The sequence below is a fragment of the Protopterus annectens genome, chromosome 2.part0 (assembly GCF_019279795.1).
Source record: "Protopterus annectens isolate FY-2018-M chromosome 2.part0, PAN1.0, whole genome shotgun sequence".
Classification (NCBI taxonomy): domain Eukaryota; kingdom Metazoa; phylum Chordata; order Ceratodontiformes; family Protopteridae; genus Protopterus; species Protopterus annectens.
This window is the reverse complement of record NC_056728.1, coordinates 1,519,610,262-1,519,682,350: the sequence shown is the minus strand read 5'-3', so window position 1 is coordinate 1,519,682,350 and position 72,089 is coordinate 1,519,610,262.

Here is a 72,089-nt window from a genome sequence, read left to right as displayed (position 1 = left end):
CTAGCAAGTTTAATAACACAGCCGGTGATTCTCTCTTTGCAAACCCTGTAAGTAGATCCTGGAACTCACTTTCAGCTGATATTACCCTACTGTCCACCTTAGGTCAATTTAACAGTAGACTCAAACAACATTTGTCACTTAACTGGCTATGTCAATGTATCAAGCCTGGCTAACTCGAATGTGTAAAATCTGTGAACCACTTTACTCTGTAATTTTAATTTAATCCTGACTTGTGCTCAGGACTAACATTAACCTATGGAACATGTTTGACTTGCTTACTTATGTAATCTCTGTAAATAATCTGTTTGTAATATGTAATGCTAGTATTATGTAATGCTGTATCTGCTACCCTCGTAGCTTGTCTCCACGGGCCTCCCCTGGAAATGGACATGCATCCAGTCGGACTATCCAAATCAACAAATGTAGGATAAATAAATAAATAAATAAAATATATTACAGTGACTACAATACAAGTCAGACATTGACATGCACTGACAGCATGCTGAACACACTGGGGCATACGTAGGGATTCAGAATAGCAGCCTGCCTGGGCATCACACACCTCCGCAGCTGGCACACAGGCATATGTTCCATCGGAACAGAGCACACACCACACATGGCACGCACATCCCCTGTGCCACACACTCACAGCCTGTAGGGCTACACAACACACCTGCTACAGACATGTCAGGTACCTGTCTTGTGTGCTGCACTGGGGTCCCACTCAACAGGCTGTATCTGGTGAAGGTCACAGTGATATGCCTCAGGGGCACTATGGTCCACCACAGCACACATGCATACAGGTCAGTCAGAGGCATGGACAGATATGACTCACTTATTGACCATGCCAGTATGGCTGCCTGAGACATACCTCCCTGGACTACATGATAGGGAACATAGAATGGATCTCTCAGCATGTGGCACAGGCCAGTATGAGCCTGATGTTGGTTGCCAACATACCCTCACCAGGGATTCTACCACTATATGTGGGAAGGGTGTTGTATGTCTACATTATGCTCAGTCTCCACTGTCATTCATAGGGTATCCATTGGCTGTCAACGTGTGCTTACATGCTAGGGAAGCCACAATGATGTGCAAGGGTCATCTTGCACGTGGCACCCATGGCCCGATGTATAATGGCAAAGCTCCTTGGTACACACATACTGCCTTATGCTGCAGGACATGGTTTACATAGCCACCTCCGTGGGTATCACACAGGTTAGGACACTAACAGTGCTGCTACACAACAACAGCAGTGTACACCGGAAGATGCATGCACCAGACACTGCCCTCAGCACGGTGAACTGCAATGTCTGTGCAGTACCAGATACCTGATTCATGGCTCACAGGTGTTCCCCTTCACTGACAGGTTATGCCCCATACCATGCCTGTCGTCCCCTACACATGTAACACACATGGATAGGGGGGTGGTATCCCAAGGTAACACAGATACACACACCTCCAGGTTGTTGGCACAGCACAAACCATCAGGGCCTACTCATGTGCAGCTAACAGTGTGTCGGACTGCCATCTGGTTCATAGCCTGGCACATACAGCCCTCCCATACACAGGAAGACCACCTATCCTCCATAACAACACTGGCAATATGACAGTCTCAAGAACTGTGTTTATATGGCCGGACTGCATCCAGCCAAACATTGTGTGTGAGCATTACTGTAGCTACAACACACTAGTTGAAGGGTTCACAGCATGTGGTCACTGAATTGCAGTGGAATGACATGTTACCACTACCACAACAGGTGGGAACATGCAGCACCTGTACATCGACTACATGTACACTATATGGCCCAGACCAGATGTGTATCCCCTGCTGTAGGTCTTTCACCATAGACACCCACACTGTATAGAGGCATACCACGTGCGAACCCTGCACAGTAAGACACAGTCATATTGGTATACATTGCAAATACCATTTATCCACTCGAGGCATGTGTCAGACATGGTAACTACTGCAGGTCACAGGTATTTATGTGTATGTGTCACACACATACATCATGTGTGCAATGCCATTCCTGGTTTAGGAAATGGCATGCATTGTTATGTACAAACACCCACACAAGGTCATACTGTGTGACACAACCACATGTGACAGTTGTGGGTTACCAAAACATACCTATCTGTACTCTGACAATGGTAATAGACACAGTAGCAGAGCACACTATTGGCATTACTAGCCAACTAGCCCTGTTTGGCTGTGCTGATAGTGTGGTGACATCCCCTGTGTTTACTGGGGGAGTATGCAGCATTTGGTGTATTGTAGTATTTGCCAAAAGGATCTGTTCTCTCACACTTGCATTTACACACACCCTACTACCCCCACACGCTTGCCATTTGCAGGATTCATTCCCCTATCTAACTAAGTCATGACACGTGAGAGAGACGCATTAACAAAGCACACTATTCGGTTTATTAGATAGTTCCTCTTCTCTGGCTATACTTATAGGGTGCTGACAACATCAGTATTTTGAAAGGGTAATGTGCATCAGGTAGTGTGATCTCCTGATTGCCAAAACTAACATGTTTTTCATACGGAAATGCACACACACAAACGCCCCACATCCAAACACACACACATGCCATTTACAGGTTTCAAACTCCTACCTAACTACATTACGATACTCGGGAGAAACGCATTAGCAAAGTGCACTATTCACATTACTGGGAGGCTTTCCTTCTCCTGCTGTACTTATAGGGTGCTGACATCATCTGTGTTTAGAAAGGGGAGTGTGCATCCTGTAGTGTGTTCTCCCAGTTGCTAAAAGGGACATTTCCCTCACACATACTTGCACACACACACTAACCCCCCTCATTCAAACACACACACTTGCCATTTGCAGGATTCAAATCACTACCTAACTATGTTATGACACTCGAGACGGACGCATTAGCAGAGCGCGCTATTCGCATTATTGGGAGGCTTCCCTTCTCCTGCTGTACTTATAGGGTGCTGACATCATCAGTGTTTAGTAAGGGGAATGTGCATCCTATAGTGTGTTTTCCCAGTTGCCTAAAGGGACATTTCCCTCTCACAGCCTTTCACACACACAAACCCCACTCACCCACACACACACACACACACTGAGCATTTGCAGGATTCGAACCCCTACCTAACTATATTATGACACTTGAGAGAGACGCATTAGCAGAGCGCACTATCTAAATTAGTGGGCATCGGTTCTGCACCTGTAGTATTTCTAGGGTGCTGACATATTTATTTCTACAGAGGTATGTAGATGTAGTACTACCTGTCAGGTGGGGGATAGCATATATATATGCATTTACAGCCACCTACGTCAGGGTCAGATATGCACATCACTCTGGCAGGTTATGTTCTATACCATGCTTTGGGACCACAGGACCTGTAACACACAACACAACCAGTCCAGAACACCACACCCACATCCAGGACACACACTTAGCTTCCCTGGGAACAGTGCCAGGATATGCAGGTATTCACATACACCATTCCAGTTGTTAACATCAGGTACAGGCATATTGTGTGTGAGAACTACTCAGGCCTCTACCACTTTACCCTACAGCCACTACAATTTGTGGGTCCATGTGCTATGGCAGAACCACACACCACAGCCACATGGGTGAATACATATTGCACCTGTCCATCTGCAACGTGGGTACTCACTGTTCCACACCAGAGGTAGACCACCATTGTTGATATCTGACCATACCCACCTTTCCCTGGACATCCATATCATCTCCACTCCACCCCAGGCAAGGTTGTCACTGCACACAAACTGTGTTTAGCACAAGCAGACTCTACACTTGTGTAGACTGGGGTGGATGACTTCAGAGGACCCATGCTGGAAGACTATACTGGCCACTCAGCATAATCCTTGACAATTGCATCCTATGAGCATGTGTACAGTTTGCATTGGTCATGCTATCCCACATATACCCATGACTGCTCCACAACAAGACACCTGTCAGCTGTACACCAGCCATATATGTGCCGTTCAACAGACTGAGTGACCTAATACATTGCAGAGCTGTAACCCACAGAGGGATGACATCTGTGGACAGTTCCGGCATGGCACTTCATTCACACATACTCATTACAACACAGTGTTGACAGTGGAATCATCCAGAGAATGCAGATAGGGCTCCCCTCAGTCTGTTATTGATGGACACCTACTGTCAGAGATCCTCAGCAACCCTCTCACAGCACACACCGACAACATGGCTGTGGCTTAGCACATTCAATCCCTGAGACCTCCACGGTGCCCCTGCTTGACAGAGGCACAGCTCACTAACCTCACATGTTGCCTTCTGTGACCTACTTTACAGTGGCACAGTAGCCTACTATCCTGGGGATGCAGATGCCAAGCACACTCTGGCTGAGCTGTCATTCCCTGGGGCAAGAAGCCTAGCATTGACCTCTACACCCATATGTTCAATTGTCGGATGCACAATATTTGTTGTGCTGTTCTACTGTTTGCAGGTCTTTATTGCCATAGCATTCCCTGTTCCTATGACCAACTTGTGTATCTGTGGCAGATGTTTGCATATGATGGCGATCCACTATATCACTTATGTCTCTGTGGTCATTTACTGTGTGCACTGGGCTGTTTGCTGTGTTGTGGTTGGTTCCTGGACTGACACGTACAAATACCAGATATGTGTGGCCAACTGCTACATGGAGATATGGCCTACGTGTGTGAGCATGCAAAGTTCAGCCTTTCCATGGCATGTTGTCTGACATATGCCTCATTTATCAAAGTGTGCGAGCATGCCCAGTGTGAGCTTTCCATATGTTGCACTCTGAAGTCCACCACATATTTGGGTGTGTGTGACCTTCGACAATATTGCACGTTTATGATTGTGTGTTGGGTGTCATGTTGTGTACTAACTGGCCAACTGCTTTGTGTTTGCCACAACAGGGATTATACTGTGCCTGCAGGAATTGCATGGGATACTTTGCAGACAGTTCTCAACATACTTTCATAATGACCTAACACTGTAGTACCGTATAGTGTACTGGTTCGGTACTTTCACTGTGGTGGACAGTATCCTGGGCTTTAGTCCTATGACTGCTTGACATCTTCATAGTGAGCACAACAGACTGTGTAGGGGCCAGTTGTGCACATATGACCATGTTGCAATATGTTCAGATATGGACTACCTACACCAGGCTCGTCCAACATTGCTAGTGTATTCCACAACATGGGTGGACATTGGCAAACACTAGCGATGTTCTGTAGGCCATTTCTGCTGCTAGTCACAGGGTGTGTTTGTCCTTCGACACACATTGTAACTGGAGTATGCCATTACATATGTCATGGTTGGTATACTGTGCCACCGTCTACCTCTGACATAACAGTGATACCCAGGGTAGCCTACCATCTCCCATACACTCATCAGGATGCCTCTTGAGGGGTGTTGATATGTGGCTCTCTGGCTGACCTGTACCAGGAGTTTACTGAAGTGTGGGGGTGCCTTCTGTGTTATGGATCATTCTGTACAGCTTGTCCTATGTATGTCAGTGCTGGGGTTCAGGTCTCTCATGTGCATAGCTCACTGCCATTCAGATTGTACAAGGTGCAACATGTTCATTCATTCCAGGTTGGACATGGCTTCATACATCAGACACAGCTTTCCTGTAGCTGGGAAGGATGGCGGTGTGTGGGGCTGTAGTTTGTTTACTCAGGCAACACATGACATCTGTTCATGCTCTTTGCTACCCCCGGTGGGGTACTGTTGTGGACTTTACAGTTGATGGAGGTGTCTGCTGCGGTATATCCCACAGGGGCTATTGTAGTCAGTTGTGATGCTGATGGAGGATGGCTGCAGAGCCACAGTGAGTTCCCCTTATCTACATCTGCCAGCCTTCATGTTTGGGTGGGTATATGGTACATGTTTCTGCGAACACTACAGCCGCATGTTTGTCCAGTGCAGGATATTTATCACGTTTTGTACCCAGGTCTCACATTACATGTTAGGTACCTCATGGGTTAACACCTGTGTGGTAATTTGTGGGCACTTACTGTATATCCACGGTGGTTGTCTATACACAGTTCTGCAATTAGCTTGCTGACATGGCTATGGCTACAGTTGTCTGTTTGTAGGTGGCCCTTTTGTGGGTTGCTTGTGTCACATGGGGGTCGGATATGGTGGGCTGTTTGTACTCCTCTGCATACATGCTCAGTCACAGTCCTTCCATGTTGGCCTATACCTATGGGACATGTATACAGAACGGGGGTGGGGGGGCAAGACCAGGCCTTGTGGGATGCCACTCATATCTGCTTTGTAGTCTGACATGGATGCGGCATGTCTGACCATGTCAGTTCTGTCCTTGGTCTGCTTTGCAACCCCTCTACTGACATAGGGGTGTATATTTAAGCTGGTGAACATATCCATACTGAACACGTACGGTATTTTCTAGAAGCATGTGCACGGTCCAGCTACGCTGTGTGGACCACATAGCCCTCATCAATGACCTTAATGCCTGCTTCAAATGGGTCAGACATGTTTAGGGGCCGGTTCTGCAGTTACAACAGCCACAGTGGGTAGGGTCCAGTATCAGTAGGTCCACATTAGCCTTCTGTCTGCGGTACATACTGATCCTTTCCATAGCTGTGCAGAACAAGCTTGTCAGGATCCTGGGGTGGTAGTTTGGAGTATCCATTCAGGCAACACCTTTGTTGTGATGGACCACTGCTGTTGTACACTGCTCTTTGGGTACATATCCTGTGGTAAGGCTGACATTGGCCAGTAGTGTGATTTTGCATTCCATTATTCTTGGGGTCCATGTTGGTCTCAGCACAGGACACCATCACATACCTTTGCTGCTGTGTGTTCTGCTTTGCAGATGATGGCTGTTACCTCAGCATCTGCAATGTCAGGGGACCATCTGCTGGGATAGGTATTTTGCACTCGGGGTGTTTGCACTGCACCTGACAGGTTGTATGTTAGCAATATGTGTGTGTGTTTGGTATGTTGTTTGTAATATCTGTGTGATTTGGAGCATATCTGTGGATGCCCAACATGGTTCCTACCATCAGTTGGGTAAGCCTTGTGATTATCCTTAGTGTCCTGTACGTTTTGTATCTTCATAGGTTCATGGGTTCATAGTAGGCTAGACACCCTAGGCCATTAGTAAGCCTAGCTAGAGTGTGTGTGTCTTTCACCACCCCTTGCTATGTTCAATTATGGCCATTTATGAGGTTCTTCACTGTGCCTCTGTCTGGTCGTGACACAGTGGGGACCCCAGTATACATGTACGGTCATCCATCCACTTGGCAATATTCCTGTTGAGGGGTGTCAGTGAGGGGCTCTGCCTACCATGGATTGGGATCCTGTTTCTGGGTGTGGGGAGCCTATGGGTGATGTATCTGTCCCTCCAGCACATCTTATTTCATTATGTGTTGAGGTTGACATCTGTGACTCTCACAGCTCCAATGGCTTTGATTTCCTGTGGTGTAGCATGTCCATTACTCCTTTGTTGGACATGGCCTTGTACAACAGACATACAATGCCTCTGTGTAGGCAGTGTGTGACTGCAGTCAGCTGGGGTGTCTACAGCCAGGCAGCATATGACATATATTTCACACCCTTTATCCTGTTGGTGGGGTAACTATGAGGTCTTCTGAACCGCTGCAGGTGTCACGTACAGTACATCCCATATGAGTCATTGTACTAGATTATGGGTCTGATAAGGGAACAGTAAGCGGCACTGTGACCTCTGTTGATGTTGATGTGAATCCTTTCATGATATGGTGTCCAGTATCAACAGTCTTCATAGCCACATTGGCATTGTGGCTGTCACATGACAGATTAATGTCGACCTGTGTCCCTAGGTCCCTGATTACTCTTTGCATACATAATGGTTTGACACCTATGTGGTACTTTGTGTGTACCTTGTCTGGTATTTGGTGGGACATTCATACTGTCCAGTGCCTTTGGATGTCTGGGTGGAGTTCTTGTGTGTGAGAGTGTGGTCTGTCGCATGCTACAGACTGTACAGCAGTTTTGACTACAGTTATGTGCACATGGGTGGTGTCCGCTGCTTTGTGCATTGTCAGTTACCTGGCAATATGGGTGTCTGTGCTGCATATGGATACTCCCCCTCCTTTGATGTCTTGGTGCAGGTGTTGGGGCCATAACACATGATATGTGGTATAACCTAGTAGTGCTGGTGTGCTATCACTAGGCTTGCAGCAGGCTTCTGTCACTGGACAAACATCAATGTTCTCCATAATGGGAAGTGCCTCAGGGGCATGCATATTGCAGTTTACACATCTGGCATTGGTCAGCATTACCCTTATGTTTCCTACCACTTATGTTTTCTAGGGTGGTGGGTAGTCTTTTTGGCCTTGCCTACATACGGCTCTATAGAGGCGGCAAAGGCCTTATCCAGTATCCAGACGCACACGGGTAACAGCTGACAGCCATCCCTGTAACAGCAGCATGGCTTGTCATGCCTGACATCTCAAGCAGACACACATTAGACCCTCTTGGACTGACAGCTGTAACTGTGCCAGCTGTTAAACATGAGCATTATGTGTTTGTACTGTGGCATCATTCTTGGTGAGGGTTAGATGCTGCACACAGCCAGTGTCATCCCGCCCTGGGGTACATACTCGGAGGGACCATCCATGTCTCATTTGATGTTGACCAGGGAGGTACATCTCAGGTAATTCACACCAGCATGGACACTGAGTGCATCATATTTCTGCTTGCTTTGGGGTGACCTGCGTACTTGTGTTAAGTGGCATTTTGTGGCAGCCTACAAGCAGCTTACTCTACCCTTTCCCTTGTTAAGTCTGGTGAGTGGGACAGCTGTGTGTCTGCCTATACAGACACCTATTATGACTGTATCAGGCATGTTGTTTCTCCTTCGGGCCTGTGACTGTTTGGCACACCAGCTTTGCGTACTATTTGTTGCATGTGCTATGTTTGAAGGTTGTGGTTGCTTGTGATCTACTTTGGAGGCTTCTGTTGGTGTGGTGTGTTTGTAATTAAGTCCTCCAGGAATATTTGTCTGTGTTTATGTGTTTGGTTTACAGTTGTGGTAGGTTTATGTGGGACTGGGTTTGTGGTGTATGTGGTTACCTTCTCCTCCTGACTAGTGTTGACAGTACTGAGTTGTTGGAGCTCAACCTCTGGTTTGGATACATGGATGCATCTATCACATATGTTTGTATTTATTGGGGGGTGTTGTGGTTGTCTGTGTACTTGGTACTGGCGTCACATTGCCTCTGGATTCACAGATTATACTTGTTGTGGCTGGACTTAGTGGATTGTATGTGTGGACATATGTTGTTGCCATACTACTGGTCAGTGATTACTTCGCTTTTTATGTTTGCTCTATCATGTGGTAACTTCCTCATTCTCTTGCATGGTTTGGTAATGGCTGGAGGCCAGCATGCCAGATGCCTGTGTGTATGGCATTGTGTGTTGTTGTTATTTGTGATTGCATACTCCAAGCATTCCTGGCTGTGTTCATGGAATGCCTGTATAGCATGTTCTGTGGTGTGTCCCATATTCTGCACTTGCACAGGGCCTTTTGTGGATTCAACATCGGTTTTGAGGGCTGCAACCTATACTTTACACATGTTTTTCACTGTGGTATTCTGGCCAGGAACTGGGGTCAGGGTGTGTATATCCAGTGTGATTACTCTATGGTCTGGTCTTACCAGTGGGGGGTACACTTCTTATCTTGCCATCCAGTACACATGTTGCTGATTATCACATCCAGTATGCTTACCCCTCTTGTGGGAGTAGTACATTGTTCCTGGGCATTTTGGTTTATGGAATCTGGGTAATTTTCTCTACTGTGTTGGTGCTAGTACAATGCTACTGGTGTATGTCTGGGTATTTTCAGTCAAGCAATATAATGTGGTTTGGGGGGGCTTGATATATTCATGTATTCCAACATAGGCCATGTGCTGTTCCTGGTATTAGGACAGTAGTCTGCAGCAGGCTATATACTGCGAGGCAGTTTTAGCCATTGGTATTTGACCATGGCTATTCCATGCTGCTTCTTGTTGTGGTACCAACATGGGGGTGTGGTTATCCTTGCCATTTCTTGCTAGTCACCCTCCTTTTGTAGCTTGTTCCATGTTTTGCGGCTGTACAGCACAGTATGAGGTGTGACCTGGTAGTGTTAGGGTGCTGATGTGAGCGTTGCCCAGTTCTCTATTACAGGACTGGTATCTACATTCTCCTTACTGTGTGCATTTACATTGCACACATCTTGCTGTTTATACATCTGTCATGGGGTAGTATTACATCTAGGTTCCTATCCCTTGTAGAACCTATGAAGGTGGGTTTGTGTTTTGAGACTTACCTTTTCAGGGCATGCTGTGGGTACTGACAGCCTTTGCCAGTATCCATGGGGCATGGCATGATAGGTGCACGCCACCCCTAGCAGGTGGTGCATCATGTCAAGCTCCACATATCTTCCCAGCCTGTAACACATTGGCTCCCCTTTGACTGACTGCATTACTTTAGCCAATTATTGTACTTGATCTTCTTTTCTTCATAGTGTGGCATCATGCTTGGTGAGGGTGAGATGTTAGGCAGTGTCTTCATGTTTGCATATACTAGATGGTGTTACATTGCTTAACACATGGCAATCATGCCTCAGGTGGTGCTGTAGGGCTGCCTCTGTCGGATGCACATACTACACTCCATGTACATGTTTGAGAGCAGGTTGTGTCATGTTAGGCATCTCTGTTACTATATGAGTGAGTCAGAGAGGGGTATCATTCCCAGGGTCCCTACTGAGCCAGTGTATGTGCTATGCGTTGCCTCTTTGCAAAGGCCAGGGCATACTGGGCACGCCTCCTTCTGCCTACTGGGGCAGGCTCAGGTTGTTCCTCCTCCGAGTCACGCTCTGCCTGTGATGGCCTTGGCAATGGTGGGGGGCTGTTTGGCCCGGCCCTATGCTGGTCCTGCTGCAGCTGTTTTCGCAAGATCATATTATGTAGCATAGCACATACCATGACAATTTGGGTACATGTAGTTGGTGTGTACTGCAAGGCTCCACTAGATGTGTCCAGACACCGGAACCGTGACTTGGGCAGCCCAAACACACGCTCTATTACATTACGTGTTTGTGCGTGTGCCTCATTATGGCATTCCTGTTCAGGTGTGTGTGCATTTCTGATGGGTGTCATCAGCCACGGCTCCAGTGCATAACCTGCATCCCCCACTAGGTGTCCGTGTGGGATGTCCCCATTGGCAAATGTCTGGTACAGCTGCGTCAAATGCCAGATGTGGGAATCGTGATAACTCCCAGGGCAGCCAGCACACGCCTTCATTATTATGCCCTGGGCATCACACATGACCTGGCAGTTGATGGAGGGGAAGCCCTTGCGGTTAATGTAGGCCCTACCCCGCTCACCGGCTGGTGCTTTGATGCGTATGTGCGTGCAGTCTATTGCACCCAGTACCTCAGGGTATTCCGCTATTTGCTGGAAGAGATGCATATTGCTGGCCAATACCTCACGGGCATTGGGGAAATATACATGATCACCGACATGTGCTGACATGGAATCCAGGAACTGGTGTAGTAGATTCTGAACCATGTAAGCACGTGTGCACGCGTGTAAGCCACTGTGAGCGTGTTTCAGATAGTATGCACGTTGCTCCCCCCTGAGGAAACAGAGAGGAAAAAGGAAGCAACAGAATTAATAGGAAGCTAGCAGGGATAACTGCTGAAGCTAGCAGGTGAAAACAATTAGAAGCAGGCAATTACACAGGCAGAATAGTAGCCCAGCCCAGCACTTAAAACTCTGCAAACAGTAGTGCAGGATGTTTCCATTAAGAGACACTGCAAGACAGGATTAAGCTAATAGAAGTGAAAACTGAAAAAGCTTCACTCAGAGCAGAAATGTTAGGGGCTGCCATAGCTGTCATAATGAGACATAGGCGACTTGCTGAGGGTGGTGACAATGCAGATGGTGCCAGACAACCCACAGTGAGGAGACGGAGAAGAGTGTACAGGCCCAGGGTCACCTACCACAGGTTACATGAGCTGGAGATAGTAGAGCACTATAGAGTGGACAGAGAGCTCCTGCAGCAAATTGTTGAGCTGTGCAGGCCTCGCCTCACACACAGAACCAACAGAGGGGAACCCATCCCAGTGGAAACCAAGGTATGTGTTGGCCTAAGAATACTAGCAACAGGTACCTTCCAGAGACCAACTGGCGATATGATGGGGATATCACAGGCATCAGCCTCCAGGGTACTACACCGTTGCTCCTCGTGGTTCTTTGGCACAAAATAGAGTCTTGCGTATCATCTGTTGTCTGCCCTCTTGGTGTGTGGGTTGCTCCATTGGGGCTGTCTGGCTCTTCTTCTGACTGATTAGTCCTTTTGCCTTTGAGAGGGTAGGCGGATTTGTCCTGGTATTGCTGCCAGTCTCCAGAGAGTTTCTTCTTCTTTTTTGGGTAAGGAGGGCAATGTGCATGGATATGTTAGTATTAGTGTTGTGCCATTCCTCGCTAAGTCTGTTGAAGTCTGGGTGTTGGGTAACTGTGTCACTTATCCCAACGATTTGTTCTTTGAGTTCTTCGAGCTTCTGGTTGTTGTGCCTGATCAGTACTTGTAGTGCTCGCAGTCCTGCGTCGTTGAAAATTTGGCACAGTTCTTTGTAGGTGTCACTGTCCGCTTTTACCCCGTTCGGGAATTTGAAGACCCTGAGTCCACTGGGTACAATATCTAAGCCTATACATTTGGCAAGGTAGAAGTTGTCGCATTCCAACGTTTTGTAACTGGTGATGAGTTTCTCTAGCTGGAAGATCAGGAAATGGCAGTCCCCGATGGTGAGCCTGGTGTCCTTTGGTATATTGTCATTTGCCCTGGTTCTGTTGAGTGGGGCTGGTTGAAAGTTGGAGAATGGGTCTGTGGTATTTTGTCCCAGGAATTGCTAGAGTAGCTTGTCTCTGGGCATGGGCCCTTCAGATCTTCTCTCTTCGTTTCTATCCTCTATTCTGTTCTGTCTGCATTCGTTGTTGCCATTGCTGTTTTTGAGTTCTTTCATGATGTTTTCTGCTATTGCTGATGACTGTGATAGCACTTTCACTAGACTGGCCATGCTGGATGGCACCCTGTGCATAGTGAGGTACAGACACACCCCCAGGGATCAACGGAGCCATCAACATTAAATGCCTACTTAAATGGATTAGGTGACATAATATACACATCACCATACTGTCATATTACAGCCAATGCTACAGTAATAAAAGTCGATGTAAAATGTTCCTCTAAAGATTTCTGAAGAAGTTCCAATAAATGTGAACAAAAGCGCTCAAATCTGCAACTGGCTCCGCTCTCATTTTTTTCATCTCTATATATATTTTGTTCATCTCTCTCTCTCTCTCTCTATATATATATATATATATATATATATATATATATATATATATATATATATATATATACATACACTGGTATACTAGTTTTGTGTACATTTGGATGTTGGTGCCTGTTCCTCCAGTGGAGTAGGGGGCTGTTTCAACTGTTTATACCTTCCCTTTGGTGGTTGTGATCAGTTTGGGAGACATTTTTGTTTTACCATGGCTAGAGGAGGATCAGGAGAGATGGTGATATCGACCGTGACTGTTTTTTTTTTGGATCTTGCCAGGAAGGATGATACCATTGGGGTGCTGCAGTGGTTAATCATGATGATTACTGCCAAGTCCGACATATGTATCACATCTTGTGGGGGTAACAAGTAGCTGTCCTAAGGATTTAGCATTGATAAGATGGAGGAATCTCTGTGCATGTCTGTTCTGGCATGGTTGGTTTTCTAATCAATGGCTGGGTAATATAAATCAGCCAGGATCAGGGTAAAGGGTTGAATCTTGATAGATTTGTAGAGGGCCAGATATGTGGGGTAGGTATCCTGAGTCAGATATGTTGGCCTGTAGCTACCTATAATTTGCATAGGGGTCTTGTCAATGATTAACTGCATTTGGAGTGTCTCTTGTGTGTCAAACTGTTTGACCATCCTGGAGGTGTGTGTCTGTCTAATATATGTTTATACTCCACCTCCTTTGGCTTTGCTATCCACATTTTGGGGTCTGGCTGTGTAACAGAATGAGTGTTCAGGTAAGGATGGATTGCTCTCCACAGCTGTGGCCTAGGTTTCTGTGAGTGCACAAATGTCACCATCTTCCAGGGTTATGAATGCTTGAAATGAGTGCATTTTCTTGTTTAGACACCTAGCATTTAGTGACATAATTTGTGTTTTGTTGAGTGTTTTATGTTGGTAGTATGGACCCATGATTTTCCCTAAAAAGGCACTATGAGGGAGGCAAGGGACTTTGCCAGAGGCTTGATAGCAAAGTGAGACAGATGCAGGTCATCTCTAGCAAAGCAGCATGGTCTGTCGATCATATGTTTCCAGGCCGCCAGACAGTGGATCCCCTGGGATGACACCAGTAAGTAAGCCAATTGTTACTGAAAATCATTTGTATTGAGCCATCATTCTGGGTGATGGTAAAATGCTGCTTAAGGCTATGGACATACCTGTGTGGGACACATATTTAGCAAGCTAAATCATGTCTTGTCTTCCTGTAGTCCAGGAAGGAACATCTGACGTCATTCATACCGCCATGGACTAGGACAGATTCATAACAGTACCTGTTGTGGAGGGACATCAGTGCATGTGTGATATGGCAGATTCTGGCACCTGACAAACAAGTGAGCATTACTTTCTCCTTATCCAGCCTGGTGAGAGGCACATCTGTGTGTTTCACAATGAAGTCTCCTATGAGTAATATGTTGGGTTTACGGTAAGGCCTTAGTGATTGTGAGACACTGGTGTGTGGACTATGCATGGTCTGTGGTGTGTAGGTTTGTGGAGTTCTCATGTGTTTTTGTCTCTGAGGTGTCCTCTGTTTGGGTTTTTGTTTTGTTGAGGACCTCCACTTATGTGGGTGTGTGTGTGTTGTGTAGTTGTGGGTGATGTTTACTGACTCCATACACTGCAGGGCACCTATGTTACTGTACAATTTGTTCTGGTGTGTACATTCTCTATTTGTCTGGCCAGTGGTTCCCCTTCCCCTCCAGTCACAGGCTTTGCCCACCATGGCTGCTGTTATGTATTTGCATTTCTGGTGTGAGCAGGGTAGATGCCGTAACATCACACACAGGGTTATGGACTTCACACCTCTGAGTGTATCTGTTTAGCATGTTGTTCATCACTGCACCACTACATCTGCTGTGGTCCTCAGACAGTCTGTGTTGCTATGTTATTATGAGGCTACATGTTGGCCCTAGCTGTCAAACCATCACAGACTGACATCTGGACAGGCCTATATATGACAGTCAGACACAGGCCCACACATGGGAACAGTGTGTTAATAATGCTCTGCGAAACATAGACATTTGGGAGACCAGTTTGGTAGTTGCTTGCTTCTTCTTATGGGTATGACGTCTGCTTCTCCACTGTCTGTCATTGATGTTTTGACATGAACCTTTCTTGTTTTGCAAATAGTTTGGCAGACAAATGCAATGTTAGGTCAAGCAGAACAGATATATGATGCATACTAGTGGTCCTTATGTGACAGTCTGTCATTCCAAGGGTATGGATGGTGGCCAGTGACTTGTTGTCAGTGTTGACACAGCAAGGTGGCAGCCATTTATAACCTGGCAGTACACTGACTTTCAGGTACCTGCTGTCCAACTAGCCTCTGTGTAGTTTACTCCAAGCTGTGTACTTTCCAAATGTGTGGCCCCTGTCTCTGACTTGTCCATCTTTCCTGCAGTAACAGATATTGACTTTCGGACAGTGTGTACCACTCCTACTGTAGGTGTAGTTGACATGCAAAATATTTGGCACTTTAAGTCTTGGAACATGGACCCTGTCGATCACAGTACTGTTCCTAGGCCACTAAGCCACAACAGCCAGGAGTAAGTGCTGTCCACTTCCTGAGAGTATTAAGCTAAGAGGTTTAGAGGTATGCATACCACTTAATTTTAAATTTCTTGGATCCACTGCTCTATTGATCTCTCTCTCCATAGCTCTCAACCTTCCATCTCCAAAATGAGGAACACTAGCCCTCATAATGTGGAACAAATGGGCAAAATGTAGAACACATACTAATGGCTTAATAACAACTTCAACTAGGAAGGCCATAGGATGGTTAAATATGCTGGTTTTACTTATAAAGAAGATCTTTTAATAAATTAATATGATTAATTTCTATTTACTATGGATTTCTCTTAAAAAAATTCCTAACACTGAATGTGTGACAGAGTCTTTCAATGGGGAACTTCGAGAAACATTAACTTTTTAAGACCTTAAATGAGGTATGTTCCTCGTAATGAGGTACACTAGAGAGGTATATCTCTCTCTCACACACACATGCATGCACACACGAGCACGCACACATTCGATTTTATGCATGCAAGTACACATACACTCAAACACGCAGATAGAAAAATAAACACACACCTGAACACTTTTCTATTTTTTAATTATACATTTGTTTTTATTTTACACTTGCTAAACAGCAAAAGCTCACTCTCACGTTCATGCATGCATAGACATACACATGCACACACACACACACACACACACACACACACACACACACACACACACACACACACACACACACACACACACAAATAAGCATACACAAGCTCACACATGCATAAACACACACACACACTTTTCATTTTTTTTTTTTAATTTTACACTCGCTAAACAGCAGAAGCGCTGCTTAGCATTTGTAAAATAATGGCGGCCATTAGCTTTCTTTCACTCCAAACTCCACGGCAGCTTAATATGCTGCTATGAAGTGGCAGACTCATTTTCAGTGGGCATTTACTGTAGATTATCACCTTTCTGGAGAACATTCATTCTGCAATCAGGGTGCCAATGTACAGTTTGCCCATTCTTTGAAGTTCTTTAACCTGTATTTATGCTCTAACATCAAGGATGTGGATATAATTTATTACCTTTGATCACACTACAGTATACATTAAAATGTCAGAGTAGTTATATACTCCTGCATCATGGGTGTAAGTAGGCATTCTCAATATAATCATGTGATTACAATAGCTTTTTGATCATGCCTCTCTCCGAAAATATATAGTAGAAAACTTAGTTAGATATTATAATTCTATAAACTATTTTATAATTCACATTAATATACGACACATGCTTTGCTAACAATTTTAACTTTACAATGCCTTTTAATGCTAACAAGTGACAAATAATGACAATACAAAGTTCCTTTCTGAAGTGCATAGGGGAACAGCTTTAGATTTCATTTAACTTGTTTTACATGACAGGTGGAGAGTATGCATAATGCTATATTATTTGAAATATGCTTTAATTTTCCATCATGTATTACCAGTTCGGCCCTTATTTCCCATCCTCCTGTCCATACAGTTGTGTCATCATCCATGTTGTATATCTCATGTGCTTTATCACATTTTATCAAAAAAAGGCTATACGTTCAGATTAATCCATTTCTGAAGGTATGTATTGCATGATTTTCTTTTGAACTGTAAGCAAAAGTTCTGAAAATTAAAGTCTATTTAAGATGATATATTATTTTTTGTGTAATAATAAACATTTCAGCAACAGAAAATGTTTCAAAAGTTACTTCACTGTAAGTGTTCTGACCCCAAACATATCAAAGTCTTATGTCTCTTAAAGTAAATCCAAATGGCAATATAATATTGACCTAATGTTATACCTGTCAATAATAGCAATGTTTTTACTTCTTATTCTTACCAACCCTCTTTTTTCTGCCCTTCTGCTCCTGTCAGACATCTTTCTTTACTTTGTACACTGCTTCTTGTTCCTAGGCTTACAACATTTGCATATGCATTACTTTGCTTCATGTCTATCATCTTCAGCACCCAGTTGCAGAGATGTATTCTTAGAACTGATTACACCATCAGCCAAACTTTCCTCTGTGTTCTTTTCTCTGTGATCTGCTTGTCTATCACATTACCATTTTTATTATCTGACTGTTCCTATAACACTCAGTCCATCACAGCAGTCCAACTTCCTCTTCTCCTACATCTGGTTCTTCTACTTCCTTCATTAGGTTGTCCACTGCTTTGTATCCAGCTCTCCAACTACATAACTAGGATTTCATTTCTCTCTGATTCCCTCTTTCCAAAGGTTCTCCAGCAGCAATGTTTACTCCTTCCGCTGTCTTGGAATTATACAAGCACTAGTGACAGCCTTCTGGCTCTATCTAATTCTTGAAAAACAGTAGGGGTAGTTCCCCGGTTGTATGACCAAATTTCCCCTAGATGGTATGAATATCACCATGAGTCTCTCCTGAAAAGGGGCCATTGGCCAAGTGAGACTAACCCAGAAATACAAAGTGCAAAGTAAATAAATAAAAAAGAGAGATGCTACTGCCAGGGTTGTTGAGTGGAACAACATCATGGAGGTAGGGGAGACAGACTGGGTAAACATTTATAGGCGCTAGGAACCCTCAGCCTATGATGCAGCAGTGTGTTGAGGTCAGTTCCAGGACACTAGAAGGAGAAGCATGCACTGACCGTGCAATTCAACACACAAAGAATGCCCTTGCCTGTAAGGTCACAAGCATGATGCACAGTAAAACCTGTGGAAAAATGCTTCTTGAGCATGAGTGACCTCTTGTTCTATGGATGATCTATGCATAAAGACCTTGGCTGCATGTATATATGCAGAGCCAAATAGTACTCTCAGCACTGGATGTTGGTGTGGTGGTGGCAGCAATAAAGATTCTGTACACAGTTCTTCCCTTCCAGAATGAATGAGGAAGTGCTACAGTGACAGCAATAGGAAAGATAGAATAGAGCAGATTACACATCTATAGCCAGGCCAAAGTTCAGTTCTCAGTTATATTTATTCATTAAGCCCATTGTAATAAATAGAAATGCTTGAACTACTGAGGCTTAATTTTATTTGCCTGTTTTATCAATTTGCACCCTCTGAGGAGGGCTGGGCTGTGGGCTAGCAACTTGACCCCATAAAACTTGTACCTGGTATGGAAACAACGAGTGATGAAGGGGGCTCATTGCCCGATGTGCTGTATGCATGGGAGCAAATCCAGGATGTTATCAATTATATATTGTTTATTTATTTATTTATCTTTGTTTACTGGGAGGTTATGACTTGGGTTTATCCTATTTTCAACAGAGGCCTGGGGAGAAAAGCTCCACATATTATGCATATACATTTAAAGACAAAAAAATGACATTTTATAAAATACATTTAGTTTTCATGAAAACACAGTTATACAAATACGCATAACATACATTATATAACATACAGCATCCTACAAATTTAAGAAAATTCATTTTTTCATGAGGTAACTGCTTACAGAGAAATTATACTGATAAGTACATTACATAATACATCCAATCTCTATCTGCTGGATGTACACAGAAGGGTAGCAAAGACAGCAAAGGATTTAGCAGGAGGTGGCACTTGAAATATTTATATGAAACATTAGGTAGACTGGGGAAGAGAGCTTGTACAGAGCGTCATCAAAGAAAATAGGGGTAGTGGAAGTTATCTGGAATATGGAAGTTTTGTAGGAGATAAAGTGTGTACAGGGTAGAGTAGCAGTCTGTAGAAGAACAGTGTAAATGACAGTTGTAGGTGAATATAGAGTGAGATTTCTTACTGAGAGATATAAAGTTGCATGTGGAAGATTAGGGTACAAAAAGTTTAAGCAAAGGGAGTGTAACTTTGAAGGTGGAGTTTAGGTTGAGTAAGGGGGGGCTGGTTAGCCTGGGGTAGGACATGAGCACAACTAATTATTTAGCAGATGTTTCTTTAGGGATGTTTGGAAGACATGTAGTGCATCTACTTGTTTTATTTCATGGGTGATTTGTTTCCAGATTTTTGCTAATTGGTTAGTGCATAGTGAGTCTCCTGCACTGTTGTCTGATTGTCTGATGAATAGAAAAGCTTGTTGGATCATAGGTCTTGATTAGTGGTATAGGGTTATAGTATTCCTTTTAGAGCTGAGCATTTTCCAGGAGAGTTTATTAGTTTATAGGCTGCAAAAAGTTGATGGTAGTTGAGGTGTTTTTACGTTCTAGCCAGTTAAGGCTTTTTAGTGCTATGCAATGGTGTTTTTGAGTATTATTTGTAGCAACAGCACCAGTGTTATTGTTGTTGATATAGTGTGTCATTGTTTTATTTATATATTTTAATGTTCATGTGAGCAGATATACTTTTCTATGACTAGAGTATAAACCTTTAAATACAATTGCTAATAACACTCTTTGGTGATCTTTAATCTGTTTATATGATTACTGTTTCTGCAGTCCTGTACATTTTAATAGTGTCTTTATACATGAAATTTTACATTGTTGTTTTCATTCTCAGTAAAGTTCCCTTCTTTTTAAGAAAGATTTTGCAAATCCGACAAACATTGCAATGTATTTATTCAATAAAAATTGAATATTTAAGCAAATTATAAGTCCCATATTTGTGAAAAGCTTTTCTAAAATAATTCAGTACATTTATAGGAATTTAATAAGTCAGCATTTTATTTTTTTATTCATCTTTACTGTTCTCACAGTGGTTTGTTTGTGTAAACTATGTCCTACTTCTAGAAAGAACTAAATATCTTAAAACAAAAGCAAAAGAGTTTCCTATGTTTTTCCTATTCAAGAGGTTGGAGCATTAAAGATTTTTATAGTGCATGGGAGGTTTCTGTTACCTCTAGACAACAGAAATTTGGAAATGCAAATCCAAGGCTCTTTCCCTTGTGGAAAGCGTAGCTTTTGTCAATATGTTACACAGGGTTTTGATAAAATAAATGAAAAAAAAGTTTTCTTGCAAAAGCACATATTCGTGTGAGAGTACTGGAATAGTGTATGGACTGAGATGTCTCTGTGGTAAAGTGTATATAGACATAGGCATAGACATTACATTTGAAGTTGAAAAGGAATTTGATAACCTGTTCGACGGTTTTGGGATGCAGTATATGAAAATGTTAATTAAACACAATGATATTAAGTTGTGTAAAAATATTAGTGAAGTTGAAAATCTTAACAATATTATTGTGAATGATTTAGCATTTCCTCAGTGGGAGAATCTGTATTATAAGCAATTTGAGACTGCTGAATATAGGGCCAAAAAGGCTGATAGGAAAAACAAAAAACTTTTAAGGGACATTGACCAGTACAAAAGACATGTAGTTTACAAATGGGGAAACAAAGTTACACACCACACTAGCCGGGGAGATGATATTAACAGATCTGAAGGGCAGGTAGTGGATGACAATGATGGTTATGACAATTTTTTTCAGGTACCCAACAAGAGACAGGTTTCAAAATGGAAACAAGGGGGAAGGTGGAAGAAGAAATATTGAATTCTAAGTCAGGGAACAATGACTCTCATACCATCTTGCCTAGTTCACTTGACAATATTACATGTGAACATAACAATTTCAAAATCTTTAATTACAGCAATGTTGAACTTAATCCTATCTATTTCAGCTTATTATCTAAAGGTATGAAGTTCGTACCTACTACCAGGTTTAATTTAGTGGACTGTTTGAGCGAATTCAAACAGTATACTAGAAAATTGAACCTTGCCCTGATGTTTAAGGATCATACGTAGGAACCTTTGTCTTACAATAAGCTGAAGAAAAAAAGTTGTTTTATACCTATTAACAACACACAGGTACAGAATTATGACAACAAAGTGTGTAGGGACTTATACAAGTTCAACAATAAAGCTTTTAAGAAAAAGTGCAAGAACAACCTTACAGGCGACGAATTACTATTATTGGAAGAGCTTCGGACAAATAATAGTATTCGTATCATGAAACCTGTTAAAGGCGGAGGAATTGTATTGTTTGACACCATTGCCTACAGTTCTATCATGCACGACATTTTACACAATTCTGGGAATTACTCTACTGTTTCACTTAACGAAATACACATTGCATATAGGAGAATAGACCTATTCTTGAAGGATTTCCTTTTGGAACAAAGAACTGATGAAGATTTGTACAACTTTATGACTGTAGATTCTCCTTATATGGCCACTATAGTGGGTATTCCCAAGGTGCATAAGGACATTAACAACCCTCCTTTCCGCCCGATCATTTCTGGAAGCAAATCTAAAACCTTTCCGTTAGGTGTAGTCACTGATACATTATTGAAACCAGTTTATCCTAAAATTAAACATCTTGTGAAAGATTCTTGGGAATTTTTAAAGAACTTCCCAACCAAATTGGATGGTAATGGGTTATTATTCACCTCCATAGATGTAGTGGCCTTGTTCTCCTGCATTCCCCCAGATGAAGGTCTTGCAGCATTCACCAACAGTATGAGAAAACATACAGGACTTAGTTGGGATAGAATTAGTATGTTGGTGGATTTAATGAGTATTGTATTAGACCATAACTACATTTTCTTTGAAGGGGAAATGTTTCGACAAACCAAAGGGGTGGTTATGGGGGCAGCTTGTGCCCCCATATACGCCAATTTGGTTTTACTTGATTGGGAGGAATCCACAATATTTAATAGTGAATATATGATGTCTATCAAGTACTATTCACGTTATCTTGATGACATCTACATCTTATGGAATGGTGATGTTGACTCATTCAATAATTTCATACAATATTTAAATAATAGTACCAACTATCTTAGATTCACTTCAGAAATTAATGGTACTGGAGTAGCGTATCTTGACACACTAATTAGCTTTGATGGTAACAGATTTAAATCTAGGATACATAGAAAATCTACTTTTACGAACTCCTACTTAGAATTTAACAGTAACCATCCTAGACAGCTCAAATATAATATCTTCAAAGGACAACTCATTCGAGCTGTCAGAATGACATCTGACTATAATGAAATGATTGATGAGGTCCGGTTTATTACTAGTCTTTTTAGAGAAAGAGGGTATGACGAAAGAATGATGTCAGATACAACTAATTATATTATAGAGGAATGGGGAAGGAAGTATTTACCCCTATTGGGTTTCAACAGTGAAAATTACACTGTTGGATCCAACATGATAGATATTAACGAACGTAAAGACAATAATATAGATTTAAAATTTAATAGAGCATGTATAGTAGAATTTGGACCTCACACACAAGCAGTGAAGAATATCATGACAACACATTGGCAAACATATATTATTGAGGAAGATGTTTTAAATATAATTGGTTCTAAACCACTTTTTGTCTATAAGATGGGCAGGAACTTGAAAAGCATTTTAGAGAAAGGATCTCAACCTAAGAACATTTTGAATTTATCCACTTCTAAATGTGGAGCTTGTCACCAGTGTAAGGATATACTAGTAGAGAAACAAGTCACACTGGACAATGTTAACAAAACGGTAGTCAAATTCAAGAAAGGTAATTGTAAAACGAGTATGCTCATATACCTTGCTAAATGTATGTCCTGCCCAGCTTTTTACATAGGCAGGACAGAAAGACAGTTTAGAAAGAGGATTTATGCACATGGTTACAGCATCAAAAGAAAGGATACTAAAAATGCACTTTATAGGCATATTAACAGCAGGGGTGATGAACACTATTTTAAGTTTGCCATTATTGACATCATACATGTAGATCCTAGGGGGGGGCAACACAAAAAACCTCTTAGCCTATAAGGAATATTGGTGGCATCTATTAACTGATGCCACGACTTATCCTGGTATAAATGATTTTATTTCAGTTAAACCTGTTTTGATGCTAAATAGATAACAGTAGCTTTTACTTTTATTTTAATATATTACAATATATTTACTCATCCTGAAGTATTTTTAACCAAACTTATAATTAACTTTTAACTAATTCAACATATGTTATTTGCAGATTGGTGTGCAAAAAACTTTTTGTAACATTGATTTAGCTCACTTTTGTAGAGCAGTTCATTTCAAATATATTTTATAATTTGTATTTTGTATTGCGGTTGCTTTAAGCTTTGGTCGCTTTTGGCGCCAAATTTGTATATTTAAATGCCAGCAGTTCTATGTACTCATGTGGTCTGATGAAGCTCGTTGGATACGAGTGAAAGCGCTAACCTATTTGTATTAAATTTTCCTTTTTGCATCTTGTGGTTGAGCTGCATTCCTTTGGGTGAAAAATTACTGTCAGCGTGTGGACTATCAGCATTTTGTTTTTTGTTTGAGAGTACTTTGTTGAACTTTACGCTGAATTAAGTTGGTTACGGAGTTGTTTTCTATGACTAGAGTATAAACCTTTAAATACAATTGCTAATAACACTCTTTGGTGATCTTTAATCTGTTTATATGACTGCTGTTTCTGCAGTCCTGTACATTTTAATAGTGTCTTTATACATGAAATTTTACATTGTTGTTTTCATTCTCAGTAAAGTTCCCTTCTTTTTAAGAAAGATTTTGCAAATCCGACAAACATTGCAATGTATTTATTCAATAAAAATTGAATATTTAAGCAAATTATAAGTCCCATATTTGTGAAAAGCTTTTCTAAAATAATTCAGTACATTTATAGGAATTTAATAAGTCAGCATTTTATTTTTTTATTCATCTTTACTGTTCTCACAGTGGTTTGTTTGTGTAAACTATGTCCTACTTCTAGAAAGAACTAAATATCTTAAAACAAAAGCAAAAGAGTTTCCTATGTTTTTCCTATTCAAGAGGTTGGAGTATTAAAGATTTTTATAGTGCATGGGAGGTTTCTGTTACCTCTAGACAACAGAAATTTGGAAATGCAAATCCAGGGCTCTTTCCCTTGTGGAAAGCGCAGCTTTTGTCAATATGTTACACAGGGTTTTGATAAAATAAATGAAAAAAAAAGTTTTCTTGCAAAAGCACATATTCGTGTGAGAGTACTGGAATAGTGTATGGACTGAGATGTCTCTGTGGTAAAGTGTATATAGGGGAAAGTAAGTGAAGTTTTAAGGAGAGATTAAAAGAACATGTAAGAGACATAGGAAAAGGAAGAGAAGAAAGTCTTGTGGCATTACATTTTAAAGCATATCACAACGGTATTGTTTAAGGTTTCAAAGCTACAGTTTTAGGGCAAGTGAAACAAATCCATGATTTGGATATAAAAAAGAAATTATGGAAAATGGAGTCTTTTCTAATTTTAAAATTTAATACACTGATTCCTAAGGTGTTAAATAGGGAGTGTCATTGGAAATGTTTTCTTTAACAGAATGATGGGTTTCACATTTAATTGAATGATTACTTTTAAATTGTAGTATATCAGGGGGAGAGGGTAGAGAGAACAAGTATACTCTGTAAAGGCTGAAAAGCCAAGGCACTAGAGGAGTTATTTATCTTTGTTGCTTGGAGCGTGTATATTCAAATTTTACTGTGTGATGCAGTGTTTGTTTTGAAAATTGTGAAAGAACATTCAACTATTCGTTCTAGCCAAACTGGTACAGCTGTTTATGGTGTGGAGACTGTGACTACTTCAGACATTTGTCTTTTGTTAAACATTTCAAAAGGTAATCACTGACTTTTTCTTCTTGTGGTGAACTTATGTTCTCCTTCTGTTTACTTCAAAGCAAGGCAAGGCTACATGAAGCAACTGAATTGGTATGAGTAATTGGAATTGTATGGGACTATATTACAACAGGTCAATGGCTATTTACCTGTGATAAAACAACACATGGAGTCAATCACTTTCCTGCAAAAGACTTACCTCAGTAATCACTCCTTTTAGTCACTTTATTCACTACATAGATTTCAGGTGTCTGAATGTAATCAACAGGGCAATGTAACCATTAAAAAACAATTCAGTGGTACACCTCTTCTCATTCACATTGGTCCCTTTCATCTTCCAGTGTCCTTATCTGTTTTTTTTCCATCCTGGATCTATACCATCATTGTGGATTACTTTTTTGTTGTTTTTTCTTTCTTTGTTTTACTTTTTATCTTTTTATCCATCCTTTTAAGATATCCTATCTGCTGATGACTGCACAGTAATAAATTTAGAAAGTGTAGAAAGAGTAACAGGGCCTGGGAGCTGCTACAACCCCAGAAGCTGTTCATTTCTAGATGCTCTTAGGTGCATCTTAAGAGTTTTGCAAAAAACAGTGATTAAAGAATGTAATTCAGTCTTCATTTTTTTCAAGGAAACATTAAGTTCTGTCCAAGGCTTAATATTAAAAGATGACAAAATAGTGATTCCCAATAAACATAGAAGACAAATTCTATCAAGCAAATATATATTCTATCTGAGAATAGTGTATGTCTCTCTTCCTTTCCAACAAGATCATTGTTTTCAGCTCTGGTGTCAGATTGAGATGAAAGTAAAACCATAAATGGTCATTTGAACACTTTATGCAGCTTATGATAGGGGGGTGAGGCAAACTCCACAGTACCCAGGTAAACCACACAAAGGAACAGCGAGTACATGTGCACCCCACACAGAAGGAGTCATGCACATACACATATACAAACACACACACAAAAAAATCAACCGGAGAACTAAACCAGACCATTATGTCAATGATCAGTTGATATTGCATACAAGCTCTCCAGACCACCACAGATGGCAACATACTGTGAACAATGCTAATGTTTTTGGTGAAAATGAACTGTATTACGTACAACTTGTTACTTTTAGATATGCTGCAACCTCACCCCAAAACATACAGCCATTTCCACCCACAAGGGCCAACAATATCCTTTAATTACAAGTACTTTATTGGTTGTGCATACTTCAGATGGCTGATTACATTAAAAATAGCTGCAGTGAAGTACTACACCTGTCTTCATACAAATGTACACTAACTCTTTGAATCCAGAATAATGACTGCTTAACTTAAGCAAATTATAGCAGGGTCAGTTTCCTGTATTCATGAATAGTTCCTTGTACTCAGAAATTCCTTAAGAAAAATGAGGACTGTGCATATCTCATATGTCTAATTAGGATAAAAACATAGTGGCCATGATAATGTATTTCAACCTTGTTTCACAAAAATAGAAGCCATAGTAAACAATTTCAGATTGCTTCATGCAAATACAAATTACTCAGTCAAAGCCAAAATAATGGCTGTTTCACATGAGCAAATGAAAGCAGGGTTAGTCACTGTTATCCACAGAGAGACCCACATACTCGGTAAGTATATACTATTTGTTATCTGTATATATCTCAGATGTCTGTTTGAGATAATCGTAATGGGTATAGTAATGTATTTTAATGATGCTTCACACAAACACATTATTCCATTTTACTTCACATAAATATATATTGGTCATGCAAAGCTAGTATAAAGACTGTTTACTTTGAACAAATAATAATATCATCAGTCACTGCTATGGACCTCCTCATATTTATAATTGTGTTAATAATTTCTGCAATAGGCTTATATTTCTAAGCATGTTGCCTTATGTTGTTGTCTTAGGGATCTACATATCCTGCTTGGAGGCATGCCATAAAAAATGCTGACACAGTGGCTCAAGGACACACCACTAGTAAGAAATGAGAGCAAAAGTAAAAACATGTTATTTGGTACCCATCACACATTAAAGAGTATCTCTGACAGCTAAGCGATTACCAAGTATCAAAATTAAAGCAGAATAATTTTCAACATTGAAGAAATAGAAGGTAATCTCTACTAATAATTTCATATAAAGTTTATCAAAAAATACGCAATAGAAATCCAAACTTCTGAAGAACACAAAACATAATAAAAATGGAAATAACAAAAGTATTCAAGGAAAAACTTAAGTTTTTCACTAATCATTTAAATGTGCTTCCTCAAGATAAACAATAATTATTAAAATTAACATTTCAGAAGCAGTTTTGAGCACATTATATAAATAAATCAATGAAATGAAACAATGAATTACAAGAACATAAATTCCTTTAAGCAAATATAAAGTTTAAGAAAAATGATGGGCTGGGGGAAGCATTACTACTTATATAGATGTGTTTTTAATCTCTTAAGACTTTTCACCAAAATGATGACCCGTGTTATTATTTTTAGGTGTTGAAAGCATGCCATCTGCTAAATCAACAAATGGAAAATGATGGGGAAAGCATCACTGCTTGAACATATGTCTTCCATTTCTGAATATTTTTGAGGCTGCTTTATTTAGAAAAAAAACATGCATATATGAGCAGCACTGTCCTACTGATATGCTAGTCACCACATCTGGTCAAATTCACCTACTAGATCTGAATTTGAAAAGTTTTGTAGTGCTAATACCCATCTACAATTTTGAATTGTGCAATAGCAAGTCACTTTGAAAGAATGGTCCAATAGATGGCTACCCAGTAAATTTCACACCACTCTACTTTTGTGTGCTAACACTAAGCCTAAAACTCTTCCACTCTAAACCCCATTCCTATACATTATGTTGATAAAAGCCCTTCCCCTAGCTGTACAACTACACAGGACACCAACCACACACACAACACTGAATCTAGCCCAGTGATAGCAAACCTATGACACAGTTGTCAAAGTTGACACATGCCACAATGTTTTGGGAGACACGTCAGCAATCACCAATAGCCAAGTTACCAAAGACACTGCTTTTGCATTTGTTGCTCATTTGAAGTGCACTGAATTATTTTGTGCCAGGAGGTTTTGACATGCCAAACCCAAAATGTTTGCAATCACTGATCTAGATCTTACTCTAATGATAACCAACAAATACTTACATATAAACTATAACTGGTATAACATAATCCTATACATTCTCACAACCACCAATGTTTCATTCATTCATTTTCCTGCATACTTCTACTTACCTATAGTATACAAAACTATACTTAAGTCATATGTGAGTCACACATATTTGTGTATTCATTCTTTTTTTTTACCCACAAAATCTTTTCAGCCAAATGAGTATTCAATATGTTGAACCATATATATATATATATATATATATATATATATATATAGAGAGAGAGAGAGAGAGAGAGAGGGGGGGTGTGAGTGTGCATGTGTGAGTGTGTATGCATACATATACAGAGTTACCTTGCTATATAATAAAAGTGACAAAAAGTGTATAATGTACATAGAATATGAAGAATTTGATTATTATGGTAAGAATGGGCTCTGTTTCTTTTAGTCAGAATGCAACATGGTTGAACATTATCAGGAACATTTGAACAAAGGAAGTATACAAGGAGAAGGATTACATGGACCATATGATGCCTATCTCTATATACCTTAAAAAATATTGCCAACTTTGTCAAGCACTTAATACTGTTTAACTCACACACTATGAAGGGCCTTACATGAAAGTCTGATATAAGTGTGTGTGTGTGTGTGTGTGTGTGTATGTGTGTGTGTGTGTGTGTGTGTGTGTGTGTGTGTGTGTGTGTGTGTGTGTGTATACAAATTAATTTAACAAGACTAACCTTAGAGGTGGCCAAAGTAATACATTATTTGACCTGTAGTGGCAACCTATTCCCTAGGCACAGAGCATACTCTGGTTGTAATCTATTCACCCAGTATTCTAGTTAATCTTTTGTTGTAGATGTAGTTCTCTAGTATAGATGTTTGTAGAGACATTGGTTTTACAAATACCTAGGAGGTGAAATAGTACTGAGTACGTTGTGGCTCACAAAGCAAGACACAGGTCACCTTAGAGCAGCTGGTATGCTACGGAGTATAAAGAAAGTCATGTTAATCTTCTGGGATAGATGAAGAATTCAAGAACTTTAATTTTCTTGGTTAGAAGTATTTGGGTCCTTTCTGTTTGAATGATATGCTTGGATTTTTACATACCAAAGGATGCACTGTTTTCAATAACAGGTTTGATATGGAAAAATACATGGGTAGAATGACTTTTTGGCACTTGAAGACATTCCCTTGATAATTAACTGGACCACATAGAAGAATTACTCGATTATTGCAGAAACATGAGAATCAAATGACAGTGAAACTGTTGTCCACATAACCACCGAGGTTTGTTATGACTATTTTTGTCTGGGAGTAGTACCATTTATAACATACAACTTCTGAGCATGTTTTTCTTCTGATGAATGCTGTCATGCTGCCCTTTTTTGCATTTACCTTTAGAACACTTTTAGTATATCAGGAATGTACCTATTTCAAACTTTACTGGATCTGTTTAGAATCAGGGGATAAATAATTAACAGTCCCCAGCTTGCAGTCATTAACAGACTTCAGCTAAGATGTCTACAAATTAAATGCCTAACAGGAGACAGTATTGCATGGATCCTTGTGGCACCACACACTTTACAATTTTATATTAAGATAGTGAACCATCATCTTTGCAATCAGGCAGAGGGCATAGGGCCTTTCATTAAGTTTGTCTATTTTTTCAAGAATTCCAGCCTGGGGAATAGTATCAAAAGCACTGGCTAGGTCAGGATATGCATTGTGAATAGAGTGACTACTATTCATAGTCTCTGTTTGTTTGTTTGTTTGTGTCTTTCGGCTTTTACCGGTTAGGGGTCTCCATCCGCTAATGATTGGCAGTTGATTTTTTTTTTGGCTTCTGGCCAGGCCTGACCCACCTCCTTCCTTTCAATTGCCCATTCACCATCGCAAGACGCGCAAGGCTGAGACTCCTAGCTCAAATGTCGCCTGTACTGTGAACTATTCATATTCAAAGTCTCTCTTATTCTTAGTCTCTGTAATCTTTAGGGAGACCTGGACCTGCCCTTCACAAAACCAAAGTTAATTCAGTTAAGTTGCTTGTATCTGCATAAATGTGTTCTGCTTTGATATGTTCCAGTCTTTACATATACGACTGGTGAAACTGATGTGTCTGTAATGACATGAATCTGTAAAGGGGCCATATTTATGCAAAGTAGCCACAATGGCTATTCTCCAGGCATCAGACACAAACCAAGAAGACATGTTGAGGATGAATAGTTTAAGTAGAGGCATATATAGTGCATACTTGCCACTGGTGAGAAAGCAACCTGGTTTGTTGTCGGTTCCCATGAAAGTATTATTTTTAGCCTTTGCAAGAATTCTAAGACTTGATCCAAAGGAATTTCAGCGGAATCAACATTTTCAGGGATAGTGGGTAGGTGCGGTAAAGGCAGCATTAAATTTGTCTACTAATATATTGTCTTCATCCTTAGTATAAGAGTTTGTGATATTAAGAGCTCAGTGCAATGTAGAACATTATTCATTAAGTTTCTGCTATATCTGAGGATAGATTTGTAGTGCTCTTTGGTGTGTGGCAACCTTAGGTTGATATTCTGCTTTATATTTTCTAATAGTGCTCTTAAGCTCCTTGTTGATGTGTTTCAGTGTGGTCTTGAGATAGGATATGAGAATTTCTTGCAACTTTTCATTAATTTTCCTTATTTTGTTACACAATTCATTTATACTTGAGTTCCATCACATATTTCTTTTCTGAATTCACCATTATATTTAGGGCAGATGGGTATTGCCTTTTCTATGCAGCTGTTTAGGTGTTTGTAAATGTTGCATATGAATACTGCAGCCCTCTAGTTGGATCTATTTACAAGGGGTTGTTTGGTATTTTGTATATGCTTTCTAGAAGATGAAGTACATCTGCCCAGAGAAGTCCCTAAAGATGGTCTCATTTGTGGATGTAGTAGTACAACAAGGCATCATAGAGAAGAAGGCCAGTTTGTGGTCATATTTAACAAGAGATGAGGAGGTGTGGCATGTGGTAGAGAGGGGATAGGTTAGTATGGATCATATCAAGGATGTTAGAGCCTCTAGTGGGTAGTTTTATGATTTGTCCCAGCGTGCTGGCATTAACAAAGTATAAGAGTCAATAATAGGTTTCATTGATTTACAATGACTAGTTTTCATCCAAAATATATAAAAGGGGGATTGTTATGGACTTTTGCCAGCTCTATATAAAACTGTTGCAAGTAAGAGCTGTCGTAATTATTGAGTTTATGTAAGCAATTCAAACATTTGTTGGACAATAATACATTACTCAGGTCAGAGTCAATAAACACTGCATTTACATATGCGTCAGTCACAAAATGAAATATATGCTCCTGTGTAACACCCTTGTCTATTACAAGTGGTATCAGCAAAGAGAAGCTAATAGCTATGATGGGAAATATGAATCTGAGTGACATGGTTATAAGTGATACAAAGCAATGAAAGATCAAAATATGATGCACTTGCACTCATAGAAGATTTGTAGCAAGAAAGGAATGCAATAAAAAAAGCACCAAGTTTCTCACAAGTACAAGTAAAGACACATCAACAACTTTTATATCATAAGAAAGTTATTTAATTAAGATATGATTATAATATAATTGAGGACTGAAAACCATATGGTAATTTTAGAACCCAGCATACAATCATGAGCAACGTTATTGCATGTTATAAATATTATGAACGTTTTGGTGAACATTTACAAAATCAGAAAATAATGACATTTAGATTAATAGATTAGTTAAATATCAGTTGTTTGGTATTGCAGAATGATTAAAAAAAATTCTTAAATTATTAAAGTAATTACAAGTAAAATTTAATTCAGATCATCCTTGTTATTATTTCACTGCATCCTAGCTATAGAATGATGCCATTAGAGACAATTGTTTTACAGCAAAACAAACATAATTACACCTTACTGAAGTGTGTTTCTATACTGCTACTTGTGGAAGTTAAACATTGGATGGATCTCTTCTTTATTCCTTATAAAAGCAGATACAATAGTGCAGAGGTAATTGTCTATGTTTTACTTCTTCCATTGTGGTTCAAATTCAGAAAGGCTTAGTGCAATGTGAAGATCTTATCTTGAAAGGTATCTTCATTGTGCTTAGCCTTTTGAATTTACACACTGCTCTACAACTGATGCTCCCTCTTAAGGGGACCTCAACACAGAGACTAGTCTCACAGATGAAACCACATGTAAATCCAGCATACAGAGCGTAGTAGCTAATGCTACTTAGCCATGTTCTCTCTCTTCCCTGGAAATGTCTGTGGCTCCTAATTTGCTCACTTGAATGACTTTCTGATGGAAACACAAAGGGGGTGTAGATAGTAACACAGAAAGTGCATTACATACCTTTATCTGGGACAATACAGGCATATGTGGAGTGTGGAAATCTTTATAAGTCATAATAAAAATCCATGATGGTTACCTGGATGATGTCAATCGGCTTTCTCACAACCAGACAAAATGGTTTGGAGGCAGCTCTTATCCTGTGGGGATAAACAGACTATGTAGATCTCAATGGAAGGTGAGCTTTATGGTTGGTAGACAATGGGGATCAATTTTTGTTTGTTTGTTTGTTTGTTTTAAAAAAAATAGCTTATGTAGAAATTTTGTTACCAGTTCTAAATTTCAACCTTTCAAAGAAATGTTTCTCTGTGATGTTTCAGTTATTCAATTTAATGTTGTCAGTGAAACATATGTCATGGATTTTGTAAATATTTACTTAATGGTTTGTAGTTTAATAATTGCATGGGTACTTTACAGTTTCCCAAACTTCAGGAAGCATTATATATTGAACACAGCATACCAAAATGTAAAGATTCAGATCATATGAAATATTGGTTGCCCATCTTGCTAACATAATTCCTATAGAATAACTTCTGAATAAAGAAGACAATTTTGTTAGGTTCTGGTTTAGGTGAAATAAAAAGCTCTCACTAATATGTAAAAGGAAAAGTCAACTGAAGATACAAACTTGACAATGATTTTGAATGGGGATAGATTCATGAATGCCTACTATTCACAATAAGTGTATGTCTGCATCACACACATGCAAGCAAGCTGTTTGGTATTCATTAAACAGCTCTTCGTGTTCGCAGCTTCGAAAAAGGGTAAGCAGCAGATTTTATGCTAACGAAAGCAAAAGAAGCCAAAATACATGGTAATTAAGCTATCTACCATGGTGGAGCTATTCAGGAAGGTAAAAGATGTTCATGTGGTGTTCTCTTTTGTTCTCAGTTCCAGTAATCTTTGGAGTACAGCTATAATATTTCTTAGATAAAAAATGTTAAGCATTGCTGCTACTATCCCTAACCTCTATGTGAAACAGGCTTTAATACAATGTGCTGCTGATTCTGTTGCCAGACCTCAGCCTAGAAGGAGAAGAGCGTTCACACCTTGTTTGCCTTATCATGGACTGCATGATACAGAAATTGTAGAGCACTTCAGGGTGGACAGGGGAAACTTAGAGAAAATATGAAACCACTGCCTTCTTCACCTGATGTACTGTGGAAATTGTGCAAAACCCATACTACTGGAATACAAGGTATGTGTAGCATTATGTATACTAGCTACAGGTACTTTTCAGAATCCACAGGGGATATATTATGGGTGTCCCTGGCCTTAGCTGGTAGAATATTATATCAGTTCCTAAATGCAATACTACAATATGCAAGGGATCATACCTAAAGGAGAGAGCAACAACCAGGAAAAAACATTCTGTGCCATAACATACTTCCCTCCAGTTCTAGAGATCATAGGCTGCAGACAGATAGAAATAAAAAAAACATGTAATGAACAAGGAAGGATGTACATCATTAGAAAAAGATATCACTCAATAAACTGTCAGGAGGTTTGTAATGCCAAAGAGATCATGTACAATGTGTGTGTGTAGGTAACCCTTGCAGTTTTCGTAAATCACACATATAGCACACCTGTGACCTGCACATAAGGTTTACTGGGGTGATTTTCTACAAGGACATCTAATTGGAGATGCAGGTTATGCACTAGAATCTTGGCTGAAGACATCTATGTGGAAATCCACACAACTCCACAGAACAAGAATACAGCAATGTTCATGCTCAAACTACGAATATTTTAGAATGTGTATTTGGCTTGCTCAAATCAAGGTACTGGTGACTTGACATATCAGGTGGTGCTGTGCAGTATGACCTAGTAACCTTTGCTAAAATACTCACAGTCTGTGCTATGTTGCACAATATAATTGTCAGGAAACAGCTGCAACAAGCCCAACAAGGCCAAGGGCTTCAGTTTCCAGGACCACAGGCAGGTACAGCAAATATAGATGAAGAGTCTGAGGAAGAACCAGCAGTTGCAGATGATCCTGGCAAACATAGGTATGCTCAATATGCCATTGCGCACACATACACACACTTGCGTGCGTACACACATGCAACCAAGTGGAAATCTAGATGCTCGACACATACAGATATTAAAAGTGATGCCTGTAAAATTCTGTGACTTTTATTTACTCATGTAATGGTTGTGTTATATGAGCATCAAATAGATTCATCCCCCAAAGACACATTATACAGAAAAAGTATTAACCAAAGTAAGTGTAGAACCTGTAAACCAGAACTATATAAACAAAATTCTATATAAAATATATAAATTAAAAGCAATGATGAAACTCCTTAAGGATGAAAATTATGAGTAAGAATGTAGTAGGTAGCAGCATTAACAAAATACATGAATTAAAATGTAGAAAGTTAAACATGCCTAGCATTTCAGTCCTCACTAATGAGGTCATTAACATGGTAATTAAGTGCATATTTAAATGATGTTCATCTCTGCATAATTTGTTTGTCTGAGGAAGGAAGGCTACAAGGCCGTCCGAAAGTTCTTGTATATCAATAAAGTGCTAACATTACGGTTCTTACTTCATGATTATTTTTCACTTATTGGATTCATTGAAATCATCATCTGCAGAAGGCTTCCTTGGTGGTTTTCGTTTCACCGGTTTGTTCGGCAGTTTTGGTTGTTTATGCCTAGCATTTAGTATAACATTTTGTTGATATCAGGCATATATCACAGGCTTAATACATTTGTTAAACTACAGTGCAACTTTGCCATTGCTACTACTATATATATATATATATATATATATATATATATATATATATATATATATATATGTATATATATCAACTTTTTATAACATGTATTTGCATTCTCAGATAAATGTTGCTATAAAGACATAACATTACCTGAGTTTGCATAAAGAAACAATTGTTATACATGTTATAACAACACAGATGGACAAATTGCTGACAAACATCACACTCTACTCATCACTCATTAGACCCATTATAGAGTACAACACCCCTTTTGTTATGTACCTCACAAGACATCTACAACAACTGGAAAGGCCACAGAAATACCTCACAAAGAGGATTACTGGCCTCAAACAGATGCCCTACGCAGACCATCTCAAAAAAACTCCAGCTTTACTCCGTCGCATATCGCCTACTCAGAGGTGATCTCTGCCTAACATACAAAGCTATGTCAAACCCAGAGCTGTTGGACATGCTCCACTTAAAGAAGTCCCAATCCCTCCGAGCTACATGCTCTAGGGACCTAAACCTTGTCACCACAATAAACAGAACATGCCAGAGGGATAGATTCCTGTCCCAGAGATGTCCCATACTCTGGAATAAACTACTTATCTATATCAAAGAAAGCTCCTCATTAGCACTCTTCAAGAAAAATCTTGATGATTGGATGGGAAATAGGAAATTCACCCCAGGGATCACTTCTGTGGCTCTGCTCAACAGTGGCACAGGAAAATAATTTTCTTGGGTGGCAAAATCCAGGGTACCTTTTTGGCTGGGCTTGTATAGGCCCTAGGTCTGATAGCCTAGTACCTACCTATGAATCTATGAACCTATACCTTTGCAGAAATTGTATGAAAGTATCCAAACAATTGCAATTAGAACAGTGAAATAGCAGTATCAAAGTCTGTGGATCCAAACACTCTCTTACTTTGATGCATGTGTCTTACCAACATGATGATCTTATATATTGCAGTTATATGTCCATGAGCACTGTGACTATGCAAATCAGGTGCTAAGTCATTATCATGCATGAATCACACAATCTGCATGAAATACTGGGCAGGTAAACACAGTGTGAGGCCCTACACATTGCCCTAGCAGTACAAGAATGAGTATTGAGAATTGCTGCTTGCTAAGGGCTTGCAAGTGTAAGTGATTAGTATTACTGCAGGAATAATTAGTTGTTTCATGCTGCTGCCACTTTAAAGTACACTTACTGAGGATGTGTCAGGGAGAATCAAGTTACCAAAAAGTCAGGAATATCATTGACTGACTGACTTGGTAGACAGCCTTTAGAACTGTTTTATTACTAATTGCTCTTACCCACCAGCACTTGAGTAAAAAATTAAATGTAATATATACAAAGTACAAACAGTTAAATATACAAAGGTATCAACATAAATCAAAATGGCATTCCATTCATGCTAGAAAAGCATAAAAAGTGAATAATGTTCACAAAAGAAAAGGAAGAAAACAACTGTGGTATAAAAGACAATTACTAAGAAATTGCAAAGAACAAGTATGAGAAAATGCTTACCTTGGACCCATAATATAAACTGATACAACATGATATCCTGAGTGTGTGTGTGTATATATATATATATATATATATATATATATATATATATATATATATATATAATCTACTTTTACTTCTTCATAATATATCTCTATGGCAATAATCTCAAATGTGTCATCTTAATGCTATAGTTTTAAGGTTCAAATCTACAGTGGATGTTGTTATTCGTGAAGGTAATGATGTTTAATATGTATATTTTCATGTTATAAGGCAACAATGTTGAGTATTCATCACAAAGAGACAATTTAAAATATATTTTTGTTTCATCCTTTGCACACTGCTTGACACTGCACACTGGGGATTGTCAGTGGTCACTAGCAGTGAACAGTGGTTCATTTTCCAAGGCAAAAACTTCAGTTTTAATTTTGAATGCCATCAGTAACACAGATGAGCATGGCACCGATGCACTGCTGTCAGCACTCTGGACCGAACTGAGTGAAATAAAATCCACCTATTAGCTACCTATCTGTGGCACAAGATGTAATCACAGTGAGTTTGGAGAAAGAGCAGAGATAATGCAGCGATCAAATCCAGTTTATAGACAATTTTACTGTGAGGGTTAGAATAAGTATTGCCACACAATCACACAATTTTCATTAATAATCTAACATTAAGTACAAATGGCAATCACAAACAAGAATTTGGCAACACAGCTATCATTAATCATTGTTTCATAAATCAAATGTGTATATGTTATGTTAAGCATAACAATAACGATAGTTAATTTAAAATGCACTTCCATAGGTCTAATGTGACAATATTTATGTACAATTAGTATGACTTATCATATATAACATCATATATAATTAGTATGTGTGTAGAACAGCATGCCATGTAAACTGAGTATGGAACATGCACCAACATGTAATATTCATATCATGCAACTACATGTATATGACATGTATTCACAAATACAAAGACTGCCTTTTACCTAGAACCCCAGTACCATTATTAGTTAAAATCACAGACCTCAACTTAAAGTGTAAAGAAGTAAGGTCTCCTGTGGCATTCACAGTTAATAATCAGCATTTACCATATTATCCTTTTTTCACATGGGTTCATTTCTCAGGTGGTATTTTTCAGTCTTTGTATTGTGTATTTCCAAACAGCCCATCATGTTCCATTTCATAAAATTTTACTTCTAGATATCACTGGTTATAATATACTTCATAAAGCATTTCATTGTTAAACAGTGTAATGTATAAATGAGGTGAAAATCAGACATCAACAAATCTCACTGCCATATTTCACACCTTTATAGTTTTTTTTATTTAATCACTCCCAATGTCTATGCCAAGCCATTGTAGTGCTTTCAGTGGCACAAATGCAGCTGGCAAGGTTTTGTGTTATTGCATACAGGTTGGCACATGAGAGATCTGAATTGGGTGACACATTAGACACATAGTTCTTGGTGTATTTCAGTAAACACGGCAGGTGAGGGTGAGGATGGTGCTCCATTTATAGACCAAAGATGGTACGAAGAGGAGTCCAGGATCTCTGTGGCATTTCTCATCCAGCGATAAAGCAGTAGGCTTCTGCAGGAAAACTATACTGGGTCACAGTACACGGCTAATGCTTGGAATACCTTGGCCCTCCTGGCATTCCTCACACTGGGGAGCAACATTATCACCATCACAGTGACACTAAGTGGTGCAAGCAGGACTCCTGAGCTGATGGAAGAATACATTTAAGACTTCAAACACCCCATTACCAATCAATAATATAGCATGGATTTGCAGTCAATGCATTTACTCATTATACTTCCACTTATTGTTTGTTTTCAGTGTTTTACAGCTGCTGAAAGTATTTCACTGAACAGAGAGGTGCATCAGGAGACACTGGCTTACCTCAGAAAGGCACAGGTTAAGTATGGATCAGGTATGAATGCAAGCTAGATCATACATTTTATATAATCAGTTTGTATGAGCTTGAGCAAGTATACCTAACCTTTATATCAAGCATTCATACCTGCTTTAATAGTGTTTGATGATTGCATTACATCAGTTTACCCGTGTGTAAATGAACTATGAAATGTGGAATTGCAAGTTACTTTGAGTACTATGAAGAAGGATTTCTTAGAATGGGGGTATATTGTAAGTGGTGTAGACAAAAGTCTAGCAGAGGCATGGTCTGTTCGAGATACAGTGGGGAGACCGTATTTATCAGAGTCAGCTAAAGAAGAAGCTGTGGCACATAAACAGATGAGTAAGTGTTCTAATAAGAATAGGCTTCTTCTTTCTTATTCAGGTAATATTAACATTAGTTGTGAAGCTATTAAGAAATATTGTCCACTTTTATTGGTTAATTCTGATCTCAGGAGGGTTTTAAATCATAAACCCCTGTTTCCATTTAGAAATAACTTGTCGCTGAAGTGACAGTTATGTTATAAGAATTTTGAACAGATTCTTTTTGATGTATCAGACAGATGTGGGACATTTTGGTGTAGACTATGTAAGGCTTGTCAACATATTTGAAGTTGTACCTCTCTGGTACACTCACAAACTAAGCAAGAAATTAGGTTTGATTTTTATGCCAATTGTAAGACAAAGAATTTAATATATTATACTAAATGCGCAATGTGTGAAGCTTTGGACATTGGGAAGACCAAAATAATGTTTAAAGAAAGGATTCTAGAACACATGGGGGACATATGTAGTTAGAGGAGTACAAGTGCATTAGCTCAACATGTTATAGAGAATGGAAACAGGCACAGTTTTAGCATTCTTGCATTAGAATTAGTGTCTGACAATTTTTGGGGGGGGCTTTAAGAATATCACTGAAAAGAAATTAAATGGATTCTTCTTTTGACAGGAAATGTATTCCCAGGGCTGAATGAACATGTGTTTATGAAGCCAGTTCTTAGGTCTCAGCCCCATAAACATTAATATTTAAATGTCAAAGAGGTGTGTACCTTTTTCATGATGCTATTTGTTCTGATAAGTTCTCCATGTCACTGTTTTAATATTCATGTTTTTAAAGGGGTGTGTTGATACAGCACATCTTTACTGGTCAGTTCCTTGCTCCACTGGGCTGTGTTTTTAGATTAGAAGATTGTTTTCATTGGAGAATGCCTTTTTGAATTTTTTATATATATGTGAGTGGTTTGTGTAATTTTTTATATGGTCTGAAGAAGTGGGTTTATTTTTTGCGAAAGCGCTTACCTTTATTACTGAAGTTTATTACAGTTTTAAGCTATGGTGTCCAGAGCTCCAGTTTTTCTTTTACATGAATTGCATGTCCTGTAATTCTGTGCTTGCTTCCTAACCTGTCCTACTTACCTGATACTCTTATTTCTAAGCACTTTCTCCAATCAACCTCTCTCTGTACAAAAAAAAGAAAAAATAGGCACAAAAAAAAAAAAAAAGTACCCCATACAAAACTCTCCACTTTGCCTTTGTTTCTTCTTGACAGACTTGATCTGGTCCAGTTCACTAGACAACATTATTCTGTGTTGTCACCCATCCATGATGTGGTGACTCTCCAAATTCATCACATTCTGTTTATGCCTACTTTTATGTGAAGTAGATAGCTATGGTGGTCTCCCACCTCCATCTTGCACATTGTGCTATTCTTTCCCATGTGTCCTACCCTATGCCTACCTTCTCCCTTTTCATATGTTTAATCTAGCCAAAAATAGAATCACACAAATACATGACCAAAATAACCATATAAAGCCTTCAATTTCTATTCTCAGCATTTATGCGGAGCTTGGCATCACACACCAGTGATGAGTAATGGTAAATGACATTTCATGTCCTATGGCAAAAAACTGGTGAATTTTTGCCATTGCCTGAAATAATTTGGATATCTTTATGTAAGTATGCTTAAATATATTGCACTATAGAAATATAGAGTAAAGACACTACTTTGAAACAGTTACAGCAACGTATTAGGCTGCCATATGTTATAAAACAAGAGCTCCTATGTGGTTTGTTGAGGTAATTCATATGTCTGTAGACTGTTTTTTTCACATACTATCAAGGGTTCAATTCCAGAAGTCTGTCAAAGTATTATTTAATATTATTTTATATTACTATTATGTGTGTAACTTCAAACATCTTTATTTCTCTCAAATTACATTTCATGAACCAAGCAAGAAAAGGAAAAAGTATATATAGAGCAGTATTTTAACAGTGGAGCGCGCAACATTTTCTGACACTTTCCAGCCCTAAAAGGATGACTTATTATCTCACTATTATCCTGCTTATATTGTAATCATCTTTTGAGTTTCCTGTTTGTTCTCTGCTGCAAAAATGTATTGTTCAGAGCACAACATATTAATTTTGAGGAAAAAAACTAAGAGTAACACATCACAGAGATGTTCAGAAATTAGAATGTCAGAAATGTCCTTAAACACAACTCTGTAGGTCTCCATCTCTCTGTCTCTATCTTTCTCTCTCTCACTCTACCCCCTTTCATCTCATAATTTTTACTCTTGGATATTTATTAGGCTGCCTGATGCAATATTCCACTTATAAGATTTTACAATTGTCATTAGTATGATGAAGCCTAATGCCTGTATTATCGCTTGATTTAATTTGTTGTTACTGTACCTTCGATTGTGTGATTTTAAATGTGAAGTAGAAGGTCCTATGTAGTATGCTGAAATAATGCTCTGATCTGTAGACTGATTTTTGCATACTGTCAAGATAGTTCAGAAGTAAGTCAAACCCCCAGATTTACTAATCTTCCATGCAGAACTAGCTTAGTCCTGCATGGACGTGGCCGTTTAGGAGCAGGACGGCAGCGCGTCATGCATATTAATGAGGCGTGCTGCCTGAGCTTCTAATCTTACACAGAGAGTGTAAGAGTGCAGGTGGCATGTCTGACAGCAGAGCTCTCAGAATATACACGCCCGCACAATGAAGAACAGCAGAAAGGGCTAAGAAATGAGTGAGACTGTGCATAGATGTCCGCATATCCCCACCATTCCCCCTCGAGTACAACAGCAAGCAATTACAGATAAAATGAACAAACCTTTTTTTTATTTTAAAATCCTATTAAAGCTAACCGTAGGTGCCCATCGCTTAGCTACGGTTAATGCAGCTTAAATGGCTGAAGAGGATAACAAGGAAGATATATGCAAATTAAGCAGCACAGCAATCGTGTAGTGAGCAGAGCATTTGCCATACGAGCAGGTATTCCCTGTTTGATTCCAACTGCAGCACATTCCATTTTCCATGGCAAAGCATGTTAGTACCAATATTTTTGTTGCATAACCTGCTAAATAACATATATTTGTGAAGTGGAGTACTGCATTAAATGCACATGTGCGGTATCAGTGTCATAATGACTAAAGCACTAGCAAGCAAGTTTAATCACCAATAAGCAGTAGTAAGCATATGTAAGCACTAGTAAGCAGGTTTAAGCCCATTCGTGCAGGGGTAAGCAATGCGCACACAGTTTAAGCAATGTAGAAGCTAACACTCTGTAAGCATCATTGACCAGAAGTTAGCAGTGCTTACCCTCACGCAAACCCATGCAAACCCGCTTACACCTGCTCAAAAGTGCCTTAATCACTTTGTATCCAATGGTCCTTGTTCTGCAAAGTAACAAAATAAACAGCCTTGCAGGTCTTGAACCCAGGACCCTATACACTATAATCACATTCGGTAACCACCAAGCCATCACAGCTGTACAGAAGTATGAGGTATCAGCAAACAAGTCCTCACTTCAGTAAAATCAAACTGAACCTGTGAAAGGAATCAGTATACAGTCATATGTTCCATAATCCACTACATAACATAAGTATGTGAACTGGAGTACAGCAGTAAGCCCAAAAGTGAGGTGTAATTGTAATAGAATGTTGAAGTCCCCAATAAAAAACAAAGACCCCATACAGTGTACGTACACATGAATCATGGATAAAAGGCATACATATAAGATGTAATGAGTAATAAATCAATGCCAAAAAGAAAATATAATGCAAAGTCTAATGTAAGCAATGCTAAGCACTGCATAGGCCAGTTTAGGAAGTGTAAGCAATGTGTAGGCCAGCTAACTCAATGTGCCCAGTGTTATATCCCTTTAAATAATGCCAACCTTAGATAAGCAGGTTTGCCTATAGCTTAGCCTTATCAAAACTGGACAATCATGAAAAAGTGTGGGAAATTGGCCCTACTTAAACCCAATAGGTGGGAATACATCTCCTAACTGGTTGTAGCTTCCCTTGCAGGCATCATTGTCAGGCAGGGGAGAGTGTGTGCCCTTTCGGGCACAGTGCTGGTGCATCCAGAAGTCTAGAGTCATGGCAGGACTCCTTGTCAAAGACCATGAGCAGAGACTGCTGCAGGGCCAGTACCAGGGTTCCCAATATAAGGCGGAAGCCTGGGGTGGTTTCACCCGTGACCTCACCAGTGCCACTGGCATACCCCAAACTGGTGAGCAGGTCAGGCATCGCTATGCTGACCTGAAGTGGTGTAAGGGGGACCTCTTGGAGCAGTGGATCCAAGAGGCTAGAATGACAGGGGATGTCCCAGCTGTGTGTAAGTATCACCCCGCTATGTGTGTAATAATTGCCATCTCATGTATATCATGAATAGGTATGGCTAAATATTCCTCTTATGCCCTCCACAGCTGCAATCAAGTGGGCCGCAAACCAGGAGGCCAATGGAAGTCACCTGGAGGAGTTGTGATGCGAGACAGATCAGAAATACTCTTGCATGTACTGTCATAGGAAATAAACCTGAAAGTATTAGTACATTAATTGCCTGCTTGAAACCTGTATTGATTAAGGCAAGTATTGCATACATCGAGAATATGGCAGAAAGAGACTCATATAGTATATATGTAAACAAAAGCATAATAGCCTGATAATAAAGGTCTAACTGCTGGACTGCATGTGTATACTCTGGTATCATATGGTAATGTAGATTTGCATTCATGTAATAGTACTGTTGTATTAAGCACTGTTACCCACACCGTGCACCATAAATAGAATGTGTAGGAATGCCTGTATATGACTGGTGTAATCCCCAGAGGCCATTTAGAACAACTGAGAGATACATAGACAGAAAACAGGAAACAGGCAGCCAACAAACCCAAATAGCACATGCAAATGAGATGTGAGCTGTTGTATTTTTAGCACACACAGCCATGGTTCGAAACCTGCCAGTGGTAGTAGTCTGCATACAGAATCATACCCACAACTGTACAGATATGTCCAGAATGTTCAGTAAAGTGGCCCATATCTGTTGCCTGTCAACCTGTCCCCCTGGGAAATCAGTGGGATGATCCCAGACGTAGAGGCAGCAAACAGGAAATACAACTGATTGACACACATCTATGAGAACAAAGCTGACACACTAGGAACTCCCCAAAATCTTATGAGACTAAGAAGCCACATATGTTCCATTTGCACCCCCATCTTGTCAAGCTGTGGCCAGAGTGTGTACAATAGCAGAGTGAGATGTATGTGCATAATAGTAATGTAGAATCTGGTACTGTGTGTGGCAACATTCAGATAGTGCTAATGAACATTTTTCCCACAGGTCTGTCAGATACCAACATTGTGCCCAGAAATCCAAGAATGATACCCTGTACTGGTACTGTTTACATTGGAATTGTATGGCATTGTGACTGATGCAGTTGCTCTGAATAATGAGGTATTACTCATCACTGTCACCCACACTGTCCTACAAAATATAACTGTCTAGGAAATCTGTATAAGAGTGTTGCAATACAAGGTCAAAATGCAAAAGCACAGGAGAATTATAAGACAGAAAGCAGATAGGAGATATACAGCAATATCTATATAGCACACTCAACTCTGATGGACAGTGTTTAAGTTGTAGGAGACATAGGCATGGTCTGAGTCCTGGGAGTGGAAGTAGGCTGCATACAGAATCATACCCCACAACTGTACAGATGAGACAAGAATGTCCAGTATATGGACCCATATCTGCTGCATGTCTCCCTGTCCCCCTGTTAAGTCTGTGGGAACATCCTAGATGTTTAGCCAGCAAACAGGGAATACAATTGATTGTCCAACATCTATGTGAACAAACCTATCACTGTAGCAACTCCTGAAACTGTTAAGAGAGTAATAAGCCAAGTATGTCCTATCAACACTCCCATGTTGTCAAGCTGTGACCAGAGTGTGTACAGTAACAGAGTGAAATGTATGTTCACAATATTAATGTGTAATCTGGAACTTTGTGTGGCAGCATTCAGGTAGTGCTAACAAGCATTGCTGCCACAGATACATTGGATACGAACGCTGTGCTGAGAAATAAAAAACATTATACCATGTACTGGTATTGTTTACTCTGGTATTGTAGGGAATTATGAGTGTTGCAGTTTCTCTGAATAATAAAGTATCACTGATCACTGTCACCCACACTGTGCTACATAATATACCCGTGTAGGTAAGCATGTATATGTGTGTGTCATCACTAAAGGTTGAAGAGGGCAATATTCTAGATATGTCCCGGTACACTTGCATGTGGTCAACACATGGCCAGAGTCTGTGCAGAAAGAGTTGGATAGTTATGTGCACAACATCAACCTGGAATCTGGGAGTATGTGTAGAAACAGTCAGTTAGTGTTAACATACATTGCCTCCACAGGTATACCAGGTAAGAGGTGTATACTGTAGGTAAAACCAGTTCATGTATAATGATGATGACTGCCATATCACTGTCCAAACTAAGGCTATAGAGTAGTGTAGTAAGTCATGTAAGGTACAGATAACAGCACTGACTAGGAAAGTAATGTGGACTACAGGAATATACTAGTTGTTAATTGACATCTATCTCCCCCCCCCACCATATCTCCAGCAATCAACAACATACCCACCCCAACCAGTATGTAATGACTCCAATGTTCTGATAATGCCATATCGTTTGATAAATATTTTATTTGTTCCCATGCATGTGCTATATTGAATTATTCCAACAATGGTAGCATGGTGCCATTAATGTACCTGCATCCTGTTCTTAATACCACTGTGGTCCCATATATTTATGTGTTCTATTTGACATGTAACTGTTCCATATCTGGTGTCTGGGTTAATGGGAATATCTATGCATGTTGTTAAACCTAACCCTGGAATGTGTTGACTATTGCTAACCCACATATGATGATAAACTCTAAACACTGTAACACATTTAGGAAGGCTGGTCCCAGCAGACCCAACTGTCCCACCTCAGCTGGCCATGGCACCGAGCAACACCATGCCTGGTGCCCAACCCGGGACCACCCTGTCCGTTGGTCCTGCACGACCTTTGGGTGGAACTGCCTCAGGGGATGGGGCTCACCCCCCCGGGAGTGGGTGTGGACAGGAACCTGTCACCAGTTGCCAGGTCCGGATCATGGTGCGTAGCGAGCTCAACAGCAGCTTGGTGATCTGCTACTCCAGCTCGAGGGCTGTGTGTCGCGACTAGAAGGTCAGGCTGGCTCTGCAACTCAGCCCCTAGTGCAGCCACCTTCAGGGCTGTGAAGGTGCTGTGGTGACTGCCCATGGGTGGGGACCTCAGTCATACTGTTTCCACTAGGGGGCTCATGGGCTTCCGATTTCCCAGCACCCCTTCCCATCAAGGTGTTTACTCCCCACATGTGTCACATACCACCACTGTATGCATCTTGTTTGTCTTATCTGTTAACCTACCCAACCTACCTCCCCAAATATAACTACTATACTTCCCCAACACTCTCACCTGAAAAACAAAAGAAAAAAGGGCAATCTGTTCCCAAAAAAAAATCTCGCCCCATACATAGCTGTCCATTTCGCACACATGTCCACTGGACACATGCAATCAGGTCTAATTAGCATCACAACTTATTTTTGTTGTCCTCACCCCTCTCCCATGGATTTGAGTGTCCAAATCTACCTCCAAATTCAGTGTATATGCACTGCTGTTGCTGTGGAAGAAATGGGCAGCTATGGACCTTCCCCACAGCCTTCCTGCACATCCCTAGCTATTTTCCCCTCTTTGTGGCCTTTTTTCACCATTTTCCTATCAACCCTTTTTATTTTCTTTTAAAGAAATTAGCACGGGGGTAAGCGGACGTAAGCACTTTTAAGCAGCAGTAAGCGGGTTTAAGCCTGTTTGTGCAGGGGTAAGCAATGCCTATACAGGTTAAGTAATTTAGAAGCTAACTGAATATATGAAACAGTAACCAAAAGTTAGCAGTGCATACCTCCACGCAAACCCATGCAAACTGCTCAAAAGTACCTTAATCACTCTGTATTCAACTGCCGTTGTTCTGCCCAGCAACAACCTAAACAGCCTCTGCAAGGCTCAAACCCAGGACCCTGCACACCATAACCAGAGTGCTTTACCACTAAGCCATGTCAGATATGCATAACTCTGATGTTTACACAAAACATATCATCCAGCCCAGTCATTCAACAGTACAGGGAATGTATTCCAACATGTAGATGTATGTGTGTGTGTATATATAAATATCTAACCTGATAAAATGTATCTATATATGTATATATATATATATATATATATATATATATATATATATATATATATATAAATATGTATATATATATATATATATATATATATATATATATATATATATATATATATATAAACATATATACATACAAATCCATACATCTATAGATATATATGTCTACAGCTATATGTCTATATATATATATATATACATATATATATATATATATATATATATATATACATATATATATATATATATATATATATATATATATATATATATATATATATATATATATATATATATATATATACATACAGCAAGTGATATATATGTAAGCAGATACATATATCTATATAGGTATATATGGACATACATCTGTAGATCACAATGGGAACATAACAAAAACATATATGCCCACATACACCGTTAATGGGGTTGAGAAGCCCCAATCAACTTACGTCTTGTACGAATAGGTATACCCCCCCACAGCCAAACATGTCTGCCCTGCAATACACTACCAACTGTTACGGATCCCATAAACAGGCCCTGACACAACATGTGCACAAGGTGTTTACAGTACTCTATCCCACCTGCATGATGCCAGGCTGGTATCAGTAACATATCATGCAGTACAGTCTGGCTCCCATAGGGGATGTACAGTGTGGAAGCTATCAACATCCCTAGGGTACATATACACAAACACATATATGCAGATACAGATATACATATCTATGTATACATATATATCTATATCTATCTATATATATATATATATATATATATATATATATATATATATATATATATATATATAAAACTACACATGCTCATGCAGAGATATGTACAGTAAGATACAAATGTAGAAGGTGCACAGGATATGGAACAGCCACTATGCCTACAGTTACCACCTTAACAACTGGACACTGTATGAGACACCCATACAAATGACAGTTGTTGCCTGCAACATATACCCACAGAAAGGTCAAAGGATATAACACCACACACAGGTTTGCATAAATGGGGAAGAAGCTTTATTTGTGTACTATTAAAGTTGTATATGCCATTTCACATAGCTGTTTAGACACTGACATCCATATAAACAGAGTAATGCAACTTTGAAACAGTTATACTAATATAGTAGTCCAGAAAGGTTTACAAATATTGCTGTCCAGGCCGAGACCTTCAAGTAGTATAATAGTAAAGACAGACTAGACCACAGGATACCAAACAATCAACAGTAAGTAATGCAGATGTATAGTTCAGCAGCCTCTATCTACATACTGTATACAGTCCCTAGGGGGTAAATAACTCAGCTGACACAATGGGATGTAACTGTTACATAACAAGGCATAACTGGCACCATCACAAGCACACTGACAGACAGAACAGTCTGTATGGCAGGAGGTGGTAGGCCTGCATTTACCCAAGGTGGATTGTATGGTAATGTACATCCAGATAACTTAAGGCAGTGTAGACATGGTGTATGTGGGTGGTCATATCTGCTTATATCATGTGCGCCATTGGCTTCTGACAGACATCCTAAGGACATCATAAGGACAGTATCACTGCTAGCATGTAATGTTCCTGTGGACTACAGTAGAGATATTGGCCAATATATGTGGATAGTCTGACACACTCTGGACAGTCCAGATGTATACACAGAACCCCTTAGTGCAAGACATGTGGACCAAGCCTGACAATGTGGATGTTAACAGCCATGTAGATGGGTAAAACACATAACTACTGGTACACATTTGCCCCCATAGGTTATGCATTCACACACCCCTGTCTGTCCTGACACATGATAACCACTGGTACGGAGGTGCCATGGCTACATAGTAGCCACTAGATATTGACATACATCTGTTCAGCATCCCACTGCTCTGTCTGACAGACATGACTGTTATGGTGGCCCAGCAGCAGTACACCTGGCAAGTATCTGGACATGACATCTCATTGGGTAAGTACATTAAGCTGCTAGGCATGTAACAACGCACTGTGCAAGCTACAGGCAAACTGGCTCAACACTGGCCTACACTTCCTATGGGGGAATGCACATGTACCAGCATGTATAGCAGGCTCTACAGGCATGTCACAGCACAGAGTATGATACACCTGTGTGAAAGTGCATAACCACAACCAATGTGAACACAGCCACAGCAACATACGGTAAGCTAGCATAATATTACAGTATATGGACTATCTGGGCAACACCATCCTCATATGTACCACTCACACACTAACCCTATATATACTGGCCCAGTCCACAGTGTTGTCTGAAGCCTGACTGTTGTATGGGACATGTGTGTGTATGGACCTACAAATGTGTAAGCCGATAGGGTAACATACAGTGGAGCAGCATGTGACATCAGATAGAACAGGACCACAAACAATGACATCTACCACAGTCTTTACACAGGGCAAAGTACATATGAACAATACACTCAGTGTTGACAATCACCATAAGTACACAAACCTCAATACTGTACACACAACCAGAGAATGTCCAGGTTATGTCATAAATTGTAAGCCCTACTACACATAACATGTGTAGCAGTCTGATATATCACTGGCTTATTATCAGATTTGATGACACTAATTATGGTGTACAGCAGATATGCACCTCATACATAGGGCCAGTATTGACATGTTGCTGTGATACCCTCATACATTTACTCTTGTAACAGGGTTTGTTGCAACATATGTCTTATGAGGGATATGAAGTCAGTAACTCTCATGGCTGTCACCATCTACAGACTGTAATCCTCACACTACCTTCTGCTGTTCACAGACAGGTGCTCTGTGGGTAACACTTGAAACAAATGGCACCACACACTGTCCAGTCTGCAGAAGACCCTACAGACGGGGGTTTCCTCATAAACAGCACTGACATAGCAGCTATTAAAACATGTAGGACAGCCATATCCACACACACCATGTTACACCAACATTACTCCAAATGCAATATAGCAGCACTTACAATCTGTAGTCAGGTCAGGCACATCGCCCTCTTGTGTGTTGCCCTGTTTCTACAGTGTATGTTGTTAGAGGTAGATCCCCTATCCATCTGAGATGCTGTTTTCCAAACAACAGATCAAGCTCCTGCTCACATTGAATGTAAAGGCCCAACACCAACATGATGTTCCTAGATATTGGAGTGTGTTTCCATGCAATTAGCTATGGGAATGTTACCACAGCTGTTCCACATGCAATCAGCTAGAGGAGGGCTGCAATTCGTGCAGAGGCCATTAGCTGATCATGAGCATGCTGCTTCCTAAGCACAGCAGGTGTAAGTCTCCACATCCACCAGAGAGGGAGTGAGAGAGGTAGGCAGAGGCAAAGAATAGTCAGGGAGGAGTGGTAGAGTAAAACATAAGCATGTTTGTGTCACACACCTACCAGTACAGGGTATCAAACTCCTGATGACTATGTAGTGCTATCACATGCCTATGCATTTACTGGATGCACCACATAGGGTACATGTTGAGGAGCCCTCAAAACATATATGTGATGGTGAGTGACATTTGCAACAGAGATATGGTAGCTATATGGTAGGTGTAGTACACGTGCCTGTCTGCATGAACAGGTGCCAGCATCAACACAGCCACACTCTCACAGGGACGCACACACAAAGACACACTTGGCAGGGTCAGAAATACAAATCATCACTAGTGGGATTGCCACAACACATTACAGTGCAGGCATCACATGCACCACAGGGATCATACGGAGGTTATATGGGCAAAGGGTATGTGGAGGTGTCTGACATCAGACAGCATGCTTCAGTATGCTAATGGGGGTTGTAGTGAGTGTGAATGTGGTCATACGCATCATACAACACAGACACAGAGTGCCAGTACTGATATGCATAGTTGCAGTGCTGCATGGGTGTGTTGTGGTTGACTGTGCCAGACAGATATACAAGGATCTGTAATGGGTATACCTTGGCTTCAGGCCACTTGATAATGGTCTTCATTGTGGCTCAGGGGTGTAGTGTCTGGATCTGACCACACAGGTGGGTATTGTATTCACCCTCCAGTCACCTGGGTGACTATTACTTGTGGCCAATGTTGTGCATTGCTTGCCATGTATGTGTTCCTTAGTCCATGACATGGACAGTGTCTGGAATATACATACCTTCCAAATTTATGTACAGTGACATGTGGAACTGTACCTGGGGTGTCTGGCCCATGTTGTGTACATAGATTGTTATCATCAGATGTGCCAGTCCTGGCCTCATGTGGTGGGAACTGGTAATGGACTGCAGGTTGACCCAGCACCTACATTGATAGCATGATAACGGCATTCCCTGGTGTCAGTGGCATCTGTCCATACAGGGCACGTTTTCAGGCATGGTATGTCCTTTGTGGGTCACATTTGAAAGCACCACAGATGTTGCAGGTGTCCAGTGGGGAACATGGGGAAGGTGCACTGTCAGCATGTATGTGTCTATTGGACTGATGGTCGGGATGCCATGCCCACTGTAGCTCACTGCAATCACACCATGGTTACTATCAGTGAGCAATATGCAGGGTACTACCAACATAGTGGCTGTTGCCTAGGCAAGTCTGTGCGTGTGTGGTGTGTGTGTGTGTGTGTGTGTGTGTGTGTGTGTGTGTGTGTGTGTGTGTGTGTGTGTGTGTGTGTGTGTGTGTGTGTGTGTATTAGACATGGGTTGAGAGTGTTATCTGGGTAATACTAGGGTCGCTCACTTTGTTCGGCTGGCATTGATGTCAAATGTAGGGGTATAGCTATGCACCCCAGCCTTTTGCCGATTTCACATCTGTTATCCCTGTATGGTGGACAGTGTGATATATACTAGGGCCACCATATAAGAGATTTGAAAAACTCGCATCCCATTGACTCCAGTTGTTACACACTCACACCACCTCCACACAGGATATGAATTAAAAACACAGACACACATGGAGACAGTGACACGTGTCATGTCTGGAATTAGAACTCCTACCTAACTACTTTATTACACTACAGCACTACGCAGTTATAAGATGTGCCATGGAGATTACTGGAGTACTCTTTCCCCAAAGGTGTATTTCATAGTGAATGACAGCAGTATTGCCAAAGTAGGGCAATTGAAGTGTAGTGAGTGTGACTAGCCTAAAATGCATTGCTTTCTATGCAGACATAGAAACACACACAAAACACCCACAGCTGCCATGTGTGGGGATAGAACCCCTGCCAGAGTTCTATATCACACTACAGCATGAAGCAGTTATAGGACAAACCATGGGGATAACTGGAGTACTCCTTCCCCAAAGGTGTATTTCATAGTGAATGACAGCAGGATTATCAAAGTAGGGCATCTGAAGTGTAGTGAGTGTGACTAGCTTAAAATGCATTGCTCCCTACACAGACATAGAAACACACACAAAACATCCAAAACTGCCATGTGTGGGGCTAGAGCCACTACCAGAGTTCTATATCACACTACAGCATGAAGCAGTTATAGGATGCACCACAGGGATAACTGGTGTACTCCTTCCCCAAACTTAAAACCCGGGCCAAACCACAAAGGGAGGGGAAGTGTCCATATTCATCAAGGACACCCACACCTCCAGGTTAGTAGCAACACATGAAGCATCGGAGACCATACAGGTGCAACTAACCATAGGCAAAACTGCTATACAACTGGGAGCATGTTACAGACCACCCTCCCAATCTCAGGAACCCCACTCAGCCTTCCTGAAGACATTGGAGGATATGAATGTATCACAAAATATCATCATACTGGGATACTTCAACTACCCTAACATAGATTGGGTACATTATTCTACCCCTAACACCCTAGCCCAAAGGTTCCTGGAATTCATAAATTCAAATGCACTGGAACAACTAGTCACCTCTCCCACTAGGGGAGATAATATACAAGGCCTGATCATCACAAACATGGGGACAAAATGCTCCACACCGGAGGTATACCCCTCACTAGTGAGATCTGACCACAAACTAATCACCCTGGATATACATATCCCACCTCCACCCCCAGCACAAAAGACCACAGTGAAAATCTTCTCAAAAGCAGACTTCACTCTTCTTAAGACTGAGATGGTATCCTTTAAGCCCACTGGGCCAGTGGATACCTCATCCCACAATGCCGTATCCTTCACAAATGCTTTCTATGGACATCTCCAAGAATGCATGGATCATGCAATCCCAAATAAATCCAAGTCCCTCTCCACCAAAGGCAAGCATCCTGTCTGGTGGACCTCAGCCATTAACAGATTGTATAACAAAAGAAAGAAGCTACTGCACGACAGAGCAAAATCCCATAAAGGGAAAACATCTCTGATCAACACTAGCAGAAAACTACGTTCTCTCATAAAAACATCCAAGGCCAACTTTGAGAGAAAAATCGCTAAGGACACTAAAGATAACCACAAAGCCTTCTTCAGCTATGTTAGAAACCTGGTCGGAAACCCTCAGATATGCTCAGAGTTAGTTCACAACAACAAAAAAATACACTGAACCCACAGATATTGCCAACATTCTGGCTGACAGGTTCAGTGCAAATTTTTCCCCTCCCTCACCCCTAAAAGAAGAAATACTTATCCCAGCTGAATGTAATCTCCCTGTCATCTCAGATGTCCAAGTGAGAGCCACCCTCAGCAAAGCTAAAAACACAGCATCAATGGGACCTGATGGTATCCCGGGTTGCGTGCTACGTGAACTCCAAGAGGAGCTAAACCCGCACATAAAAATGCTATTTAAACTTAGCCTTACTACAGGATAGGTACCTGAACACTGGCGTACAGCAACAGTGGTCCCACTCCACAAAGGGGGTACCTCTACAGACCCTGGGAACTACCGCCCCATAAGCTTAACCAGCCTGGTCTGCAAAGCTCTGGAAAGAATCATTATGGAACTCATAAACAGAGACATTGGGGACCTACAGACACTTGACCTCACCCAGTTCGGCTTTGTAAAGGGCAGATCCTGCCTTTTGAACCTGGTTGACTTTTTTGAAACAGTCACTAGAGCCATTGATGAGGGCAAAGCAGTCCATACAGCCTACCTGGACTTGGCTAAGGCCTCCGACACAATACCCCACTCAGGCATCATAGATAAGCTCAACAGCTTAAACGCAAACCCTTATGTCACTAGATGGGTTGCAAACTGGCTAAAGGACAGAACCCATAAAGTTAAAATCGCTGGAGCAATGTCAGACTCAAAGCCAGTCACAACTGGTGTCCCACAGGGATCTGTCCTGGGACCCCTCTTGTTTGGCATTTATTTCTCAGATGTTAAAGCAAACATGGGAGGGTTGTGGCTGACAAAGTTTGCAGATGACTGCAAACTAGGCGCCATAGTCGATACACCAGCGGACACATACATCCTACAAAAAGGCCTCACAGAAACGGACAACTGTTGCCGGAGTCATGGCCTTAAACTAAATGCCAAAAAATGTATAGTCATCCCCTTTGGGAAAAACAAAGTACCCACAAATTATCACATAGACAGCAACCCACTGAGTATGGAAAAAGTAATCAGAGACCTAGGAACCCAAGTCGACAGCGACCTCTCATTTGACACCCACGTTGCCAAAGTGGTTAGAAAAACATTCTACCTTGCACACCTTATCATGAAGGAATTCACATCCAGATCCAAGGATGTCATTGTACCTCTATACTCCTCCCTCATCAGACCCATGATTGAGTACAATGCCCCATTTGGTATGTACCTCACCCGGCATTTGCAACAGCTGGAGAGACCACAAAAGTACCTCACCAAGAGGATCAAGGGTCTCCAACATATGTCTTATTCTGCCAGACTAAAGAAACTCCAGCTCTATTCAGTAGCATACCGCCTGCTCAGAGGTGATCTCTGCCTGACGTACAAGGCCATGTCCAATCAGGAACTGATGGACATGCTCCACCTCAAGAAATCCAAATCCATCAGAACCACGAGAGCTAAAGACTTAAACCTCGGCACAAGTATGAATAGGACATGCTGGAGGGATAGATTCATAACCCAGAGGCTTCCCATGCTCTGGAACAAGATCCCAGTTCATGTTAGGCAGAGCCCCTCACTGACTCTCTTCAAGAGAAATCTTGATGAGTGGATGGGAGATCGTAAGTTTACCCCAGGGGTCACATCTGTGTCACTACTAGACAGGGACACAGTAAACTAATTCTATATATAAGGGGACCTTCACTGTGTCACTACTAGACAGAGGCACAGTATTCTAAATTTATTCTGTGCATTTTTGTACCATTTCATGGGGTGGCGAAAGCCACATCACTATGGCTAGGCTTACAAATGCCCCAGGGCAGATAGCCTAGTACTAAACTATGAAACTATGAAACTATGAAAGGTGTATTTCACAGTGAATGACATCAGCAGGATTGTAAAGTAGGGCATTTGAAGTGTAGTGAGTGTGACTAGCCCAAAAAGCATTGCTTTCTACACAGAGACAGACACACACACACACACACACACACACACACACACACACACACACACACACACACACACACACACACACACACACACACACACACACACACACAATTGCCATGTCTGGGATTAGAACTCCTACCTAAGTATTTTATCACACTACAGGAGTATGGATTACTGGTCAACAACCTTCCCAAAGGTGTATTTCAAGGTGGATGACATCAGCAGCCTTGCCAAAGTAGGACATTTGGATTGTAGGATGTGTGACTAGCCTAAAAAGCATTGCTCTTTACATAGTCAGACACACACACACACACACACACACACACACACACACACACACACACACACACACACACACACACACACACACACACACACATAGTTGCCAGGTCTGGGATTAGAACTCCTACCTACCTATTTTATCAAACTACAGCAGTATGCAGTCGTAGGATGCACCATGACAATTACTGGGCTACAACCTTCCCAAATGTGTATTTCAAGGTGGATGACCGCAGCCTTGCCAAAGTAGGGCATTAGAATTGTAGGGAGTGTGACTTGCCTAAAAAGCATTGCTCTCTACACAGACAGAGACAGACACACACACAGTTGCCAAGTCTGAGTTTAGAACTCCTACCTAATCATTTTATCACACTACAGCATTACGCAGTTATAGGATGAGCCATGGAGATTACTTGGCTACAACTTTCCCAAAGGTGTATTTCAGGGTGGATGACATCAGCAGCCTTGCCAAAGTAGGGAATTTGAATTGTAGGGAGTGTGAATAGCCTAAAAAGCATTGCTCACTATACAGACACACACACACACACACACACACACACACACACACACACACACACACACACGCACACACGCACACACGCACACACGCACACACACACACACGCACACACGCACACACACACACTTGCTAAGTGTGGGATTAGAACTCCTACCTAACTAGTTTATCACACTACAAAAGTGCGCAATTATAGGACACGCCATGGAGTTTACTGGGTTACAGTCTTCGCAAAGGTGTATTTCAGGGTGGATGACATCAGCAGCCTTGACAAAGTAGGGCATTTGATTTGTAGGGAGTGTGACTAGCATAAAAAGTATTGCTCTCTACACAGACTGAGACAGACAGAAACACATACAGTTGCCAGGTCTGGGATTAGAGTTCCTACCTAATTATTTGATCACACTACAGCTGTATGCAGTTATAGGATGCGCCATGGAGATTACTGGGCTGCAATCTTCCCAAAGCTGTATTTCACAGTGGATGATCTCAGCAGGCTTGTCATAGTAGGGCTATGGGGAGGTGAGTGACATCTGAACCTCATGTGGTTGTAGCAATTTGGCTGTGTGCTGGGTGGGACAGGCCTGGGTGGCTCCTTGTCACAGTCACTCTCTTCCTCACATCTATGCATGTCTACTTTTTGCTTATTATAGTGTGTTGTCCTTGGATATATGTCTGTATTCCTGTCCACTGTGTGTGCAAAGCATGAGTGGTGCATACTGAGGAGTGTCTGCACTAACAGCTGCAACTGCCATATATGTCTGGTCCACTGTTGTTTGCAGACATGGGCTTCATGTGTGTAAGTGTGTGAGCATGCCCAGTATGACCTTTCAGTATGTTGTTGTCTGACATTGCCTTCATTTTTCTAAGTGTGTAAGCATGCCCAGTATGCCCTTCTGTACTGCATATGTGGATCGATTCCAGGTAGTTTGTACTCCAGTGCAGACCTTTGTGCTGTACACCTACCGGTAGCAAGCTGTTTCTGCAGGATATCCGTTTATCATTTGGCAATATGGAGACAAAGTGTGCAGGGGGTAGTGTGTACTGTAGGAGATTGTGTCTCTGCTGCTTCAGCTACGTGGTACTGCTGTTAGCAGAGATATTCAGGCATGTGTACTGTTATACACTGTGATATTTTCTGTCCTCATGTACTGTCAAGTGGACATTCCTGCTCACAGTGATGTCTTGGGGGATAAGGGTGACTGCAGCTGTGTGCGGTATTTTGGGTAGATGCCTACATATTCATGGTAGTTTATGTCATCCTGGAGGGGGTGCTGCAGACACTTGCTGCTGGATCTGTGTATCCAGTTCAGCACCTTAGTACAGTGTTGGCAAGGGTTCCCATACATGTACATCCAGCAACATGACCTTATAGCCTTATATTACTATGGCAATACCTCACAGCTGTACAGATTCACATGGGTTACCCAGAGGCAGGGGCCATGAGACAGGACATTACCCCTATTGTAGTGTACAGGGAGGTATGTAGGCACCCATTTATGTGTTTACAGCCAGGGATAGTGTGTGCACACAGCTTTGTGTCGGACCTTGCACATTCCATGCTGGCCATGCTTCCACCCTCCCTCAGTTATTCTCTCCTCTTCCTTACATTATGCATACATTCTCTTATACTTTCCCTATGCTTATCACCCCATCATGGCTGTGTGTTGGTGTTGTTTGACAGTTCATTCAATGGGACATGGTGGACATGTAACTGTGGTTTATCCACATGATATGGAGTGTGTTGTGTTGTTAAATGGGTGTCCATGACATAACATGCATTAGCAGTATGTGTGAGACACAGGCCCTTGGCAGAGGTCTGTGGACCATTTGCTGTTAATGCAGGCCATATGTGGCAGGTCATTGCATTCTGTCTGTCCTACAGTCTCAGACCACCACACAGTATATTCCCCTGGGGTGACAGGGTTGGTGTGCTGGGTGCTCATGCCAGCACTTTCTATCAGTTCTGATTGGAGGTGTGGATGCTGGCAGGATGCTACCTACAGCTGGTGACACACCTGCATGGGACACCTGCACTGTATGCTTTTGCTATTGCCATATACAGCTGGGGTCATATTGTACCCATTCCCCAGAGCAGGGGTACAACCAGGGAGGTACCTGTGGATGATGTTTGCATAAGCTGGGTGCATGTGTGCTATGGACACGACTTGCATCTGACACACAGATATGCATTGGGCATTGCAGTTATGCTTGCATGTGCAGGTGCATCAGCTGTTTCCCACTACATCAGCCTCCTTTGTGATCTGCAAATGTTTGGGCAAACAACACCGGTATCCCCTACTACAGGACCAGATAATGTGATGCATACCTGTTTGTACTATTCCAAGGGTGTGCCCATTTCAGTGACACAATATATACTCATTGTCTGGGGTACTTTCCCCTGTGTACTGCTTGTATATCTAGCCCAGCAGTCATGCCATGTCAGTTTTTCAGATGGTGGCACATATTACCACCATACATTTGCAATGGCTTACTGTTAGCTTGTGTTATACTGGTGGGTATTGTGTTTGGCACTGCAGTTGTGAGGACTTGTCCCTGTCATCAGCGTTAGGGGGCAATGGCCACCAGGTCTTATCTCAACATGCATACATACCGACCACTCTTAAACAATATGAAACATACACCAACCTAACACACACATACCTGCATATTGTGCAAATACTATTACCTATCCTGCTATCTTGGCCACCTCTGTGCATCTGTGCTCTACTGGTATTCTACTCACACATACATGTTCCTACATTTCTACATAGTGTTGAGGGGGGCACACTTGACTGTTACAATGCGTGTGCATTGGATTGGGGGCACACGAGACCATTACTACATACATATGTAGGGTGGGGGGAGCACACCTGACTATTTCTATATTCCTACAAAGGATTGGGGGGCACACCAGACCATTACTACATAAATAGGTAGGCTTGGTGGGAGCACACCTGACTGTTTCTACATTTCTACACAGGATGGGGGGGCACACCTAACTATTTCTACATTTCTTCACAGGATTGGGGAGGCACACCTGATGGTTTCTACATTTCTACACAGGATTGGGGGCACACCTGACTGTTACTACATTTCTACACAGGATTGGTGGGGGCACACCTGACTGTTACTACATTTCTACACAGGATTGGGGAGGACACACCTGACTGTTATTACATTTCTATGTAGGATGGGGGGCACACCTGACACTTGTACACATTTGCTATGACTGTACTGGTATGTCAGGTCCTACATTTCATTCTGTATTCTAACCTATCATGCTGACTAGAGGCATATCAGTGTACTACAGGTCTTAGCTTTGATTGACCTACATATTAGTTTCTGACTTTCTACCTTTCAGTACTAACATCCCACTGCCTGACCTGCTGTAGTCTGTCTGTGTAGGCCTGGGGGGGGGGTTACCCATAGGCATCATTCAGAGGCCATAAGACAGCTTTTGTTTGTGTTTTTCTACACCTGTCCTACTGGCTATGACTGTTGTTGGGTATGTGAACCTCCCTGACTGGCATGTGTGAGTCACTTACATTGTGGTTGTCCCAGTATTGAGGGTGGTGCTGGAGGGCTGCCTATGTCAGATGCACATAGTACACTCACTGCACATGGTTGAGTACAGGTAGTGTCATGTTTGGCATCCCTTTTACTGTATGTGAGAGTCAGAGAGAGGTGTTATTCACTGTGCCCCTCCTGTGTCAGTGTATGTGCTATGCGTTGCCTCTTTGCCAAGGCCAGGGCATACTGGGCACGCCTCCTTCTACCTACTTGGGCAGGTTCAGGTTGTTCCTCCTCTGAGTCACTCTGTGTCTGTGCAGGCCTTGGCAATGGTGGGGGGCTGTGTGGCCCAGTCCCATGCTGTTCCTGCTGCAGCTGTTTCCACAGGATCATATTGTGTAGCATGGCACATACAATGACAATTTGGGAACATGTAGCTAGTGCGTACTGCAATGCTCCATCGGATGTGTCCAGGCACCAGAACCATGAATTGAACACCCCAAACACATGATCTATTATAATCCTGGTCTGTGCGTGTGCCTTATTATGGAGTTCTTGTTTGGGAGTGTGCATTTCTGATGGGTGTCATCAGCCACGGCTCCAGTGTGCATCCACTATCCCCCACTAGGTAACTGTGAGGGATGTCCCCATTGGCAAATCTCGGGTACAGCTGCATCAGATGCCAGATATGGGAATCGTGATAGCTTCCAGGGCAGCCAGCACACACATTCATTATTATGCCCTGGGCATGGCACATGACCTGGCAGTTGATGGAGGGGAAGCCCTTGCAGTTGATGTAGACCCTACCCTGCTCACTGGGTGGTGCTTTGATACATATATGCGTGCAGTCTATAGCACCCACTACCTCAGGATATTCTGCTATTTGGTGGAACAGCTGCATATTGCTGGCCAGTACCTCACTGGTGTTGGGGAAATATACATGCTCACCGGCATGTGCTGACATGGCATCCAGGAACTGGTGAAGTACCCTGGATGCTGATGCCTGTGAGATCCCCATCATATCCCCAGTTGGCCTTTGTAAGGTACCTTTAGCTAGTATTCTTATGCCTACACATACCTTAGTATCCACTGGGATGGGTTCCCCTCTGTTAGTTCTGTGTGTCAGGCGTGGCCGGCACAGCTCAACAATTTGCTGTAGGAGGTCCATGTCCACCCAATAGCGCTCCACTATCTCCAGCTCATGTAGCCCCTAGTAGGTTACCCTGGGTCTGTAGACTCTTCTCTGTCTCCTCACTGTGGGTTGGTTGGCAACATTCACATCTGGTTTACCTTTTTTTTTTCTTTTAAAACCCGGTGCGTGGCACGCACACCTGTTTAGGTAATGTAAAGAGTGTTAGGCAGACTCAGACACACCCCCTTGCTTAGCTGTGCTTAGCTAGGAGCAAACCTGAGCCACAGGGCTCCAATCCACTTACAGTATGCTTGACACATACCCCTATGATGTCAGCTAACTCCTAGGCTTGCACCAAGCTATTCCTGCTCCTACACTGTTGGGACCTGACTAGCATGTTAGGGAAAACTGGGATTCACTATCATTCCCCTCATTTGCATAGAATTGCCTGCTAATGCATATTTACATGTCTCACACTGAGCCTCCCCCCTTAGCAACCACTACTCACTGGCCATGTTGTCTTCTGCCTGCCATTGACTTTAATGGCAGAATAGTGATTTTAGTTAGAATACTTACTTTAGGTTTATTTTCTTATTTTCCCCCCGATCCCATTTGCACGCCACTGCCCTAGGCTTAAATTGCCGAGATCGGCTAAAAAAAAAATAAAAGTTGATTTTTTAAATTTTTTAAGTTGTTTCCAATGCCAATGGCCTTATACTTGCCCATTGGCATGCCTCTTGACTTATATGCACCCTTTATTTGGAGCTGTCATGGCTCCGTTTTGGAATTTGCAGAAATGTACTCGGCTGCTAACTGAGTACATTTCTGCAGATTACACTAGTCCCGCACGGCCAGTTTCCAGATTCTTGGATTGCAAATTTACCTAATTTGCATGGATTTCTCCTGCAAATGGGGTAATTTGCATACAGGGGCTGAGTCTGTGCAGGACTAGTGCAGGAGCACTCGTGCACACTCCTGCATGCTATTCCTGGATTGCACGGCAGACATATTGCCAGCTAGGGCTCTTGCACTAATCATGCATGCCATGCAAGGCTTGCAGAATCTGGGGGAAAGCCTTACTGAATGTTTTTTATATGACTATTTTGCATGTAACTGTCAACTACATATGTTAGTAAACCCACAATTATCTTGCTTCTGTTTCAATATGCTTCTTCCCTGTTTGGAACACTTTACTGTAGAGAACATGACAGAACAATGATGATGATAAACCTAAAAGTAACATATAACAAAGACAGACATTAATATTTGTCTGTCTCCCTCTCCTTTGTCTTTCTCTCTACCTCCCTTCTATGTTATCAGTCCTCAGCATTTGCATGAAGCCTGGCACCAAGCAACAATTCTAACTGGGGGTAAATGGCAGTTAATTTCTTATGGCAAAATCTGGTGAGTTTTTGCCTAGGATCACGTGACTACAGTTCTGTACAAATATGCTTAAGTTTGCTGTACTATAGCTAAAGACACTAAAAGTAGTAAAGTGTGATATAGTTACTCTCAAATTTCTATTAGGCTGCTAGATGTCATGTACACCTTAAAGCACTGATATAATTTTGATGAAGGCTGATGCCTAAATGTTCACTTTCTACAACATGTTGTCAGTGTCCCTTAAAAGGTCTGATTTTAACTTATTAAAGTATGTGTTCTTATGTGGTGAACTGAGACAATCCATCAATCGTTGCAGTTTTATTTTCATTATCAAGGGTTCAAATTCAACAGTATATCATTAAATTATGTAATGTTTTCCATAGTAATAGTATGTGGGCAACTGTGTGCTTCATATGTCATTATCCTACCACTGTCTTCCGTATGTTCTCATCATGCTTCCGCTCTTCTACCTCTTCTTTTCCATATTGGAAACATTTTACTGTACACAGTAATACCTCTAAAGTGTACAGAGTTCCAAAGCGTGTCCACATTTCAGCATCTTAATTTTGATGTGCTCATCACAAAATTTGCAAATTGTTGTGGAAATCATTAAGGGATGAAGTTGTAATGCCATACATTTGATTTTCATACTTTACATTGGTCAGAAAATGCATGCTAACATAAAACCTATTATTCTAGCAAGTTTGTAAGTTTATCAGAACATTATTTAAAAATTGCCCCCAAGTCTTTCTCCATAGCATTTGCATGATGCCTGGTGCTAGGCAGTCACTGTAATGATAGTTCACAGCTTATGTTAAAATCTTGTGAGGTTTTGCCTTTGCCTGCATTATCCTGATGTCCTTTGTGGTGCTGCACTTAGCCTAGTTGCACCATAGAAGGACAGTCTGGAGGCCCAGTAAGGAGACAGTTATCATCATCTGTTGGAAAGGCTATAGAGTTGAATGTACACCATATGGGATGTTGCAATTGTATCTAGTATTATGAAGTATGGTGGCCAGCAACTTCCATGCTTCATAGTGTTACCATACACCGAGGTTTCCACCAACATTAACATGCTTGGTCCCGCATGTGTTTTTTAATTATTTACAAAATGCTCATATCTTCTCAGAAGTAACTAAAAAGCATTGGCTACAATCAAGCTTGTATTTGTTTACAGGCATAGTACAATAGGCACATTTGGACAATATTGCTGATCTGCACACATACAGTGACAGGATCAATGTAGTTTAATTTCCATGCATGTTCTGAAGGATATTAATTATGCACAAAATTGGCTGTATTAATCAGTCATGTCATACAAATACATGCAGCTGCATAACAAGAATTAAAACATGGCTTAATTAACTGGACAGTCACTACGTATGAGGACTGTGCAACTATGCATCTGTATCACCTATATAATGAATAATGTACTGCAGATCTCATTACAAAAGTTTGAATCATGGCATATAAAGCATTAACATCAGACTTATCTGTTCTGAATTTGATCATAATCTGACCTGTTTTATGTCTGTACTCTTTAGTTACAGGAATGTTGGTATGGAGCACCACTAACTGCAGTTAATTCCCATTCTAAGTTAAATTCTCAGTATATAATTACACATGAACTAATAGTCGGCCTTCGATCATGTAAATTAACTTGTTAACAGTGCACTTCAGGGAGTGATTTACACTAAAATAAAGTAATGTGAGTGGCTTGTATTAATTTAATATGTTGTAACAGAATGCTTTACACAAAATATGTGGATTTCACTGTGATGTTGATTAAAGAGTTCATTCTTTCACTTGGAAATAATGTACAATGATGTGGGATCTTTTCACACATAGCTTCTCAGTGCTTAGTTGTTAACTTCTGTAGCATACCCAGCTAATGCTCTGTTTTAGAGAATATGAGTGACACAGGCAAGGTTTCAAATCCATGCAGGTGTAATCATCATGTCCCTCCTCCTATCATCTGTTCATTTGCCCTGAAATGAAACCCCATCATTGAGTACATTCTGTCTTGTAGTTTTGTACTGGGGTCTGGCTTCCCTCTGACAAATATGTATGTGTGTGTGTGTGTGTGTGTGTGTGTGTGTGTGTGTGTGTGTGTGTATATATATATATATATATATATATATATATATATATATATATATATATATATATATAGTATATATGTGCAGTATATATATTTATAGATAGATAGAGATATAGAGATATATAGATATATATACTCCAGCCACTTTTCACTGTTTGCATCCAAGAGCAACTCCCCTCTTTGCTTCCTGCCTCTTTTTTAGGGAGCATCACCAGTGAATGCCACCCCCCCAAGGATGGGCATGCCTACCCCTCCCCGTCACTCCATCAGTCACTAGAGACAATAATCGAACCTGGATCAGCTGAGCAGTAGTTAGGGCTTTATCTTTTGCACCACTGGAGTGGCTCAAGTTGTCTAGCATTGTTGCTCTAGGGAGTTTTAAGATATACTCCTAACCCACATCCTTCTAGCTCTTTCCTTATTAGCTTACCTTGTGTTCTATCCTCTGCATGCCTCCCATTTTGATCTTGGTCCTATACTCCCATTTCTAGCCTTCAGGCTGGTCAAGAAATAGAGAAATGAAACAGGCACACATACTCACAAAGGGCTCATAAAATAACTGATAATCCTGTTTTCCTCATAACCCTTGTAGTTGTTTATTACTTGACAATTGGCAGAGACCAATGCTGGTGGACATATGTATCCACTGAGAAAATGCATTTCTCATCCAATGGCAAAAAATGAGAAAAATCCTTGCAACATGCTAAGATGTAAACACCCGTTGAGCACCAAATTTGACTGTCAATGAGTGCCACCAAGCAATACTAAAATAGGGTGAAGATAAAGTTTCATTTTAACAGCTTCCGTGGCTTATTGTTGTCATGAAGTGATGCATGCATTGTCAATACATTAGTGTGAGAGGTTTTATCTCATGACTGCTGGATGCTGTTTACCAATTAGACAGACAAGGGTTCAAATCCATGGAGGTCTACCTTGTAGCAGTCCCTGACACAAACTGCATTATGCAGTAATCACCTATAATGAATTTATAAGTCATAGGGTAAACATAATACCTGTATGTGACAGCTTCCATGTTACAGTCTACTAATGCAGTGATATGTACATTGTCAATACATTGACAGAATGGTTTTAAATCACCTAATTGTATATTTGTTTCTAATGGTCATTTTTCTGTCTTCATCACTATTCTAATGTTTCCCTAAAGTGTATGTTTTCAGATCCCTTTAGTATAAGTTCTTCTCTGGCTTCACTTAAGATTAAATTGATCTACTAGTATGATTGCCAAAGGCAGGGTTTGAAACCAGGCAAGTACATTTCTGTTGCCGAGCTATCATTTTCATGAGTGCAATTCCCTGACATGAGTTTTTCACTCATCTTTTGTGTGAGTGGTTCCATGGCATGCCTAGTTATTGGCCTCGTCTATGGAATATGCTTGTCAATGGCAGGGATTAATTTCCATTCATGTTTGTTTCTTTATTCTTGCTACAATGTGCTCCATTATTCTGAAAGTAAACATTCCTGTCTTTAATGTGTAAATTATGCAAGACAGTTTGACACCATTTAGCCTAAGTTATTTCTGGGTTCCCCTGCCATTGTTGAGATAGAATGCTAGGAAACATGAGGGTCTATCTCACCTCCATCCTGCTCACTGTGTATTTGCTCACTCCGGCCTCTGCTTACTCACCTTCCCTCTTCATCTCTGTCTGTCCTGTAATACCATTTCCAGCCTATGATATGGTCAAAAATAGACATAACACACATGCTTAGAATGGGCATATAATTCAATGTTGCCTTTCTGTGGTCATACATTGTGCAACATTTGGCAGAGATAAATGCAGATTGCCATATATGACCACAGAAAAGTAGTACTTATGTTTTATAGCGTTTATGGAAATGCTTTGGTACAATGTTTATCAAGCTTGCTTTCTGTGCAAATTGAGTGATTTAGAAACAGTAAGATGAGTCCTAATTATCATAATCATTGCAACCAGAAGGATGAATTTGCACAAAATAAGCACAATGAGATACATAGAGCCTCATAATGTTATGGAAGAAAACAGTGGAGAATGAGAGTTTGAAGTTTCAATCTTTCTAAGGGTATTTTTTTCAAACTATATTCTTCTCAAGAAGAAAATTGCTTAGCTAAGGTAAGTGCTATGTTTACACAATTTTTTGTACAATAGCAGCTTTTTTATGCTGTTTACTCTAATGCCTCTAAGGATTGTTGGTTCATCAGTACTTGTACATGTGCTGTCCGAAAGTGTAGTAAGTGTTACATTGGAAGTGTACTGTTTGTGGTAGTTTGCAGGGCAATTATTGTGGATGGTAGGCACAACCCTGATCTAATGACAGTATCATTCAATACTATTGTAGTGAACTGTGCCTTGCACATCTTTATAACAGTGCTATTGCACTGTATATGTGCTGTTGTTCATTTGTAGTTATGTGTTTATGACATTGAAAATCTGTGCTCAATACACAATGCATGGTTGACAATTACATACATTTTCTGGATGTAGATATCTAACCATCAGGCACAACCTTACTATAATATACTATATGGTCTTGTAGCATAGTTGCCTTGTAAGAATAACTAAGGCACATGCTGGCACAAGGTTGTTAATGCCACTGTTTTCCATACCCAATGGAGCTATTCCTAAAACATGGGCCTAAAGAAAACTCCTGCATTTGCTGGTGCTTACATATCCACTTGCAAACCCAGGTTTACAGCGGCTGAGGATAAGGTGGTACTTGGGGAACTTTGTCTCCATGGAAAAGTGTTCTTTTCTGTCTTTTTAACCATCCAGCCCTTCCATGACCAAGCCTTGGCTGAAATTGCCTATAACATTAATGTCAGTGGATAGGACCATGGTTACAAATGGTGTACCACACTAGTGTGGTCCATGCTACCACTCACCAGCCAGAAACCTGGGCAGTGGAACATAGGGTAGCAGGTGGTGAGCTGTCCACCACAACAAGCCTTACAGAAATGGCCATGCTGAAAGGTGGTGCACTCCTCCACAAAGTCCCACATTGTAGTGTTGGATACTGTGGCAGAGCTGGACAGGCCCCAGAGATTTCTAAACTGCAGATGTCTCAAGTATGTTGTCCTATTTCATTGTATCAAGAGCTGCAAGTCCTCATTACCTGCAGTCTCTCTCACCTCATTAAATTTGCCTGACATATGTTACACAGGTAAGTTAGGGTTCCAACAGGCAAATCCATCTGCACAAGGTATGGTTTGCTGTACTATATTGTCACATATTCATAGTTGTATAGAAAAAAGTTGCATGTGTAGTCGTGGTATTGAGTTATACTTACACTGGATAATATTTTCCTTTGGTGTCTTTACAGGTTAAACATTATCTGGTACCAGCACTGTAGAACTGCCCCTGGCTGATGTTGGAGGATCTGTAGCCTGTGATAATGATGATGGGGACAAGCTGGGATAGTTAGTGGGCAGAGGTGTGTGTTTAACTCAGGGAGTGTGAGCACAGCATTCTCTATATAAACTGACATACAGTCTCTCTACTTGCAGATACCCAGTATATGCAAGCATCTGATGGCGATACTATAGATCAGTAAAGTGGGTATCCCCAATAGACAGACATCTGCCTCTGCCTCTAGCACTTGTGTGCAGGGAGATCCAGACAGTGGGGTTGTTAATGCTGCTAGTCAGTGATATGGTCACTACCATCCCACTGGAGCTGGTGTATCAGTGTCTATAACCCAATGTGTGTGGAAGGCCAGTGTGGCGGCATAGACTATTTCCAACACAGCCATACCTGAAACACTGAGGGTGATCCATAATGTGCATGCTAACCTACAGGAGTGTATGTTCTGCATGTTTGATTCCTTGGGTAGACTGAATCACTCATTTGACCATGGAATTTGTTCAAGGGGTCATCTGGTAGGGGCAATATGTGGTCCTCAAAGCTGGTCCTCTGCTATATCAAAAGATGTTAGCCAATATGGCCATGAACATGCAAGATACCACACCCACAGTGCTAGCACTTCCACAGCAATGTTGATTGTGGAGGCGTCTATACCCAGGACAGGGTGTCCTTGTAGTGATAGCCATTCTCATGTTCACATTATACAAAAGATGTAGGTCAAGGACGTGTAGCACACAAGTGTCTAGCATAGGTCATAGCAAAGCCTTGCAATTCTTTGCAGAATTGCCTTTTGTGACCAGGGTTATGCATGCAAAACTGAATTATTGGTCATGTATGACATGGACCTACCCTGTAGGCTGAGAACACAGTGCAGCACCAAGTTCTACGACCTTGTCCCTGCATATGTGCACACACACACACACACACACACACACACACACACACACACACACACACACACACACACACACACACACACACACACACACACACACACACACACACACACACACACACACACACACAATAACACAGGCCACCACAACCCCCTGAGCAGCCTACATATTCACTGACCCTGGTCCTTCTCAACAATAACCCCCTCCCCTCCATAACAGTTATAAGGCTACCCATGAAAACACTTTTTATTTTGTTATAAAACAACACTCACATTCGCACTCATTCATTAATCTGTGAAACCCATCCACCACTGTTCTCCCTTGTCCACTTTTGCAAATGATGATAACTGTGTCCTGTCTTTGGACTTTGTTACTTGGGTTGCCTATGTTTGATGTGCAGCATTATCAGCTTATGCATGGTTAAGTACAGTCTGGTATTTTTAAATAAATCCCTTTTTCTGTAGTCAATCTGCTTAACTTATGTATAATTATGTTGTAAAGTAGTGTGCAATCCCTGCCTCTTTGCTAGTGCAATAGCATACTCAGATGACCTCCTCCTAGCATGGTGATTCCCTGCTGCAGTCCACTCCTGTGACTCCTCCTCTCTCTCGTCTTCCACGGTCAGTGATGCTGGAAACTGTTCAGTTTGCAAGTGTCGACCTTTTTGTATCTGTTTTCTAGCTATAATTTTGTGCAGCAACGCACATAAGTTCAATATTTTGACATGTGGTGGGTTCATATTGCAGGAACCATTGAGTGTCCAGGCAGTGAAAACTTACCTTCAGTAGGCCAAACACATGTTTTATAATGTTTCTGGTTTGAGATCATGCACAGCTCTAACCTCGTGTCATTAGCCAGGGAAGTCACCCCTCTTAAACTTTTGATGAGTGCCATATGTGTGAGTTGTGGAAACCTCATGGATGACCCGTCTCTCACACACACACACACACACACACACACACACACACACACACACATACAGATTGTAGTGGACGCTGTCTGCCTTAAAGAGTATTTGGAAGTGATGCAGGGATACTATTTACTGTCCATTTATCTCATTCCCAGTTCATCAGATGGGGACTTTATTTCAATAAGGACACAGTTTATGGCCCTCAGAATCTCAGGGAAAAGCGCTGCATCATATAACTGCCTCAAGATATTGGTTCTCTCCTCAGGGGAATTTACGAATCACATATGCTCCCACACATGCTGAAGCATGCCATTGAGGAACTGATGCAGTAGTCCTGAAGCAAATGCCTAAGATACCCCTGCTGTTTTTCCAGTATGTCCCATTAAGGTTCTTGTAACAAAAACACATGAAGCCACACAAAACTTGGTATCCATAGTGATAGGCACTCCACATCTCCCATGGGACTGTAGTCAAGGCCAAAAAATGTTTACAATTTCTTGCATGGTGTCTGTGTCCACATGGTAATAGTCAGCTATGTCAGTATCATGGAGGGAATGAAATGTTAAACTTGATTAGTTAACTCTGTGCATCTAGATCTGACATAGCACAACTATGGTAAAGCAGCTATTATTAGAACTTCCTGCACATACACGTTTACAATGGCCATGGCAACACCAAGTATATTTGCTTGATATGCTCTTTCTAAACATAGTTAAGCAGTATCATACAGCTGAGCAGTATCATACAGCCATATTTTGCCTGCCTTAATGGCCTACAGGGTTTACTTCCAGCAAATGCTTGTTATCCTAGAATTGGTGCTGCCCTACAGACTGAGGCAAAGAGACTAATAACCTCTTCCCAGCCAGCTAAGCAGTGTATGTAGTGTTTTTAGAAACCTCTGTAACCTGCTATTCAAATGGCCACTGACCCCACCAGACCTCGTACACCCCAGCCTCCACTCATCTCTCTCTACCACCCTCTATAGCCCTAACTACTTCCTCCTTCTAGGTGTTGCTGCCAATTTTTCCTGATCTTTCACTGCACTCTGCATTCCTCCTCTGTTTCTTCTTCAACTACTCTCCTTCTCAACCAGTGTTTCACTTTATAACTACAGCAATTCCTGCAATAGAATTTCCTGCACGTAGGAGTTGCTAATCACAATCTGGTCTTTCACTGTATAACTTATTTTACTCAAGTCCTTCTCCACGTAACCCCTCTGATACTATTTTTTTCCTTCCCTCCTTGATGACTATAACTCTTCGCTCCTTTTTTCTCCCACCTGTACTGTTCCCCACCATCTCTCACTTACTGGAGCAGAGTTTGCTGATTGTTTCTGGCAAGCCATTTCTGACTCTGGGTGTCTCATTGCAGGGTACTGCCCCCGTTCCATCTTGTACCCATCCCCCTTACACCCATGATGCATTGCACCAGTTAAGCTCTCGACCTGCAGCTTGGTGCCTTTTCTCTCTGCCCTGCCTTTCCCATTGTAATCCCAGCATTTTTTTCTGAACTAGTGGTACAAGTAGACCATTTTAGAGTAGTCAATTCCTGACTAAACTTTCAGGTATTTCTAACTTATTGCTTGTTGTATACCTGCCTGAACTGCTCTATCTTGCTGTATATTTTAGTCTTTGTTTTTTTGAAACCTCATTACAATGACTGCATTTCTCATCATGACAATTAAGCATTATCTGTAGCATCCTGAAATGTTATGCAGTTTTACCTGTTTCTATATTGCATTTTATGTCTGCCTCATGTTGTTACCTGAACGGTGCCTCCAGTACCTCCCCTCTAGCATGTGTTGTAATTTTGCTAGATGTGAGCAGTATAAAAACCAGTGAATGTTAGACCATCCTTGCTACTTTTGTTTTGGATACAATATATATATATATATATATATATACACACACACACACACACACACACACACACACACA